This window comes from Humulus lupulus, chromosome 1 (genome assembly GCF_963169125.1).
Source record: "Humulus lupulus chromosome 1, drHumLupu1.1, whole genome shotgun sequence".
Classification (NCBI taxonomy): Eukaryota; Viridiplantae; Streptophyta; class Magnoliopsida; order Rosales; family Cannabaceae; genus Humulus; species Humulus lupulus.
Window position 1 is genome coordinate 55005957 of NC_084793.1, and position 72089 is coordinate 55078045.

Sequence of the window (72089 nt, forward strand, 5' to 3'; positions counted from 1 at the left end):
AAATTTGAAAATATCTATTTTCAAATTAATAAGCAATTAAAGAAATAAAATAAAAACAACCCTTATACAATATCAATGTCGTGCTACACGCATGGCATAGTCCCTGGACTAGGTCATGGATGAACTGCTACATTCCATTTTCAGGGATATTTCATTTTTCTTTTATTTATTTATTTAACTAAAATCAATCTTCCACAAAATAAGGTGTTTATCTTTTTAAGGAAAATATGACAACCATATTTCAAAATTTAAATTTTAAATTCAAAATTCAAATTGATGATCATTATTATCATCATCTTTTAAAATTCAATAAATAAAAAAACAATTTTTGACTTACCAATTTTGTTTTCTCCCACTCAAATAAAATAATTAATTTAAAAAATTTGTTTATTTATATGAATTCGAAAATTATATAGTTAAATTAATAAACATATTTTCAAAATTTTAATAATTAATTCCAAATTAATTATTTAACCTCAATTATCATATAATTGTATACTTGACCCGAAGAATAAAATTCTTCTCAAATTTCCAAATTACAGTTTTATCTTTGTATCAACTCTTACCTTGATATGATAGAACCACCCTGGGTACCTATGGACCTATAATACCAAGCTCCAATAAATATTAGATTATTAATCAAAGCTCTTTGATTAAATAATCATATTTGTTAATCTCATGATTACTCCACTAAAAATATGAGATTGAACTCTTGATAATTATAGATATATATTTATTGAGTATTTTATTAAGAATAAAATGTCCATTGATATAACCATTACATAAAACGATAATCCTCTATTAATGGTACATAATTAAAAGGGAATAAAATTACTGTTTTACCCTTTTAGCTATATCTTGTTCCTAGAGTATCGTTGACTTTACTAGTAAAGGTTGTGTCACAACAAGTTTGTGACGTGAGCGCTCATAACCTTTTCAGTTCCAAAAATCAACCCAATAGGGAACCATGATTCAATCTATAAGAAGGTATAGATTCCATATCTGTTAAACTATGTCCCCAGCCATATATATATATATATATATCATTGAGTCCCCAAAACAATTGTTCTTAGCCTAATCATTCTGACAAACCTTAACACATGAATCAAAGGATCAGATCACATATATAGGAGTTCATAGCAACCTCAGGATTAAGATCATCGTGTATATGATCATCGTTTGATGTGTTTGATTAATACTATGAAACAGTGTTTAAACAAGTATTAAAAAATCACATCTGGTCCAATTCTATATATCACTATGGGATATTGGCGGCAATAATACCCAAATTTTTTCAAGAGTTGCACTTTAATACCTAATTTTTTTTTGCGGTAATAATACCTAAATCTATAATTTTGATGCATCCGTTAATACTCATCATTAATTGCCCGTTAAGTATCCACGTGACATATTTTTATTAGTCTAATTGACGGCGATAATACCCAAATCTTTTCAAAAGTTACACTTTAATACCCAATTTTTTTGCAGTAATACCTAAATCTACAATTTTGGTGCAATCGTTAGTACTCACCATGAACTGTCAGTTAAGTATCCACGTGACACATGAATTTTGGGATGATTTTAGACTAAATTATTTAAATTCTTTAAATTTTATAAAAATCATTTTAAAATTTAAAAAATCTAAAAGATCATTAAAAACTAGATAGTAATATGGGTTTTGGGATGATTTTGAGTTTCAATTTTAATTTGGGTTGTTTCGAATTTGCATATTTTAGTTTTATTAATTACTTTCTAATAATCTTTTAGATTTTTAAAATTTAAAATAATTTTTATAGTATTTAAAGAATTTATGGATATTGGCGGCGATAATACTCAAATCATTTATAAAGTTACACTTTAATACCTAAATTTACGAGTATAAAAATGTGCCATATGGATACTTAACGGACAGTTAACGGTGAGTACTAATGGTTGCACCAAAATTTTAGATTTAGTTATTATTACTGCCAAAAAAAAGATTTGAGTATTAAAGTGTAACTTTTGAAAAAAATTTGGGTATTATCACCGACAATATTCCTATCACTATATATAAAGTACATTCACTAAAGTGTCCTACTACACTAGTGACCCAGATCTAGGTCACTTGTATTCATAATACTAGCGAACCGTACTAGCAGTAATTATTCTAAAGATTCCATAACTTTATTTTTCTGCGAACTATTTTAAGTTTATTATCTTAATCTCGATCCTCTCATACCAATATGAGATTAAGACCACATATATAAACTTTGGAATTTTCTGATATTCACTTAATATTATCAACATAATATCGGACATAGTCTATATATAATAATTCAATTCAATTATTTATTTCATTTAAAACATTTGTCAACTACAATTGCTTTAAGGGCATTATTCCCAACACAGTCTTAGTAGACCAACTAAGCATCGTGAGAATCTGGTTCCCACTCTTCTCACCATATTTCCTCCCAATATCTGGTATGACCTCAAAATTCCAATACTAAAGTGCGGGGGCATAACCATAGAAACTGTACTTGCACTCTTTTTGTTGTTTCCCTAAACTATCCTTCTTTTTATCCTCGTACAATTTCAATTGTTTCTTCATGTCTCTTTGAACTCCTCTAATCAACTTTTTGAAGGAAAACTTACCCCACGGATACTTGAAGAAGTAATCAAGATCTTCAACCAACTTCAGTGAATCTCCCCATATGCTAGTTGTCTTTTCAGGGGCATGCAGTACCCCATCGATCAAGTAGCATAAGCCAAGCTTAAATGCATCTCCAGGGTTTGTACAATCCTTCAGAGCATCTTCCAACTGATCGAAACTAACCCTCACCTCACCATTAAAATATTCCTTGATGATTAGATCACTAGTAATATGCTCTTTCAACTCATCTGTGGACGATGTCTTGCCAAAATTTAGACCAGTGACTAAGGCAAACTCCACAATACCGAATCTACATAGACTGTTCCCCACATAGAACTGACTCTCTTCAAGCTTCTTGCTTTCAACCTTACACAACATTAATTGGTGCAATAAGACCCCAGAAAATTAAAGTCCTTCGCCTTGAAGAATTGTCCCAATGGGCATGCCTTTGCCCGTTCAATCAAGTCATGCCTTTGAAACTGATCTATAAGGGTTACCATGTGAGCACTCCCCGTATAAGTAAGGTGGGATGGAAAGTGCTTCTCCAAAGGAATAATAAGGTCAGGCATTTACAACAAAAACAAAACAAACATTTAATAATAAAAAGACTTCAATAATATGGTTTTCATCGAGGCCTATCGAGGACTGTCGAGGTACTCAATTTCAAAGCCTATCGATTTTCATCGAGGCCTGTCGAGTCATGTCAAGGAGATAACAACAGGTTTCATTGATGCCTATCGCGACCAATCGAGGCCTATCAATGCACTATTAACTCTCAAACTTACTAATCCTATCGAATCTTATCGAATTTAATTGAGGCATGTTGAGGTGATAAATGTTATGCAAAAAACAGGCATGGATGACATGGCAAACATTTAGTACACGTGGCTGATATCACCCCTGGTCCTGGACCTAATGCTGGCTAGTCGTGAAGATTTTCTTGGACACATAGCTATCCAAGTCAATCTACAAATAACGATTCGGCGGTCAGACCATGATGACAGGGTAAAAGCTTCTCCAAAACTCATCAATGGAGCATAACCAACCACAAATAACCAACATATAAGCATCCATGCACTATATACAATTAATCATCCATATACTCATTTACATGCACGACAATGTTAATAAACATGCCTCAATATTTTCACACAGCAGTCAAGGGCCAGGCCCTATCAGTATCTCATGCTTCCTAGTAATTCAATGAATAACAACATGCATAGCTCATCTCAGACACATAAGCACACATATGCACATTACCGAACCCTGATTTGAGTTTGTCTCCAGCAGTGAATCTACATGTCCAGGCTGTCTTCAGGAACCCTTAAACCTAGGACGCTCTGATACCAAGTTGTAACGCCCTGGATAGCCAAGATCGTTACACTGTGTACTTATAAAGGTGCAAGACTCGCTAATCAAGTCAACATTTTAAAAACGTGTCACTAAACATGTAAAAGCTAGGGTTAAAAGGGTTTTGGTCTCAAAAGACTCATTTCATATATTTTAACTGTAGTAAACATGGGATCCCATAAGAAAACAAAGTTAGAATAGGTTTACAGACTCCCAAAAATACATGAGTATTCTCTAGCCATACTAAGGAAAAATAAATAGTCTTCAGGTTTCACGTCCTTGCTTAGACCTCAACCGTGGCGGCCGAGCACCTGGCTATGTACATTTCGCTCGCTAAGCTCTCCAATCAAGGCTGGTCTAATTTTCCCTTGCCTTTACCAGCACCACGTAGCACCCGTGAGCCAAGGCCCAGCAAGAAAACATCTTAAACAACTCAATCAATGAAAACAGACAATTAACACATTAAGCATGTATTCCCATCAGATAACCCCCAACAGATATTCAGCGCATATAATCAGATTCAAGATACATTCTATCACATATAACTCTCTTATCACATAATATTCAGGGCCGACGACTTAGGCCGCATCCTCTGTCTAATCCACTGACTCCGGCCCGCTTAAACCGAGCTCAGTACATAATAAGCTGTCCTCGGCTACTAGTGGCCGAGCCGCGCCCTGTGCGCTAGTGAAACCCTTGGCACCCTTAGGCCGTTGGTTCACTAAATGGCTTGCATGGCATAATACCATCTTTTCAAGCATTTACAATAGGGAGCCCTTAGTCCCGTCTCATATATTCAACCATGTGCAGTTTTCTTACCTTTAGTCTGTGCAGTTATTGAATTACGAGCAACACCTATCAAGCACGATCCGTTCCCGAGCCTAAGCCTTTATCACCTAGTCACAACCAAAGTATAAGGTTCCATTAATACTCGAGTATAGGTTTCTAGTTATAAATCTAACCCCCGGGATTCCAAATTCCACCAAGCACGGTGGTGAAACCAAACCCGAGCACACTAGACCACTTTCCCGTGCCTAAAACCCTCAAAAACTCATGTGTGCAACCAAGGGCTGCGGCCCCTGAAGCCTAGCCGCGGCCCTAGCCTCAAAACAGAACCACTCCCATGCTGAACCACACACGCGCCGCGACCCTTGCTTTGGGCGCCGCGGCGCCCTCCCTTGGCCGAGCCTTCTTGGCCCTTTTTCATCCTAGGGCCGCAGTGCTCTAGAACAGAGCCGCGGCCCTCCCCTTCGTGCCCAAAAAACCCATCATTTCTAAGCCTGAAACCTCACCTTAAACCATCCCAAAGCTCCCCAACTCCTAACCAATTAATCCCAACTCCTTTAGCATGATCTAAACAACATAATTCCACAGAAAACACAGCCTAGCACACACTAATCTTCTCTTTTCAATTTATGAAACTCAAGAGCTATAAACACTCAAACCAGCCATTCAAACCCAATTTAAGACCTCTAAACCATGAGTTGAAACTTACCTCTTCTGTTGAATCACCTCACCAAGCCAAAGCCAAGCCAAATCTCCAAGTTTCCTCCTTAATTATGCCTTAAGACATCAAAACCATGTTTGCTTCAAAACTTGACCAAAACCCAGCTAGAACTCAGAATTCAACCATAGAAAAGAATATTAGATGCTTACCTTAATCCCTATTTTAGTTCTTGATTTACTCCTGAGCTAGACCTCCAAATCCACACCGCAAATCTCAGAAATTCCAGCTTGTTCCCCTTAAGTTTTCTGTGTTTTTCCCTTCCCTTTGTTTTCCTTGAGAGTGAGAGAGAATTGAGGTAAAAAATTTTATTTGGTTTGAATTTTCTTCTAAAAGCTTCCTTACGTCTATCTTACTCGTTAAGTTAATCCCGAGGCTCGGGGTGCCGAAACCGTCCCCGAGACCAAAATGGTAAAATCCCCCATTATTCTCGCTTAGACATCCTAACCTCAAATATATCTCCATATACTTATTTTCATAACCCAATAGTCCAAATCACTACCCGCTATCTAAAAATACCCCGACTTATCCAAAGTCATAACCTAAGTCTCGTTGTGACTTTTCCCGCTATCTGACCCTAGAATCGTCTCAAGTCGTGCTCTGCGAACCTGTCCACATAATAATGTGGTTCTCACATATATCACATATTTATTTCATATCTCATTATCACATAATTTCATCAATTATCATATATACATTATTAAACACATAATTACTCATTTAAATCACAATTATTCCATTAATGCCCTCCCGACACACTAATCAAGGCCCTTAAGCCTTATTAGCGAATTTGGGTCGTTACAAAGCATTTCTGACTCCGTGTCAGTTGACCAAAATCAGGGTCAACATTCTGGTGCTTTCATTGAGAGCTTGATACAATATTGTTTGAAATATCAATGGCAAAAACTACCAAGAAGACTGGACAGACGGCTAGCGCTGCACCATCTCACCTGCCTCATCTTCCTCCAAACGTGACAGAGGATGAGCCACATCTGGAGTTTGATGAGGAAGAGTTAGATTTCGAGATGCTGAGGAATACCCTAGGGGTATTGTAGGATGAACTGGCCAATCTGAGGGCCAGCCAAGAAAGTGCTGCCGAGATTATGGCACGGCAGCAACAAGAGATTGAGCGACAGCGCCTGGAACTGAGTGAGAGGCAAGCGGAGATGGACCGTCACCAGAGGGAGGCCATGGCAGCCCTCGAAGCAGCCCTACAGTTGGCTAGGAATCAGGCTGTACCTGCATCGCAGCCTGATCAACCTACAAATGGGCCGCCCCAAAGGGGTCCTAATCCTAGCCTGCCTATCCAGCCCTCGAGCCCCCAAAGGCCCGAGCAGCCACTGATGCCTCAGGACGATGTCCCGCTAGGAGACCCTGAGGCACAGCCTCCATCCCAGGCTGGTCGCGGCAATCCCCCGCAACCAAGGCAATAGGGCCGGGCAGCCGCCCCGTAGTCCTAGATGCCATAGGGGCAACGAACCAAACCCTCCGAGTAGAGGACAGCGTCCTTCTGGCAACAGAAGGAACTCAGAGATAGGCTCTGCGGTCCAAGGCCCCCCACGGCATGATAATGCATGGGGACCTACCGACCAACGCAGGCCACCCTCTAACGCTCGGGAGGTTCCAGCCCAGAAAGGCAATCGAGGGAACAGTCGATCCCATCATAGCCAATCAAGATTTAGAGATGGCCATGATTATAATGAGGCCGACCCAGGCAGAAGAAACGCCGGTCGGAGAAATGAGGAAAGAGGTGGGGGCAGAAGCCTACCACCTAGGGATGACCAACCCGAAAGACGTGAAGCTGGGGGGCAGCCCAGACAAAATAACGTCTTTAACTGGCTCGGAGCTAGTGAGCAGCGGAGAAGAGACGAAGATTTAAGAGACGTACTCAACGATCGCCGGGAACGGCACAACGAGTACGTTCCCCCAGCACCAGAAGCCCCGACGATTCCTGGCGCCGTGCAGGCCCAGATAGATGCCCTCAACCAGGCAGTGCAACAGCTGGTCGGGGGAAGAACATCTTATATCGACCACGATAGGAGAAATGGCACTCCTTTCGTCCAGAGGATAGCTATGGCAGAAACTCCTGGCAAGTTTAAGATGCCTACGCTTCCGAACTTTGACGAGTATGGTGACCCGGTATCTCACGTCAACAAATTTGAGATACAAATGGACATTCAGAAAGTGTCCGAAGACGCTCGGTGCAGGATCTTCCCTGCAACACTTTCTGATGCTGCACAAGAGTGGTTTTTCAAATTCCCTCCTACAAGTATAGTTTCCTGGGAAATGTTCGTGAAAGAATTTTACGGACAATTCTATGCGGGTCGTGTGCACCCAACTGAGGCAAATCAGCTGGTCGAAATAGGCCAGCAAGATGGAGAATCGCTGAAAGATTACGTCCAATGTTTCATGCGAGCAGCCGCTGGAGCGAAAACTATTGGGGGACAAAGGCAAGATGATGGCCATAACAGCAGGGGTTAAGCGCCACACGCCCCTCTGGGACAGCCTCAGAAAGCATGGGGTCAGGACTACCCAGGAATTTTTGCATCGAGCTGATCGATATATCAAGCTCGAGGATGCCATCGCCAATGAAGGAAAGCCCCCAGGAAAAGATAAGGGGACTGGCGAGCCCGCCAAGCCGCCAATGGGTCCAAACCCAACGACAACGGCAAAGGCAACGGGAACAGCAATGGCAAGAATGGGGGGAAACGACCACACAATGAGCCTTCCACCTCTGACAATAAACGAGCCAAGGGTAATCGTTATGAACCTCGGTTCACTAACTACACTGCCCTTATCGAGTCTCGGGGAGAGGTGTATCAGGCCACGAGTTCCAGCGTGCCTTATAAGAAACCGACCCCCATTCGAAAGGATATTTTGAGAAGAGACACTACCAAGTTCTGTCGTTATCATAACGACTACGGACATGATACCAATGAATGCAACCAGCTGAAGGATGAAATCGAGTTCCTTATTAGACAAGGACACTTGAGAAGATATATACAGGCCTCGGGAACTTCCCAACGAGAAGCTCTAGGTGGCAACGAGCATGCACCCACACGCCAACGCTTGCCACCTTTGCAGCATGACCCCATAGCTGGCACTTTACTCACCATCTATGGAGGCCCGCACCTCGCGAGAAGCAGTGGAAAGGCGAGGGAATGATATGCTCAGACCCTACGTCACGACCAGGACATCGAGATGATGACTGTGGAGGACAGGGCATCAAAAAAGGCTCGGTCAGAGGAGGGTGAGATAACCTTCTCTGATGGCGACGCCCAGCATGTCCGGTTCCCACATTCCGATCCGCTGGTCGTGTACGTTCAAATCGCCAATATGATGGTGAAAAGAGTACTAGTTGAATCAGGAAGTTCAGTGAACATCCTATACAAATCTTCGCTGGAACGCATGAAGTTGTCCGTTAAGAACTTGGAGCCCTGCAACCAAACAATTTACGGCTTCTCTGGCGAGGGACTCGCCCCAGCAGGGTCAATCAGACTTCCAATCACAGCAGGTACGACGCCTGCTACCAGGACATTACTTGCTACTTTCATAGTAGTCGATTATCCTTCAGCGTACAATGCTGTCATTGGAAGGCCCATATTGGTTGATCTTCGGGCCGTCACCTCAGTATGGCACTTGGCCATGAAATTCCCAACTGACGCAGGGGTAGGACGTGTGTTGGGAAATCAGAGGGAAGCCAGGGAGTGCTACAACGCCTCAGTCACAAAGGCGAAGAAGGGAACGACCAAGAGCACTCCCCCAGATAGGTTGCAGATGGCTATTGATACACAAGCCCAATCCGGTGATGGAGTCACCAAATAGAGTGTTGCCCAAAGTGAGGATAGGGATTTAGATCCTCGCTTTGGGGATTTTGAGGAAAATGTCGGACCCGTTGAGGACCTGGAAGAGGTCCAACTTGACGAAAAAGACCCGACCAGAGTTGTAAAGGTCGGGAAAAACTTAGAAACAACCACGAAGCATACACTGGTGGAATTTTTGCGAAAGAACCAAGAAGTCTTTGCCTGGTCACACAAAGACATGGCTGGGATAGATCCTGCAGTTATCAGCCATGTCCTGAACCTAGACAAGAGTTTTCCACCCGTGCAACAAAAAAGAAGGCTGCTCGATAAGGATAGATCGAAGGCCTTAAAAGAGGAAGTCGAAAGACTGAAGGAGAATGGATTCATCCGGGTGGCGTTTTATCCATCATGGGTCTCTAATCCCGTACTGGTTCCCAAGCCTAACGGAAAATGGCGAACCTGTGTGGATTTCACAAACCTTAATAAAGCCTGCCCAAAGGATTGTTTCCCACTCCCAAGGATCGACCAGTTAGTCGATGCGACTGCAGGACATGAGATCCTCTCCTTCATGGATGCATACTCTGGATACAATCAGATCAGTATGCATCCCCCTGATGAGGATCACACCAGCTTTCGGACCGATACGGGGTTATACTGTTATAAAGTAATGCCCTTCGGACTGAAAAACGCAGGTGCGGCTTACCAGCGATTGGTTAACCACATGTTCAAGGAGTTGATAGGAGTGAACATGGAGGTGTACGTGGACGACATGCTGGTAAAGTAAAAAAAAGTAGGACATGTGAAGGATTTACAAGAATGTTTCGATGTGTTGAACAAGTACCAAATGAAATTAAATCCTCTCAAATGTTCCTTCGGAGTCGGATCAGGGAAATTCTTGGGGTTTATTGTCAATTCAAGAGGAATCGAGGCCAACCTCGACAAGATACAAGCCCTGATCGACATGAAATCGCCAGAGAAAATCAAGGATGTGCAAAGTTTAATTGGAATAATTGCCGCACTAAGTAGATTCATTTCCAAGTCGACGGATAAATGCGTCCCTTTCTTCAATTTACTTAGAGGCAACAAGAAGTTCAAATGGACAGGAGACTGCGAACAGGCTTTCCAGGCCTTAAAGGCCCACATGGCACAGCCTCCTATTTTATCAAAACCCATGGACGGAGAAACTTTGTTCATTTACCTGGCGATCACTGAATTTGCTGCCAGTGCAGTGATAGGGCGAGAAGAAGAAGGCATACAAAAGGCGGTTTACTATGTAAGCAAGAGGTTAATCGGGGCTGAATTGAGGTATCCTCCAATCGAAAGGTTAGCCTATTGCTTGATTTTGGCCTCAAGGAAGTTACGTCCTTACTTCCAAGCCCATCCTATCACAGTCTTAACTGACCAGCCCCTTCGGCAAGTCCTGCAAAAACCAGAGGCGGCTAAACGTTTATTAAAATGGGCGGTCGACTCGGACAGTTCGATATTACATATTCACCATGGGCAGCAGTAAAAGGACAAGTCTTGGCTGATCTTATTGCAGAGTTCACTGAACTCCCAGACAACGAACAGTGCGTAGAGTCTAGTGCGCCCGAGCCCCAGGATGAAGCTCCTTCGTGGAAGTTATTCACGGATAGATCGTCCAACGAATCTCACGCAGGAGCGGGAGTGATATTGATAACGCCAGAAGGGCATCGATTTCACTGCGCTATTAGGTTCGACTTCACAGCGTCAAATAATGAAGCCGAATATGGAGCACTCCTCGCTGGGTTAAGATTGGCAAAAGACATGAGCATAAAGGTGCTGGATATTTACAGTGATTCACAGCTGGTAGTGAATCAGGTCCTAGGGGAATATCAAGCATGAGGCCTCAAAATGGTGGCCTACTTAAATAAGACTAAAGATCTGTTGGCTCAATTCGAGAAGTATACCCTCCAGCAAATACCTCAGGATCAGAATTCGAATGCAGATGCCTTAGCCAAACTCGCAAGCGCGAAAGATGCTGACACTTTGAATATTGTGCCAGTGGAAAGATTGTGCGAGCCGAGCATACGAGCAGATGAAACTAACATGGAAATCCGGATGGAGGATACATGGATGGCACCATACTTGGAGTATATCGCAAATGGTGTACTACCGGCAGATAGAAACAAAGCCAGAACTCTTCAAAGGCAGGCTGCTACGTACATACTGGTCGATGGTGTTCTTTACCGAAGAGGATATTCCATGCCACTGCTCAGATGTATTACACCGGAAAAGGCTAAAGGGCTAATGAAGGAGGTACATGAAGGCTTCTGCGGGGATCACGCTGGGGGGCAAAGTTTGGCAAAAAAGATTCTAAGGCAGGGTTATTTCTGGCCGACTATGAATGAAGACTCAATGGAGTTTGTGCGAAGATGCGATAAGTGTCAGAGATTCTCCAAGATCCCACGCGCAGCTCCCAACGAGTTAAAACAAATGTAGATTCCTTGGCCTTTCGCAGTATGGGGTATAGACTTGATTGGATCCCTGCCAACAAGAAAGGGTGGAGTAAAGTACGCAGTCGTAGCAGTCGACTACTTCACCAAATGGGCCGAAGCTGAGCCACTCGCTACCATAACGACCAAGAAATTTCTTGACTTTGTCATCAAAAACATTGTTTGCCGATATGGTTTGCCTCGAAAAATTGTCTCAGACAACGGCATCCAATTTGACAGTGACTTATTCACAGACTTCTGCGAAAGACATGGCATCATCAAAAGCTTTTCTTCAGTCGCGCATCCACAAGCAAATGGGCAAGTTGAGGCAGTGAATAAAACACTTAAGGATACCCTGAAGAAAAGGCTCGAAGATGCTAAAGGAGCATGGCCAGAACAGTTGCCCGAAGTCCTCTGGTCGTATAGAACGTCCCATCGAACAGCGACAAGTCATACCCCATTTTCCTTAGCGTATGGGTATGAAGCTATGTTGCCTGTTGAGTTAGATCCCCCCTCACACCGACGAACTACATACGACCAGGACCAGAATAGCCAACTAATGATGGAGTCCCTAGACTCGCTTGAAGAGAGACGGGAAAAAGCCCAACTCCGAGTAGCTGCATACCAGCAAAAGGTTGTCCGGTATTTTAACTCAAAGGTGAAAGAAAGAAAATTCAACGTCGGAGATCTAGTACTACGATGAGTTTTCCTAAACACCCGCGACCCAACTGCTGGAGTACTCGGTCCAAACTAGGAAGGACCCTACCAGATTGAGGAAGTCTTTCATCCAGGCACATACAAGCTTGCACGCTTAAATGGAGATCTCGTCCCATGCTATTGGAACGGAGAACACCTGCGCAAGTATTATCAATAAACAGTCCTTTTTAAAGGACTGGCTTGTATCAATTTTTACTTTTTACAAGTTTCGAAAAAGGGTTAGTCACGTTGTATGGCTAATCGCTTATAAGTGTAAGATCTTTTTTAGATCACTCATAAATACATGTTTAGTCCATTTTTAATAAGAGATTATAAGGGATTGTGCGCAACCAGTCATTTTTTCCAACCTTTGTAAATTTATTTTTACAAGTATTTGTTCATTACGTGTGTTGTTTTGCTGTATTATAAGTGTTACGTTTCTTACCGAGCAATAATGTTCGCACAGGTCGTGGTCAAGGCAAGTGACCAAGGACCTAAAACTCCTCGATCACTTGGGGGGCATATAAGGTACATCGATAGCAAAGCATACCAGGAGGTATGTAAACACATGAACAAAATGAGTGAAAGCATGCTACGGTACTTAGAGTATTTTTCAAAATTTATATTTTGTTAAATCAAGCCAAAGTACTATGCTAAGTTCGGTCATGCGAACAGATGTTATAATAGACAAAAATATTATAATATCAAAAGGCATTCTTTTACACCACGAGCAGTGCTGCTCGGATGTAATTGTTTAATTAAAAGTAAAAAGATGCCCTTGCAGCAATAAAAACCAATTGTCTTTACAAAACGACCTGTGGGCCATGAAAACGAAATAAAAAGATAAAAAATTATTAAGGAGCAGGAGGGTCCTGAGGATTGGGAGGAGTGCCTTGGTCAGCCGGAGGACCAGCTTCAGCGTCAGCGGCAGGCACTTTGGCCTTTTCCTCTTCTTCTAGCCGAATGGCGCACTGCGCCATCAGAGTCCTCTTCAACCGCTCGGACAGGTAGTTGAAGTTGGCCTCCCAATTGTGCTTCTAGAACTCATATAAGCAAAGGTGAGTGGCTTCCTTATACTTCTTCAAATTCTTGGCCCCGTCCTCCTCGAGCTCCTGCACTCACTTTTCAAGCTCCCTCGTCTCCTGCCTGCTGGCGGTCAGATCAAACCCAAGCTGCTTGCATTCTTGGGTGATGAGCCTGGCACTTTCCCTGAATTTTTCCCGGGAGTCGTTGGATTTCTTCAAGGCATCTTGGGCATCCAGAAGCTCCTGGGTGAGAGTGGCTTGGTCCTCGCACAGTTGTTCGTTCATCTTGGACAGCTCCTTGTTCTCCTCGAGCAGCTTGTTGTTATCAGCCTCAAGTGCTTGCTTACCCTGGGCAAGCCTGGAGTCGAAGTTCTTTCCCCGAGAAACCAATGCCCCAACACGGCGCCAGCCAGCAGTTAAAGTTAGCAGCCCCTGAAGACAAAGAATGAGATAAAGTAAGGAAAAGAAATCAGACATAAATGATAAAGTAGCAGGAGATAACTTACGCTAACTATCTCGTTCAGCCCTCTGTTGACGACTTGATCAGCCTCTATTGAGACAGTTTCAGTAATGGCGGCCTGGCTACGTCTGTGCTTCGAGAGCTTGTATATCCTCTCCCTGGCTGATCCGACCACGAGGCCGGGCAGGGAGCCTTCGGACGAGGTGTCCAATGCCTCTTTGTCAGCAGCCTTAGAAGAAGGCTGTGGATTAACGGGAGTGGGAGTCGTCTGCTCGGAAGGGGGCGGAGGTGGTGAGTTCTCTTTGGAAAAGGCAGTGGCTGGAGCATCGTCAGTTCGAGCCTTCTTCGAGGGGGTCTTGCTGCTTTCCCGCCGAGCCCTCTTGCTATCCTTCTTCGGGACAGAAGAGGCAGCAGCAGCTTGGTAGTGCTCAAAGACATCCTCGGACTCCATACCTGCACAAAAGGAAGCAACGCAAACAATAAGAAGAAATGGTCATGAAGGATAAAAGAATAAAAGTAAAAGGATTACAAGTAAAGTACCCGCGCTACAACTATTGGTCGTAACATTATTTACTGAACTACCTAGTTCCTGGAAGAAATCTGAATTTAAGGAGGGAGCATTCCTAAAGTTGCCATCCCCATCGAATAGATGAGAGGGAATTGGCAAATGATTTAAAAGCGAGATTGTTATACCGTTTTCATCCAACGAGTCGTCAGAAAGTTCGGTAGGCTCAGCAGCCTTTTGTTTTCCTTTGCCCTCGGGGGCCAAGGGTTTCTCTGCTCGACGAGGGACGGCAGGTTCCCTGATCGTAACCCCAGTGGGTCCCCTCTGCGGAGGAGACGCTGGAGGTTGCTGCTCGGGTTCCACTTCGGCATGGGCGTTTTCCGCCGAAGGTTCGCTCGTCGCTGGTTGGGGATTCCAGAGGCCGGCCAGCCTAAGGTTAGCCTCAATAACTAAACTTTTGACACTCTTATCAGCATTCGGCCTGCTGGCTAAGAGTGCCGCCCTTGACTCCATCCCTGGAGTTGGGATCGGACGTAACCATGGGCCTGGGACACAATGAAATTTCAAAACATTGTGGCAGAAAAACACTAAGCAAAGAGGCTAGTGACATAAGAATTTTTACCTCCTCAAGTGAAGGCCAAGTTGTTTGCTACCAAGTTGGGTGTAAGGAAATATTCCTGGTGATACCTCCCCACGTTGGAGATGTGAGTGGTGTCGGACAAGAAAGTGCGCCCGGTTTCTTGGTGGTAGAGATGGAAAAACCCTGTGCCTTCTTGGTTAGGGTTGGACTTAAGGTCAAAAAGAAAGTTGACCTCGTGGGGAGTGGGCTCTGCCCATTTTTTAAGTTTGAAGAGGATATAGAGTGCGTCCATCATTCTATATCCATTTGGGGTGATTTGAAAGGGGGCAACTCCAAAGTAATTTGCCACCCCCTGGAAGAATGAGTGGAGAGGCAAAGTGGCACCTGCCTTAATGTGGAACCGCGACCAGGCGCTGTAGGCCCCACCTGGCAAGTTGGCCCTCTGGTCGATAGAAGGTCTAACCAGGGTCACCCCTGTCAGTTTGTACTTATTTAAGTAGTTGGCGATCATCCGCATCGTCACTCTACTTTGGGGAACAACGTGCCACTCAACATCCGGCTGAGCGGCATGTCGAGGACGGGCATGCCTTTGTACATTGGCATCAGGGACATCTTCACCTCGACCACTGGTCGAGGGGGCATCAGCAGTAGGCTGGTTTGAGGAGTTAGAGGTTTTCCTTTTTCGAGCTTTTGCTTTTGTTCGGGCCATTCTTTGGGTTGGAACTGGAGAAGGGTTTGGGCTAGGGCGAGAGAAAAGGATATCTGGTATCAGGGTAGAGGGGTTTTCTTCGCCCTCAAGCAGTTGAGCTAGGAGGTCGTCTTCAATGGGTCTTTCTCCTCCCCAAGGGTCTTGCATATGAACTGTAAACAGACAAAGGAGGAGATAAGACACATAGCTTGCGGAGTTACGTGGGAGATTGGGATAACGTTGCTCGCGTCTATTGACCAGCAGCATCCTACCCATACACCAAGTTCGGTGCTAGCAGTTTGAAAAACGGATCAAAAAAGGAAATAAAATGTTTCCTGAAAAGGAACTTTTTCAACTCCTAAAGGGCGGGAAAAAACCCAGTTTTTTCAACTAGCTTAAAGATTGAATTTTTACGTCGATCTTACGCTCTAAACCTATGATCCTTACTATCGAACTAGCTCCTAACTTATATAAAGTAGAAATATAGTCTCCTATCAAGCATCAGATGGTTTATACAAAAATCTGCATAATTTATACTCAAGAACGCAGGAAATCGCAGAGCACAGTAAACAGCATGCATGGCATAATGAAGAGTTTAAAAGATGAAGTGATTACCTGGGCAAAGGGTGGAGATTCAGAAAAGGTAGAAATTTCAAGTCGGAAAGACCTTCGGCAGGACGTCTGAATGGTGTCGAAATTCGGGGCTCTAGGGCAAAGTTCTTGGAGTTCTTGACTAGAATGGTGAGTAAAAAATTGTAAGAAAAATAAAAAGGTTACTTATAGAGGCTGAAGTATGGCAAAAAGTGGCAATCATGGCTTTCCCATTTTCGAAACGTGGGGGAGTGTATAAGCCGTCGAATTGATTTCTTGAAAACTGAAAAGGCTTGATTAGACATAATTATGTCACGGTTTTCAAAAACACACGAGGATTCTGACAAGATTTCATGGGGCATATGAATGGTTGTTTCCCTAAAGTTTCTTTATTGCTGGTCGCACTAAACAAACTTAGGGGGCAAATGTTATCCAAAAAACAGGCATGGATGACATGACAAACGTTTAGTACACGTGGCTGACATCTGGCAGGAGTCTTGCTCGACCATCGACCAAAAAGATGTCTATGGCGCAATGCTCAATCTTTATATACGACCAGCCTGGTCGTATACTCGCTATATTTGGAGAAAATCTTATGCAGTTATAATCATATCCGAAATTATCTCCCATGATTTCCTGAGTATCCGATTATTTAGGAATGAATATTTGTAACAAATTAATGTAATCTTCCTTGAGCCTATATATAGAGAAACATAGCTCAAGGAAGAGGATCTTTTTCTTTTTTGGCTTTCGAATTATCTGAGATTAGAGTTTTACAAGTGTATGAGAGCTATCACATTCGATATATTCTTTTGTTCTTCAGAGGTTTGTGAAACTCATTGAACCCTAGTTCTTTGATCACTCCTTTGAATCTTATATCAATAACAACTCAAGTGGACGTAGGTTATTACCAGATTCTGAGGCCGAACCACTATAATTTCTTGTGTGTTTTATTGTTTTTGTCATCATTCTCATTTCAACATATCTGTCCACATCAAGCATTTCTGACTCCGTGTCAGTTGACCAAAATCAGGGTCAACAATAACAACAGGTTTATATCGAGGCCTATCGCGACTCGTCGAGGCCTATCGAGGCACTCTTAACTCTCAAACTTACTAATCTTATTGAATCCTATCGAATTTAATTGAGGAATGTCGAGGTAACATCCATCGAACACTATCGAGGTTAGTCGAGGCCTATTGAGGTAATCTTAAAACTACAATTTTCCAACCCAATCGAGTTGCATCGATCCATGTCGAGGTGACATCCATCAAGGCCCATCGATTTCTATAGAGGTGAGCGAAAAAAATTGAAAAAAAAAACTCAGATCTGCGTATTCCCAGCTCCGATCTAACACTATTAACAAAAATTATAAAAAAAACTCGCACAGAACAAAAAATGCAGAATAAACAAAAATATGCTTCGAGCCCTAACCTTCTTCGATTTCTGGGTCCTTCGATCATCCCCTCTGACATGTCTAACACTTTTGCCTCTCTAGATGTTTTTTTGACGCACCAACGTGAAGGAGGAGAGAGATTCGAGCAATGCCCAGGGATTTAGAGAGGAAATGATAGATTAGAGGGTAGGTTTTAGGGTTTTTTTTTGTATTTTGTTTTGGCACCGAGAGAGAGAGTCAGAGAGAATAAATAAAGAAATTGGGAAACAAATGACAAGTGTATTTTTGAAATAAATGAAAATACTAAGAACAATATCACATGCGAAAAGTGGCTAGCATATAATGCATAAATACTCAAATTTCCATAAATAAAACGATTTTGATTTAAATCGATGGAGTTAATGCTCTGATATTTGATGTTTCATCGGTAGAAGATTCAAAATTTGGTTGGTTATGAGAGTGTCCATGGCCTCTCTCCCGCCAAGCCGTAACTAAAAAAACCAAAGAGAAGTAGAAAATCTTTGCATGGACCAAGCAACCACATTTGCTAAAGCTCTTCTCAAGAATACCAACAATCCCAAATTGGCATGGCTTCTCTTCAAACGTACACTTTCCTCCCCCATTTCTACTTCCTCTGATCTCACTCTTCGCTCAGTACCCATCGTCGCTCGTATCCTTGTTGGCGCCAAAATGGACCGAGAAATCGACTCTCTTCATCAACTTCTTCTTCGGTCGGAGCCCCCTGAAACTGCTCATGCTTGTGGTGTTTCCTTGGTCAGAATTTTGGCCAAGTCGGGTCTCCCTGACAAGGCTGTTTCGCAGTTCAAATCTCTTCGATTACGATTCCCAAATAAGCTTCCTTCAGCTTTTTTGTATAATTTGCTTCTTGAATCTTCTGTTCGTGCGAGAAATGTGGATTTTGTGTTGTGGTTGTATAAGGACATGATTGTTTCTGGGGTCGACCCGGAAACTTATACTTTCAACCTTTTGATCAGCGCCTTGTGTGACTTTGGTCATGTGGATGATGCACGGGAGATGTTTGACAAAATGCGTGACAAGGGTTGTTGTCCGAATGAGTTTAGTATTGGACTTTTGGTTCGCGGGTATTGTAGAGCTGGGTTTAGCGACAAAGCCTTGGAGATTTTGGATAAGACAAGTGATATTTTACCTAAAAGGGTTGTGTATAATACTTTAATATCTAGCTTCTGTAAAGAAGGTAGGACTGAAGAAGCTGAGAAATTAGTAGAGAGGATGAGAGCCAGCAATATGTTTCCAGATGTTGTTACTTTTAATTCTAGGATTTCGGCTCTTTGTCACTCGGGCAAAATTCTTGAAGCTTCTAGGATATTTAGAGATATGCATATAGATGAAGAGTTGGGTCTTCCCAAGCCAAATATCATAACATATAATTTAATGTTAGAAGGATTTTGCAAAGAAGGAATGGTAGAAGAGGCGAGGTCCCTGTTTGAATCTATGAAAAGGAAAAGTGATGTTATACATTTGGAAAGCTATAACATATGGTTGTTGGCTCTGATGAGGAGCGGGAAGTTGTTAGAAGCAAGATTGCTCCTTAAAGAAATGGTAGACCAAGGATTAGAGCTGAGTGTATGCACATATAACATCTTGATCGATGGGTTATGCAAGAATGGAATGATCTCTGATGCAAAAATGGTGATGGGATTAATGACAAGCAACGGTATTTCCCCAGATACAGTAACTTATACTACTTTACTCCATGGGTACTGCAAAAGAGGCAAAGTTTTTGACGCCAACAGAGTACTCCAAGAGATGATGATTAATAATTGTGCTCCAAATGCTCATACTTGCAACATTTTGCTACACAGCCTCTGGAAGGAGGGGAGAACATCAGAGGCAGAGAAACTGCTGCAAAAGATGAACGAGAGAGGTTATGGTATAGATACCGTGACATGCAATATCGTGATTGATGGTCTCTGTAATAATGGGAAATTGAACAAAGCAATTGAAATTGTGAGTGGAATGTGGACTCATGGAAGGGCAGCTCTGGGTCACTTAGGGAATTCTTTTATTGGCTTGGTTGATGATAGTAATAATGGAAAAAACTGTAGGCCTGATTTAATCACCTATTCGATCATTATCAGTGGAATGTGCAAGGCTGGCAAGCTTGATGAAGCCAAAAAGAAGTTTTCAGAGATGATGGGGAAAAAGTTGCATCCCGATTCAATGATATACGATACATTCATACATGGTTTCTGCAAAGAAGGAAAGATAACATCGGCATTTCGAGTTTTGAAAGACATGGAAAAGAAAGGTTGCAACAAGAGCCTGCAAACTTATAATTCATTGATCCTTGGTCTAGGGAGTAAAAATCAAATATTTGAAATATATGGGCTGCTAGATGATATGAAAGAAAAAGGAGTTTCTCCTGATGTTTGTACGTATAATAATATGATTAGTTGTCTCTGTGAAGTGGGAAGAATCAAAGATGCCACTTCTCTTTTAGATGAAATGCTGCAGAAGGGTATATCTCCTAATATTCCTTCTTTTAAAATACTAATCAAAGCTTTCTGCAAGGCATGTGAGTTTGAAGATGTACAAGAGGTATTTGAGATAGCTTTGAGTGTATGTGGCCATAAGGAAGCTTTGTATAGTCTGATGTTCAATGAATTTTTTCTTGGAGGGGAAGTTTCAAAAGCTAAAGAAATTTTTGAAGCTGCATTAGAAAGAAATCTATGTGTGGGGAATTTCCTTTATAAAGATCTTATTGATAAACTTTGCAAAGATGAAAAGTTAGAGGAAGCAAGTGGCTTCATTTATTATATGATTGATAAGGGATATGGGTTTGATCCTGCATCATTCATGCCAGTGATTGATGGGTTGGGTAAGAAAGGAAACAAACCTGAGGCTGATCTGCTTGCCGAGAGAATGATGGAAATGGCTTCAGAAGGTAGTGTAAAAGATAAAGTTTACAGACGTGGGGAGATTGATCTTAAAAACTCACACAAGAGTGGTGGAAGTGATTGGCAGACCATAGTGCACAGGTATGATGGTTAGGGATTTACTTTGAAAATTATTTTCTCTTAATAATTACTTGTGATCCATATAAAATTTTAATTGTTCATCTTCATTGAAATACAATATAAGTAGATTTTTATGATTATCTGAGTGGAAGTGCATTGCGACCGGTGCATGACTAAAGGGAAGACTAAACGGTCCTGCATTGTCATGTTTCATCACTGATACGCTACTGTGCCTAGTATTTGATGGTTCTATTATGGACATGTTCTAAGAAATTTACTTTCAATCATCATATCTATGTTTGTTGAATCCAGTCTGTTTTATTTTTTTATCCTAATCAAAGTCTTATACGCGAGGAGTTGCTCCATTCTTCAATTTACTATAAATGAGGGCATCTGTTTAACTAGACTAAGACAATATTTCTTGGACGTGTCAGAAAAGTACTTATAACCTTTTTGAATCCGTTTAGCAGTTTGATTGATTTCCAACACTTTCCTTGTTAATGTTTTGTATCTTATGACGTTTTTATATGGTATATATGTCTTGCTTTCATTGACAGAAATGATGGCAGTGGAGTTGCACTGAAAACTCTTAAAAGGGTAGAGAAAGGCTGGGGTCGTGAAAGTATATTAAGTTCGCAGCCACAACATAACGAGTTTGTTGATTACGAGGACGCTAACAATTAAATCTCTCAACTCCCTGCAATAGCTTAGTGGAACAGCCAGAGAACTGAGAAGTTGTTGATCCGCTCTATATCTCAAGGTTTTCCCCTACAAATTATTGAATGTAGAAAGGGATTTTTGGGTCAATCTATACGAAATTATCAGTTATCTATTTTAAGGTTTGTTTCAGTATGCTGGAACAATTACTCTTGCTGTATGAATGTAAATTAATTCTTGAAAAAGTACATTAGTACTAGAAATAAAAAAAAAAGATTAAGCCTAATAAATGTGTTTTTTTTCTTCATAGGATTATGTTACTACAGCTATAATCTATGGCTTTTGGATGTTGTAGTAGAAAGAATGAGAAGGAAATAAATAAATAAAAACCAACGCATGGAGATACTTATAAGCTACCGTTACATACAAGTTTACTCTTACAATTTTCATGACCATTTTTGGAAGTTTGCACACTAATATCTGTTTGTAAAAATTGTTTCTGCATAAACGCAACTATCAGTATCCTTTCAAGGAAAAAATCTCAACCCTTAACATAGTAACCATGGTTCATACTTAATACGCAGCCTATTTTGATTAAAAGATTTAACAACAGTAATTTATTTGCTACAGTAATTTTTTCGTTCCATTTTAGGCATCCATTCTATCTAAAGAACAAGGTTGAAAGGGTTTCTTACTGACAAGAAAAATGATCACATAAACCAGTGTTTACAAATTACAGGCATAAACATCATCTCTTTAGACAAAGCAGAGTTAGCTAAATTCTAACATTACAACCATATGCAACAAATTCATGTCTTGCGCGCACGCACTCACTCTCACACACACATATATACGATTTGAAATACCAATACCACATAGTTAAGTAGCTAGACAGGCCGGTAATGGTTACCGCTAGCATGGCTGCTGCTGCTGCTTTCAAAATGACTTGCTTCAATTCGCTGTTCAGACGAAGTTTGTTGAAGGCACAGTCTCATTTTATGATTCTGAGATTGGCTGTGAAGTTCAAAGCACTCTTGAAGATCAGCATCGCAGGTCAACAAAATCCAGTCTCTGTCATCATCCAAGTACTTGATATCAATCATAGCAATGTCATCAAGATTGAATCGCTTCATAATCTCGAGCTGCAACTCTCTGAAAGAGCTGTTGGCTATCAAACTGAACCGGATCTTCTTGTCACCAAAATTTACTTTAACTCTAAACGCTGACTTATTTCTTGAGTCGATCCCCACATTGTTTTCAGGCAATGGAGGCAAAGTTTGATCCATAATCTGATTCTCCTCTCGGCTGGAGGCAAGTAATTCTCTATCACTACTACAAGATCCGTTGAGAATCACAGAAGTGTCCTCTGTTATTAAAGAGTCTCCATTGAATCCATCGAAAGTGTTGGTTTTGTGTTGATGAAGTGCAGAAGCTTGACTGGACATGGATGATGGGGGTTTCATGGCCAACCCATGATTATATATGCCACTCTCTAGTTGAGAGTTTGATTGGCTATTTAAATGCTGATTATATTGTTGTTTACTTGGATTGACTGATGAAGAAGAGTCATTATTGTTCCCTGGAAACTTTGGAGAGTTAAGCTGTGGGATGCTTGAGTAAAAGGATCCGATTTGAATAGCTCCATCAGCACCTTCGACAGAATCGATCATGAGTTGGAGTTTCATCAATGAGTGGCCAACCTTTTTGATCTTTCGAGATGGCCACCTAGTTATTCCATGTTGCCTGCATATCCTTTTCAGAGTGGTGGGGCAAACTGCAGTTGAAAAAGAAGTTCAATAATTAGTTTATCTTACAGCTTAAATCCAAATAAATGAATATAAAATAACCAATATGTATATATTATGGTTAATTTTCAAAAGGCTTTTATTTAGAATCTTGAACAGAATATCATTCTAGTTTCATCTCCAATCATGAAAGCTTTTTTTAAGATTCTTTCATATAAGCAGTATCTATGTTCTGTTTTCGGGTAAATTATCTTTTCAATCATTTTAATATATAATCCATAATAAGCATTAGCAGATGTTTAATGACGATTAGTAGATATGAATCATATGATATCTTTTCTTTCTTCTACCTCCTATACTCTTAGCAGCGTCTTTTAGGCTCCCAGCAAAGTACTGCCTAAGAACAGGCAAGCTTATATTCTCTGTACTCCCAGTCCTCTTTTCCCCTGCTTTTCTGGCCCCAGAAGAGCTATGGCAATCAAAAGAGTGAGAATCTGCACCTCCGTTACTTGACTCTTTGAACCCAGAACACTTCTGAAGTTGGCCGAAATCTGTAGACACCTTCCCTTTGGGCAGATCTCCATGATTCAAGTTGACCCCATGAGGTGTCACCCTGAACTCTTCATCGGGCTCTTCTGTCAGATAGTCTAGTGAGGCAGAGACCCCTCTCCCTTGCTGCTGTGCCTCCATCATATGATCGACCCAAGAAGATTCTTTCCCAGAGGATTGAACTCCAACAGGATAAGTAGTAGTATTTGTTGTAGTCGTAGTAGTAGCACTCCCTCGTTTGAGACCTTCTGGAGTAGAAACCACTGTTTGATCCCCAGTCGGTAACATCACTCGATCTTCTTCAAGCTCTTTCTCTACAATAACACGTAAACTCTTACAATCACAAGCTTGTTGTATAACAAAGGATAAAGAGTTGGAAATTTGCTTTTGCTCTTCCGGGTCTTGGCAATCCTTAGGCAAGAAAAGCTCCAACACGAAATCGAAAAAGGAGCCGGCGGAGATGCTTCTTAGGGGGATGGCCACGGCTGCACGCAGGCCGAACATCCTGGCATGGTGAGAAAGAGGGTATTCTGTTTTGTCGAAGGATGTTGTGTCAGTAGCGAAACAAGGCTTGTTGGTGGTGAAAGCTGCACCAACGATGCCTTGGCCGCGAAACAAGTGATGCTGAGAGCAGGCCTCGTGGAAGCCAAGGAGTTCGAGGTCAGAGACTAAGCTGGCAGAAGAGACGCAACGAGCATAGTTCTCGCCGGCGTGGCCTTGTTGGTGGCATGGAGCCCATGTTTGAGCTAACGGTATCCTGTGAGTTTTGCAAACTGATACCAAAACCTCTACTATCTCAGTCAACACTGCTTGGTATAGCTCATCACAGACCTGAAACAAAAAGAGAATAACTATCTCAATAAACTTGATAAAACACCTTTGACAAAACGAAAATACGTCTCTTTTTAACTATCGATATTTATAAGAAGCTTTACAGATGGAGGACTGAAGTTTTGAGAACTCCTAAGATCAACAACAGCCTTGAAAGTTGGCATGCTTGTGGCTTGGACCATAAACAAATATTAATTTGAGGAAAGAAGTCCCACTCGTACGTATGCAATGTTTGTTGAATTTATAGGTGTATAATATATATGCACAATTCTTTGAAGCCAGAGAGAGATATTTATATGAAAATGTTTTTTTGGAAGGGATATGTGAAAATGTTTGAGTATATGTTTTTTATTTTTAGGAAAAGTAAAAGGAAGGGAAAAAAAACAGATTGAATCAAGTACTAGTGGTAAGAGATAACAAGAATAATGCTACAAAAGTTGAGCAAGGAAAATGATTACAGAAACATGTATGTGTGCGAAGCCAAAATTTACAGCAACAAGCTTTACAATTTCCATAAAGTTTTTAAAATGAGACCTTTGGGGATGTAAAGGGGCGCGGACGCTTATAGATTCTCCCCTATGATATGACAACCAGACAACCCTACAATGCATATATGGGCCAGTAACAAAAGCTAAATTCAAGAATCAGAAGTAATTGGCATTTTTTTTTAGTTTATTTAATATTTTTAAAAATTTTATATAAAATTCATGATTACAAATAAGAATTTAATAAACAAAACACCAAAAAAAAACATATAATTTTATCCTAAAAAATTACTATATTTATAGTATAGCATATCCTTATTAAAATTTCTAAAAAATCTCAGGGAGAAAAAACTCAATAGACAATAGAGAGCACAGTATTTTATAAGAAAATTTATTTAAAACAAATTGAACTCATACCTATACATATTTATTTAAAAAAAGATTTTAAAAAATAAAAAGGTCACACCATCATATAAGCCTTCGATAAAAATAAGGCAGTTAGTTTATTGATCTTTTCTAAAAATAAAAGAGACCCTTCTCTAGTTATTATTAATAATAATTTCTTCTTTGTCAAAAAAAAAAATTCTTCTTTGTCAAAAAAAAAAAAATAATTCTTCATAATAATAATAAAAGACACCTGAAAATGTAATGAAAGTCAGCTAATGCACGTAGTTGTTAAAAAAAATTAAGGTAGTTCAATTAAAGATTACACTATGTGGTCTCCCGGCAGGGGTGGAGTCACACGTAGTTGAGTCCACCCAGGGTCGGCTCTGAAAAAAAGTGTGCCTAAGACGGTTTTAATAAAGGGAAATCTACAAAAATGCACTAAAAGTTAAAAAAAATATGAAAAATACGGTACATTACAAAAATACGGAATTTTTGGATAAAAACACGGAATGACAAAATTGTAAATACGGAGTGACAAAATCATAAATAAAAACTGTAAAATACAGTTTTTTGTGAACAACGTTTTACGCGTTTGTAAATAATATTTACAAAATCCATTATAGAATTGTAGATTTTTTTTTTGTTTTTTTGTAGATAAAATTTACAAACAAATTTGTAACTAAATTTTTTATTTTTGTAACAATAGTTTACAAATCTAGTTTTACAACTGAGAAAGATATTTTTGTAACTAATATTTACAAAAATATTTTATAGTTAAGAAATCATAAACAAAATATACATAAAAATATTATATTTTTCTATATTATTAGTTAGCGAAGGAGGAGGGTGAGGATGATTTGGTGACGGTTTTCACCGCCAGAGGAGGCGGCGGCGGCGGGGCTACAACATCAGTAGTCTCAGTGGTGGTGGTAGGAGGAGTCTGGGTGGATGGATCAACGGGCTTGTGTTGGCGAAGGGTCAGTGGAGGGATTGGTTTTCTTGTTGGTCATGGTGTTTTTCAGGCGATCGAGACTTGTCTTCTTTACCAACTGCAAAGCAAATTAAACTTTAGCCATCAATGGAGGAGCTAAATAGATATATATATATATCTACAGTCAAGTCGACGAGCAATTAATATTAAGGAGACATAGCTTTATTGCTGAGAAAGAGTATGTGTTCACTATACGTAAAAAAACCTTATAATAAGTACTCGAAAATGTCTTATTCTTTACTATGAGAGAAATCAAAACCCGGATCACCATTATTCTCAATTACCCAAGCAATAAATCTAAAACAAAAACCATGGAATTATCGACTGAAATTAAGTTCATCACAATATATACATATATTATATATATATATATTCAATAACCAGTCAAGAGATTAGAAGATGAAAAAATCATTAACAACACTTTCTAACAGTCAAAAATTGATGTTGATGATGATGATGATCAGTAGTTTTCATCGAAAATAAATCTAAGAAAAAAACATTGAATCAGAGTCAAACTGACCAGGTTGACGAGCCAAGAAGAAAAAGCAGTGTGTGTGAAGAAAAATAGTGAATTGGTTTGGTATAGAGATGTATTCATGTATATATATACATAGTCGAGGTTAGAGGAGACTGTAATAAATGTAAATGTAAGAGAAGAAAAAAAAGGGAGTTGGTGATTATTGATATAATAAGGGCAATGCCCTTAGTTATACTAAATGTGTAGTTATTTTATATTACTGTATATTTAGAATTTTTTTCCTAAATATTGTGCTTAATGTAATTATCCTTTTAATAAATTTGAAAAAAATGGACCATTTTGTATATGTAATTTTTTTTATGTAATTTTAAATAAAATTAAACTAATATTTAGTAATATAAATACATTCCAAACCAATAAGAGTTTACATGATATTTTTGAGCCCTGGGTAAGGGTGGGCCCTAAGCACGGGCCTAGCCCACCTATGCCCAGGGCCGGCCATGAGTCCACCTGAACTTCATTTTTACATATAATTAGATGTAAGAAATATTATTAATATGTTATATTTATAATTTATTATTATATATTTGCCTTATCTCAATTATTTTAGTTTATATTTGTCTTGCTTAACTTATGTTTCTAGTTGTTCAGACAGTTGAATATAAAGTAAGAAATATTAGTTTTATCTCACAATCAATAGAGGATGAGTGAAGTAATGTATCAACAAACTTTTCATCAGGATACTCTAAGGTAGTACCTATATGCTGGTAGGGCCCTTATCTTGGTAGAAGAAAAACAAATTATTAGAATCAAATTTTGACCAATTAAAGACATTTGTAATTTTTCTTTGCAATCAAAACACAAAAATAAAAAATGCATGGCTCGTAGTGATCTTATATAACTTTTCAACGGCAACAACAATATAGATACGTTTGCATTTTGACATTTTGTTATAATTATTGTTGGGTCCATAATGATAAAGATGTGGATGGCACTTGACCTTTTGAGTAGTGGTAATAATAATATCAGCAACAAAAACCATAACAGGTCACATTAACAAATTGCATGGGAAGCCGCGGAGGCCCATTAACGTCGTGCTACTGCTCCTGAAGTAATAACGAAAATATCCTAGAGATAATAATAAGGCTGCTCATAACAAGTGGTTGATTAAGATTTTTGGTAACCATATTCGGACGTTGCCAACTTGCTAACAACAATATTATTAGCCTTTTTTCACTGAGGAACATATTGGGCATCATCCAAAAAACCACAATCTCTTTACTCATTCATTTGCTTCAATGAAGCTATATTGCTCGTAGAGAGTTGTACTTTTCTTGAAGATCACTACTTTGTTTCTTGTTCCTGGTAAATTAGATGGTATCGATGATGAATACTATGCTCGGGAAGGCGGTGGAGATGTGTTATTATTGGAGGGCTAGCTTGAAAGAAGTCTCAAGTAATTTATGCAAATTAATTTTCAGACTGACAAAAAGACCGGGAGCAAAAAAGAGCACGCACGTACTACGTACGTTTTGACTGCGCGAAAATTAAGTGGAGCCCGGCCACTGCGCAGTGATTGGGCAGGCCGAGTTCTCTATAGCCACCGACCCATGACGTCAAATAAAGTTGTCCATTTATATATATATATATATGTAATATTTAAGAGAAATGCTAAGGTACGGTGCTCTCACACTACATGAAATTAGTATATTGCTGTGGTAGATTCCAATATCAAGTATCACATGATTTAATTTAATAATATATCGCTAATCAATCGCGTAAAAGCTACCTCATGTAATATTAAGCACTTCAACATACTAAATAACAATAAAGAAGGAAAAATATTTACAATGTCTATATATATTGCATGGCATTAAAGCATAAGTAGAGTACAAAAACATAAGATCCGAGTAACTATCCCAGCTATGGATATTAAAAAAAAAAGGCAGGAGCGAGAAGCTACTTGAACGGATGTGAGAGGAGCGAAAGGAGACCCTTGAGAAATGCCGTACTATTCCATATTAGACTATATATAATAGTTGTATATCTTCATTTTTTTTTTCTTTTTTAATTTGTTTGCTCTTCTTTTTATTGGGTTCTTTGTACAGAGAAATGAAGATGAAGTAAATATTGTGTACTTAATATGCATTTTATTAGAGGAACAAACAACAAAGCGTAGCTACCACGGAATTAAATAAGAGATGTAATATGATCACACTAGCTACATCATCATATATAATGAAAATGAAAATGAAAATGAAAATGACTTTCATAGGATCTGCAGGGTAAAAAGAGGCAAAGTAAGTGAGTAACTATTCAAATAGTATTAATTGCCCCCAAAAAGAATATATATATATATTGAGAAATAAGAAAGCACAATATGCTTAATAATTTATATCTTGATGAATATAAAAATAAATCGTATGTATTAATGGATATCAAATTTGATAAGTTTAAGACTATGTACGGTACGTACGATAAGTTTACGATTGACACGAGAAAAAAAAAAAAGTAAAAAAAAATGTGTAAAAATGAGACGTGTAGAGGCAAGAGTAAAATAAGATGAAGAACTAATGAAAGTTGATCTGGACAAGTTGAAGACAGTAATAAAAACATTCACATATATAATGTCCTAACTAAAAAGCTCTACTATATGTATTGTTTGTATAAAAAGACCATTCTTAAGTTAGCATGTTACAACTTGAGAAATCTCAAGAGAACTACTAAATATATACTATATAGTACTGTACTAGCTAGCTGGTAAAGATTATTTAGTACTAGTTTACTGCAGCATATAAAAAGTGAATATATATATATTTATACATGTATATAGTTGGGGGCATTTGAAAAGTAAAAACTATTATATGGTGGAAGGAATTCTTACTCCTTGTCTAGTGATGACTTAAGCCAAACCGGAAAAAAAAATTCACTTAGAGCATGCAATCAATATTGTTTTGAATCTTTTGATGTTCTTTTTACAGTGTGGTAGATTCATATATAAATTCTCCCACATTATTTTGTTATGCTTTTATTATAGAATTAATGAACTTACATATACAATGTCCATATATAGTCAAACCCCGTGGAAAGTGGGGAAGTAATGTTTTAATTATCCAATTTTAAGACTATTAAAATAAAAAAAATGGTTATAAATTTAGCGTATATTATGGTTAGAAAGCTAAAAATATAATTCAATTTTTATGAGTGAATCAGAATAAAAAGAAAAAAAACCGTAGTAACAAAAGACACGGTTTAGATTATTCAACTTGCCGATCAAACAGTACAGCAATTAATAGAAACAAATCAACAGAGTACGAAACTATAGAATATTATTACCGAACCCTAGAGTACCAAACATAGAGGAACTAAAAGTAAGAATCAAATAACATCGTGGCAATATTAGGCTAAAGACCCAGCCTTAAATCCTTACACAAGAAAAACCTCCTGAAGTAGGAAGAGACCGAATTAGCTATGAGAAACAGTACCAAACATAGAGGAACTAAGAGAAATAATCAAATAACATTGTGGCAATTAGCCTAAAGACCCAACCTTAAATCCACACTAGATAAACCTCCTGAAGTAGGAAGAGGCTGAATTAGGAGACGAATCATCGTAGTCATCATCATCTGACTCCATTGGTGCTGGCAAATTCAAGTCTAGCCCAAGACCACGGAAGCCATCTACTTCAACCCCAGTTTGGGGGCTGCTCCTCAAATGAGCTTGACAACCACAAGGGGACTCATTCTGCATTTGTCGTTTTTCCCCAAACACAGACGTACTCTCTGTAGTTGTAGCAGTAGTAGTGGTTGTGGTGGTCGTAATGGTAGTAGGACTACTTTTCGTAATTGCAAAACAGCCCTTCACGTTCTTGTGGCTTGCCCGGTGACCCCCTAGGGCTTGATGCGTCCTAAATTTTTTATCGCAACTGCTACACTTGAAAAGATTGCCGTCACCGCCGCTGTTTTCGACGGCGATATTGTAACTAGTACTACCGGTGTGATCAGAAGCCGTACTAGTAGTACTCTTATCATTGGATTTTCCTTCAGACAAGAGGATCAAACAGAAGGCGATATCAACCTCGATATTGTCATCAGGGTCGATCCTCGGGGCAGTTTGAGAACCACTCTGCTTAGAAAAAGGTTGGGTATTCGAAGGCGGGTTACACCCCCGCCATGACCGCTCAGGATGCTTTCGCATGTGACCATATAGGGCTTTCGCTGATTTGAACTCCTTCCCGCACACAAAACAGTGATTCGTGATCTCCGGCGCTCTCGGGTCGGGGTTTATCGTGTTCTTCTGTACTGGTCCGACCCTTTCCTTGGTTCGCTTCATTTTCAATTTCAACCGACCTGTCATGGCGGAGCGCGAGCCCAGCTCATGGTAGACAGACGGTGAAACTGGAAATGCGTGATCGGAATCGACGTGATCTAATGCAGGTGTTTTCATATTTTTTTTCTTGTTATTTCGGGAATCAAAGTTTCCAAAACCGTTTGGTACTAGATTCAAATAAGATTTTATGTTTTTAAAATTTGAAAATTGAGAAACCTATATACAAAACTTGATTGGTTTATCATTTTTGAAAATTCATTCCAAAAACAAACTCCAACTTATTAAAGGATTTAGAAAACAAGATTTTTAGGGTCTGATTGGTTCGCGATTAGAAAACTGTATTTTTGAAAAGTGGGATTCTGAAATGAAAATCTGAATTTAGTGACTGAAAACATGTTTCTGAAAATGTGATTGGTTTAATGTCAGTAAACTGTTTTTGAGTTTTAAAAAACTGAATCTGTGATTGAGATTAAATTTGAAAATATAACAGAAACTGAATATGTGATTGGTTTAGCTGAAAGTAAAATTTAATTATATTGATAAATTAAAATTTAATAATATTGTATTAATTAAATTCATAACAATATTGCATTGTCATTAACTTTGATTTTTTTTATATTAAAGTTATATTTTTTTAGGACACGATTGATTAGTGATTTAAAAATTGTATTTTGAAAAAGTATGATTCTGAAAAAAGAATCTAGATTTAGTGTCTGAAAATATGTTTATGAAAATGTGATTGAATGTATTGTCCGTTAACTATTTTTTAGTTTTATAAAATTGAATAATTTTTTGGTAGAAAATCTAAAAATTGAATATGTAATATATATATATATATTTTTTATTTTTTGTATAATAATAATTGAAGTGAATATTTTTTTATTTATTTGTTGTAATTTTTATTTGATCAATGATTTTTTTTAGCAAATATATTGTAAATTAGAATTAAATTATATTCTGTTATATAATTTTATAATTAATTATTTTACTAAATTTATATAGATAAAAATTTTAAAAAGTAGATTGACTTGTAAAAATGACAAAAGAAAAAAAATCAAGACTATAAGAAAAATAGCAAGATTTTTTTTTTAAATAGAAAGGGGCTAATTGGTAGTTAATTCAAAAATATAATTTTAGAAAATTATTTTCAAATCAAATGATTTGAAAATAAAGAAAACAACAATTTGTTGTTTTCTCTTTTGCTGAAGGATTTTAACTTAGTTTTCAAAAATGGTTTTTTTTATTTTCTAAAATAAGTGTACCAATCAAGTTTTCATTGCTGTTTTCATTTTTTAAAATCTGAAAATGATAAAACTGTTTTTGAATCCCCTACCAATCACACCCTTACGTTTTCAGCCTATTTCTACTTTCTTTCTCTTTTTCTTACTACTTTTTCTCATTCCTACTTGTACTCCTTCACATTTATTTTGTTTTCTTTTTTCTCCTTTTTTCCACTGTAATGTTTGGCAATTTTTTTTACAGGTATATACTTTTATTTAAGATTTCTAGTCATTTCTATAACTATATATTTACTAAAATAATTAATCAATAACTTTATTCTAATTTATAATATATTTGTTAAAGAAATTCATTGAAGAAAAAAATATTTTATCAAATAAAGATCACAACAAAAAAAATAATTACTATTAATAAATAATAAAAATAATATTATTACACTTCAATTATTATACTAAAAGTAAAAAAAAATATAATCAAACAAATTAAAATAATTTTCGTATTAATTACATATTTAGTTTTATATTTAAAAAATTTATATTAATCACATATTCATTTTTTTTTTAAACTCATTTAGCAAATAGTACAGCCAATCACATTTTAAAAATATGTTTTCAGACAATAAATTCAAATTTTCATTTCAGAATCACACTTTTAAAAACACAATTTTTAAATTGCGAACCAATCAAACCCTTAAATTTTCAAAGTAACAAAAACAGGGTTTGAGAAAATTTGGGAAGAGAATGAGTGAGGAAAAAAATGGGAATATGATAAGAAATGTGGTGGTGATTAAAAGCGGTTACTTGGACTATCACTGATCAAGAAGGAGGAGGTACGTGGGTTTTGTTGTTTAAGTGAGATCAATGGTAAAAGAGTAAATTCGAGTGGGAGGTGACATATCTGTTACCACCCGGAAGAATAGGGCTGATTATTTTTTATTCATTATTTTTATTTATTTATTTATCAATAGACAGGTTAATTGAATTTCAAATATTTATTTCCGACGATTGGTTTTTAGAGCTAAAACCAAGGGAAATTTCAAATAATCGAAATAAAATATGTTGTTTATTGGTTTTTTTTTTTATTATTGGTTACTAAAGTTAAGATTTTACCCTATATTTTTTATAAATAAAAAAGGTAAGAACTTACCTATTGATTTCCACATGAGTATCCGTCCGTACACTAACTAGAGTAGAGTAGTAACAAACTGAGTCATTAACTGTTACAGTACTCACGCCAAAAGAGCAAAACACCTCTGTACCACATATTATTACACAAAGACCTTTATATAATAAGGGTCCAACCAACTAACACACCATAACAGAAAACCCAAGACTAAAGCAGTTACAACAACCTTTACATATATTCCTAATACACCCCCTCAAGATGAACGGTACAAATTTTGGACATTCATCTTGGAGATTAACTCATGAAACTGATTCGGAAACAGGGGCTTTGTGAGAACATCAGCAAGGTTGTGTTTTGAGGGAACATGAATAAGCTTGATGGAGCCATCCTGGACTCTTTCACGAATAAGGTGACAATCAATCTCGATATGCTTCGTCCGCTCATGAAACACCGGGTTTTCCGAGATGTGTATAGCAGCCGTGTTGTCACAATAGAGAATGGCGGGATGCGAGTGCTGAATGTCAAAGTCCTTCAGAAGGGAGAGAAGCCATGTGATCTCGCATGTGGCATTGGCCATAGCACGGTATTCAGCTTCAGCTGATGATCTAGAGACAGTGGTTTGCTTCTTAGATTTCCATGAGATGAGAGATTGTCCAAGGAAGACACAGTATCCAAACACAGATCGTCTGGTATCACTACAAGAAGCCCAATCTGCATCTGTAAAAATTTTGAGAGATAGATCTCCACAATTAAAGTTAGTTTCAGCATAAGCATTTATGTGAGGAGGAGATTTAGCATAAAAAAAGAGGCCTTGGCCAGGTGTGCCCTTTAAATATTGAAGGATACGATGCGCTGCATTAAGATGAGGAGTCCTTGGAGAAGCTAAGAATTGACTTAGCTTGTTGACAGCAAAAGATATGTCAGGACGAGTAATCGTTAAGTAGATGAGTTTACCGATTAACCGTCTATATATAGTGGGGTCGGCTAAGAGATCCCCTTCATCTTTGTTGAGTTTGGCATTAGGCTCCATTGGAGTAGAATAAGGTTTGACCCCCAAGTAACCTGTATCACTCAATAATTGTAAGGTAAATGGGCGTTGAGACATAGATATACCTTTGGGAGAACGCCCAATCTCAAGGCCTAAGAAGAAACGTAAAGGGCCAAGGTCTTTTAGTTGAAAAACAGAGTGTAGCATGTCTTTAAAACCAGAGACAGCAGTATTATCATTTGAAGCAATAATAATATCGTCAACATAGATTAGAAGAGCAATAAAGATATTAGAAGAGCTCTTAATGAATAATGTGTGGTCCGATTGAGATTGACGGAAACCACTAGAAATAAGATATGTGCTAAGTTTGTAGTACCATTGTCTTGGGGCTTGTTTTAAGCCATAAAGACTTTTGGTTAATTTACAAACTGCATCTTTTGGTAGGGGACTATGGGATTGATACCCTTTTGGAATTGTCATGTAGACATCTTCTTTTAAGTCCCCATGTAAGAAAGCATTGTTGATATCTAATTGGTATAAAGACCAATTTTTAATGGCAGCAACAGCAAGAAGTAATTTAAGGGTATTAAACTTTGCAACAGGTGCAAAAGTGTCAGAGTAATCAATACCTTGCTTTTGGTTGTAGCCTTTGGCAACCAACCGGGCCTTGTAGCGATCAATGGCTCCACTTGGTTTATATTTGATTTTGTAGAGCCATTTGCATCCTATAGCATTCTGGCCAGGAGGAAGTGAGACAATTTCCCAAGTGTGATTTCGGACAAGTGCATGAAGTTCATCATGCATAGCTTGCTGCCACTCTGGAATGTTTGAAGCTTGCTTGTAACTAGATGGTTCTACTACCATATGGGCAGACAAAATGGCCGCCCTAAAGTGATCATTTAACCTATCATAAGATAGAACATCAGATAATGGGTAAGTAGTAGAAGACTTAGAAATAACAAAGGTACAAGCATAGTCTTTGAGATAAGAGGGGCGAGAAATAGTTCGGCCACTTTTAGAGGTGGTAACCGCAGGAGAGGGATCCTCAAGGGCATTAGTGAATGAAGAGGGCACTTGAGGATGAGTAGTTCCTGTATCAAACACTTTAGTTAGGAGAAATGAATCATTAGATACAGTAGAGTTATCATGCTTCAAAGGATAAATATGTTCATAGAAGATGACATCTCTAGATTGAAATATCTGATGAGTCTCAATATCAAGCAAAGTATAGGCCTTCATTCCATGAGGATAACCAATAAACACACAAGCTTTAGATCTAGGTGAGAATTTATGTCTATTCCGATCTAAAGTAGAGGCATAAGCAAGGCAACCAAAATTTCTAAGATGCTCATATGAGGGCAATTTATGATAAAGCAGCTCAAATGAAGTCTTTTTCTTTAAAAATAAAGATGGAGTTCTATTAATTAGATAGACAGCTGTGGTAATGAGATATGACCAATAAGATAGAGAAATATGAGATTGAAATAATAATGACCGAGCAACATTGAGGATGTGTTGATGCTTTCGTTCAACCACGGAATTTTGTTGAGGCCGATCAACACATGAGTGAAATTGTTCAATCCCTTTGGAAGCATAGAATGAAGATAGGTTAAGTTCTTTTGCATTATCACATCTAACAGCTTTAATAGAAATGGAAAATTGATTAGCAATTAGAGAAAAAAACTGAGGAATAACAGTGTGCACATCAGATTTTGCTTTAAGTAAATATACCCATGTAAATCTAGTGTGATCATCAACTATTGTTAGAAAATACTTGTAACCTTCTGTGCTAATAACATGAAAGGGCCCCCAAATGTCAAAATGAACAAGATCAAAAGACTTAGGAGCACGATTATTATTAGACACAAAGGGAAGCCGTTTTTGTTTAGCTAAGTGACAAATAGAGCAAACATGATCAGAAATCTTGTTAGAAAAAACAAGAGTTTTATTTATTGAATTTGAAATTGACATAGAAGGATGGCCAAGGCGGAAATGCCATTGGTCCATTTTAGTACAAGTATTAAGTGAGCTGTCAGAATGTACAACATGTAAGAATTGACGGTCTTGTTCAAAGTAAAACAGCCGGCCTATTTTCTTAGCAATCCCAATCTTGGAAGTCCGAGAGGGTGCCTGAATAAAGCATTCAGAAGCAGAAAAAATTAGGGAGTGATGACTATGTTGCAGGAAAGCATTAACTGAGAAGAGATTATGCTGAAAATCAGGAACAAATAAAACATCAGTAAAAAAAATGCAGCTAGAAAGTTGAACAGTGCCAGAATAAGAAATAGGAATTATATGTCCATTAGGTAAAGTTACTAAAGTGGCAGTAGGATGTTTATCAATGGTCTTAAAACATTTAAGGGAGTAACACACATGGTGAGATGCTCCACTATCAACAATCCACAGACATGAAGGGAAGTCAACGAGATTACCAGAGACTTGTGAGGCAATCGGCATATTAGTGTCTGTGGCAGCCACATTTTGTTGAAGATTCTGACTTAGGAGGGAGATAAGCTGCTGACTGAGCTCGGTTTGGGACAGCACAGGTGGTTTGCCTAAAATCGACCCAGAAGCAAGAGAAGCGGAAGCTTGATGAACAGAAGGTTTGATAGCTTCATCTTGACGACGCTTGTCACCGTACCCAGGAGGAAACCCATGAAGAAAAAAACATTTTTCCACTAAGTGACCCGGCTTGAGACAATGAGAACAAGTGGGTCTCGGTTTCTTTGATCTTGATGAAGGAGGCTTGGTAGAAGTGTGTGAACCCGCAGTAGCAGCAATGAAAGGAATGGTGTGGCCTAGACTTCTTTGCCTTTCTTCTTGAGAGATCATGGAGAAGACTTTGGACAGCGGAGGAAGAGGATCATAGAGCAGAATTTGAGCTCTCACAGAAGAAAATGAGTCATTGAGACCAGCCAGAAATTGCATAATTTGATCTCTGTGATAATATCCAAGCAATCTTTCAACAGCACCACATTTACAGCCACAAGAACAAGGGATAATAGGCTGAAACTCCTTGAGTTCATCCCAAATACCTTTGAGACGAGTAAAGTAGGAATTGACATCTGAGTCACCTTGTTTGATGGTGTGGACTGAAGTTTGAAGCTGGAATATCCGAGGACCATTGCCTTGATTAAATCGCTCATGGAGATCATTCCACATAGCAGAGGCAGAATCTTGAAACATAATGCTAGCTGCAATTTCACGAGAAACAGATTGTAAAATCCAAGCCATAACCATATTATTGCACTGAATCCAAGCATGAAAAAAAGGGTCATGGGGAGGGGGTTGAGTCAGGGACCCGTTTATAAACTGGGTTTTATTTTTTGCAGCAATGGAAATGGAAGCAGCCCTCTTCCATGACTGAAAATTTTCTTGACCCGTTAATATCTGAGTTGATATCATAAAGTTGGGATTGTCTCCGGTTCCCAAGTGATAGATGTGATTAACTTGAGAAGGTTGACAGATAGGGGCTGTTGAGGAACACGGAATGCCAAGACTTGGAGCACCATCGCCAGGAGGAGCGGAGCACCTCGGGAGAACAGTGGCCGGAGGAGGGGGCTGAGGACCCGGAGAAGGAGGCGATGGGGCAGCTGGCAGATCGTCATGAGGAGGCGAGGAAGAAGATGCAGCAAGCGGCGCAGCAACACTGGGGTTCGGAGAAGGGCCAGGCGCCATGGTCGGGGCTGAAGGAGACGCACCAGGGACGGTGGCCGGCGCAGAGGGCAAGCTGGAAACAGAGGAGCTTCGTGGCTGAGATTGTCTGGTGCGAGCCATGGGCAAGAAATTAGGCGACTGGGCAGAGGAAATGACGAACCAGGCGGCTGAGGGTTTCAAGAAGAGGGTTTTACGAAGAGGGTTACGGAAGCAAGAAATGGTTTACAGAAAAAACAAGGAAAGGGTTTCAAGAAGAGGGTTTCTGAAAAACAAGAAAGTGACAGAGGAGGGTTTCAAAAAAGTAAGAGGGTTTCAGAAAAAAAAAGAAAGTGTCAGAAGAGGGTTTCAGAAAAGTAAGAGGGTTTCAGAAAAGTAAGGGGGTTTCGGTTGAGTTTTCAAGAAGAGGGTTAAAAACAAATATAAAACTCTGATACCATGTTACAGTACTCACGCCAAAAGAGCAAAACACCTCTGTACCACATATTATTACACAAAGACCTTTATATAATAAGGGTCCAACCAACTAACACACCATAACAGAAAACCCAAGACTAAAGCAGTTACAACAACCTTTACATATATTCCTAATATTAACATGTGTTGAGTGTATAGATTAACAGTTTTATGAAGGAAGTAAAAGGAAATAATACAAAAAGACAGTAAAAATAACTAATTGGTTGTTGGAATCTTCTCATTTTAATGTACACTCTATTAGTTTCCTCTTTGGTCTTCTAGTTTGACCTTATTTTTCACAAGAGATAAATATCATGGACTTTCTCTCTCCACGTTAAAAAGGTTAAAAAATGCTACCCGTACTCCTAATTTATATATTTAGTTTTTTTTAATAGCACACCAATGCTAATGGATAAGGTGAAGCTTATTCTATAAAATATTCAGAAAAAAAAAATTGTAAAAATGAACTTTTAATGGGTAACCTAAACTTGAGTTATTTTATATTTTTTTCCCTTAAAGAATAATACTACTCCACATTTAGACACAATTATTCATTTAACTAAAAATATTTTATTATTTTTTCTATCTTTCTTTTTCCATTTTAATTATATTTCATTCCTTTTTCTTTAGTTCTATCTCTTTTTTAGTATTTTAATGATTAAAAGAAGTGGATAATCTTGATAAAAAAAAATCTTGATAAAAAAAGAAGTGGATAAAATATAGAAAAGAAATAAAGAAGATGATGTATGGTGGAATAAAAATAAGTTGCCTCAAATTCCATATTCATTCACTGTCCCGACAATAGAATTCTAACATGTGCTTATTTTTTTTCTTCTTTTTACGTTTTTGATGTTTTTTTCATTAATTTATAAATGTTAGTTATTGATAAAGTAAATTATCAGTACATTAAAATAGATTTGATATATTAATTTAAAAAGAGAAAATGAAAAAATTAAGTTACACCTATTTAAATCAATTATTTCATTAAAAATATCAATTACTTATTTTTTTTATTTTCATAGTCTCCTATAAAAAGAAATATTTTCATAGTTTTTTTTAGAAAAAGAAATAAATATACAATAATATACTATTTATTTAAGAAAAATAATACTTTTTTATAGGAGACTATGAAAATAAAAATAATAAGTGTTGACTGCGTTTTTAGCCAACGACGTGAGAACGTCAAATACGACGAACCTTCAAGAGAATGTAAACGACAACAGACGGTATAAACAAGAAAAGTAAATAACACAGGATTTTTATAGTGGTTCAGCCCCGATTGTCGGTAATAGCCTAATCCACTTAGAGTATAGATTTATAAATCACAACTCTAAGTGGATTAGGCTATTACCGACAATCGGGGCTGAACCACTATAAAAATTATGTGTTATTTACTTTTCTTGTTTATACCGTCTGTTGTCGTTTACATTCTCTTGAAGGTTCGTCGTATTTGACGTTCTCACGTCGTTGGCTAAAAACGCAGTCAACATTTTGGTGCTTTCATTGAGAGCCTGAAGAGAAGAACAGACGGTCCCTGAAGCAAGATGGCGCCTAAGAACACCACTGCTGCTTCCAAGAGGACAAACTCCTCTAAAGAACCTGCTAGATCTGAAGGTCCTTGCCCACAATATCATGAGAATGAGCCTAGAGTCATGCTTGAGGACGTGACTCCAGGAGTCGAAGAGCTCCAAGAGACCATGGGGGCCTTCCAGGAGGAGATGGCACAATTCCACGCTAGGCAAGAAGCGTTTGCTGAAGAGATGGCCAGGCAGAGAGATGCCTTAGAGCAGCAAAAACGCGATATGGAGGCCAGAAGTGAGGAGCTCAGACAACAACAGGAGGAGGTCGACCGAAGACATCGTGAAGCAGCGCTTGCTTTGGAGGCTGCTACCAAGTTGGCCCAGGCCAATGCCCAAGCTGCAGCACGAGGGGCAACCACTCCAGGAGCAAGGACCACAGAAGCTGGTGGTAGGAGTAATGATAGACCAAGGAGGGGTGGTAATAACCCACCTAGTGAGGGAGATGGAGTTCGATCGCACACTACCTCAACCCAAGGGGAGCACTCTAGAACCCCCTCCAGAAGTCACCGATCGGGCAGTAAAAAGACTCCACCTGGGAAGGAGCAAAATAAAGCTCCTAGAGAGAAGAGGACCTCTCAGTTCAAAGATGGGCATGGTGGGGATGAGGCTGATAGTCATCCAACCAGCCAATCCAAGGAAAAGGAGGGCCACAACCCACAAGGAGGAGAACACTGCCCAGAGCGTGCCAAGAAGCCTCCATTGCACCCCGACCAGCGGCGTAGCAGGAGAGATGAAGTCCCACGTAGTAAGCCCACTGGGAAATCGAAGTGTACGGTGTTTGATCGGGTAGGAGAGCATGCTTCTCAGAAGGATCTGAGGGACGTTATCACCAACAAGAGGAGGACCGTCCCGGTCGAAGGGAAAAATCTGGACCGTCCTACCAGTCAAGTAGAAATACTTGACGGTGGCGTGCCAGATGGTAATGCCCGACCAGGCGGTCAAAACCTTGGAACCTCATCAGTTGCACCAGCTATCCAAGCCCAGCTTGACATGCTAGCAGCTGCAGTGCAAGGTTTGTCGAAGCGACCTTCCGAGATAGATCCGATAGACTACCGGAGTGGCAACCCGTTCTCTGCTCGAATAAGAGCAGCCCAACCACCAGCAAAGTACAAAGCACCGGTACTGCCAATTTATACCGAAAAGGCAGACCCAATAAGACATGTTGGGAAGTTTGAGGACCAGATGGAACTACTCGGGGTGAGTGATGACTATCGGTGTAGAGTCTTCCCCACCACCTTGACGGACACTGCCCAAGAGTGGTATTAGAGGTTTAAACCAAACTCCATTACCTCTTGGGAGTCATTCAGGAAGGAGTTTTGTAGACAATTTAGCACTGCCCGGACTCCACCAGTTTATGCCAACGACTTGGCAGATATCAAACAAAGAAAAGATGAGTCTCTAAAGAGCTATATACAGAGGTTCATGAGAGAAGCCAATAGAGCAACTGCTGTAGGAGACGAAGGGAAGATGGTTGCCATATCTGCTGGGATAATTTATCGGAGTCCTCTATGGGACAGCATCCATCGCCATCCAATCTCAACACTTCAACAATTTCTTGACCGGGCGGAAAAATATATGAATTTGGATGATGCGATAGAGAAAGGGGAGAATGGCATAAACAACCCAAGCAGACCAACTGACTCTCCTAGTGATGGTGGAAAGAAACATAGAAGTAATGGGTCTGACCACCATGAAGAAAAGAAGGCAAAGGTGGATTCAAGTGAGAAGCCAACCAAGTATGAGCCTCAATTCACCAACTACACCACTCTCTCAACCAGTAGAGCAGAGATATATCTTGCTAGTCAAGAGGAGGTTCCTTACAAGAAGCCTCCACCCATCAGGAGAGAGATGAGGAAGAGAGACATGAACAAGTATTGTCGCTTCCATGAAGATTATGGTCACGACACAAATGAATGCAACCACCTCAAGGACGAGATAGAATTTCTTCTCCGGTCGGGCAAGTTGAAGAAGTACCGAGCAGAGACACCCCAAGGAGAAGGAGGTAGAAGCAACTCCGGATTCAAGCGACAAAAATCTCCACCCTTGCAGCCTGGACCCGTGGACTTCACCGTAGACACTATATGTGGAGGTCCACCCTTAGCTGAGGAGAGCAACGAAGCAAGAGGAGGAGTATGCTGAGGAGGAGTGCTAGGAGCAGGAATCGTTGGAGTGGCGTGCACATAGAGCGTCGAAGGAGATATTATTTTTAAATACCGCTTTCAGAGTGGTAGCTTGGTTTCGAGTTTTTTAGACTTGTTATTTAAGTTTGGTGTATGAACTGGTTATTTGCTAACCAGTCATTTTATTTTGAACAATTTTGGTTGTTTAAGACTCGTTGTTAGACATGTTTTGTCATTTTTAATTTACGAGTAATAAAAGAGACTACGCGCAGCGTGGTCGATTCTTGCTACAAATATGCATGTGTGTTAATTATCCGAGCAGTGTTCAACTGGTCGATATATTCAAGCAGTGTTCAACTGCTTGAGTATTTTCCATATATTCTATGTGTTTCACGAGTAGTTAACTGCTCGAACAGATTCAGTCAGGTAGCAAGTGACTAAGGATCTTTCAACCTCCAACCACCTGGGGGGCACATGGGGTATGTTGGTATATAACTTAACACAGGCAATAAGAGCACGAGGTAATATATCTGTTTTTAGGCTGACTTGTAAATTTTCGAAGTCCAAAAAGGCCATTAAGCTAACTTGCTTGGCAAAGCTTAAGTAACTTGGAATTTTTAAAAAAAATCTCAAGTTAGGAGCAGATATTCGTGTGACCATAAAAATCATGCTCATAAAATGTTAGAGCAATAAGAGTGTGAGAAAGAATACTTAGCATGGACTTATGAAATGTCTAGAATTTCTAAGTTAGAAAACTAAGTACTCATGCGAAAATCTAAGGCATACACCAGAGTGACTTTACTCTTCACAAAAAACTTATAACTTTTTAAGTCTAGAGGAGACTTAGAATGTTTTAAGTTAACAAGGAGAAGTAAAGTCTAAATGCCAACAGCTACAAGTTTAGCTCACCAGGTGCAAAGTTTTCTTGCTCAGGAGAGCAGATACAACTTCCCTGGTAGGCTAAGCATGTATCACCAATCGACTTCCCTGGAGTGAATCAAACAAATACGTGCAAAATAAATGCTACATGGTGAAAATTTCTCCTTGGGAGGAGAAGTCAAGTTTTCACCAAGATTTATTGAGAAAAATCAATCTCTCAAAATAATTTTGGGAGGCTCGAACAAAGGTGCTTCGATGGTCTTTCTTAAAAGGTCCTAAGAGTGCCTAAAGGTGAAATGTTTGGAAAAATTATAGCATGGAGTATACCATGTTTGGTCCGAAAGGTGTGTCTAAGGAGAAGCGTCCAAATGATGATGCTGCCTATGTCCGATCGGATGTGCATGCTTAGAAGGTTGGCTACTGTTCCATGCATTGCATTGCATTTCATTCATGTTAACACGGCTTATGCCTGTTTGTCCATGCTCACGATCAATACAGGTGCTTAAAGTGTTTGAAAAATTTGGTGTCCAAGCATACTTTGAGATGGCCGATCGGATGCATGTTGATCCAAGGAGCATCTCACCTACGTCCAAGGATCTAGGCTAGAAATATTGGTGCCTAAGGTGCTACATCCGACCAAGAGGAAACAAGAAGTATCCAGTCGGACCTAGGTCTTTGGCACCATAAGAAAAGAAGTGTCCGATCGGACAAGAAGTGTGCCTAAGGTGCTACATTCGACCAAGAGATAGACTTGGACCTTGGCCAAAGAGGGGACACGGAGTGACCGATCAGACCTTAGTTGGAGGAGCCAAAAGCTTGGCTCGGACCATGTCCAAGGAGAAGCCAAGTCATTGGCTTAGACCTTGGTTCAAGGAAATATCATGAAAGCTCCGATCGGACATGACCAAGGAGAGCCATGCATGTGTGCCAAGGGTCCGATCGCACCTTGCTTGAAAGAGATAGGCTCGGACCACTTTGGTCTGAGGAGATGGCAAGAAAAAGATGGCTCGGACCACGCCAAAGGACTTAGATTTTGGCCGAGGTCACGCAATGTCCGATCGAACATGGATGGAGGAGCCTAGCGCTTGGCTCGGACTTTAGCTTGGTGAGCTTCCAAAAAGATTGGCTCGGACCAAGTCCAAGGAGAGGTCCCATGCATGCCCAAAAGATAAACTCAAGAGTGCATGCCTGCCTGCCTTGTGTCTAAGAGTATATGCACCCGATCGGACATAATTGGAGGAGCCAAGAAGTGTCCGATCGGACCTTAGTTTGAACTTCCAAAAATATGTAGCTGGGACATGTCCGAAGAGAGCCAAAGTGATTGCCTTGGACCCATACCCGAAGAGAGTGCCTGCATTCGATCGGATCACATCCAAGGAGACCATGTTTTGCATGGTGCAGGCCGAGCATATCCAAGGAGCCTAATGCATGTGTCCGATCGGACAATGTCATGAAAGCTCAGTCCGAGGAGACCGTGCATCCGTTCCAAGATGGTTGGCTCGGACCAAGTCCAAGGAGAAGTCCCATGCATACCCAAAAGATGAACTTAGTTTTTGGCCAAGGGTATGCAATGTCCGATCGGACATGATCTGAGATGCCAAGAAGAGTGTTCTTCCGATCGGGCATGGTTGAAGATACCAAGAGATTGGACTTAGATTTTGGCCAAGGAGAGGCCACACAAGCTTCGATCGGACCGTGTCCGAGGAGAAGCCAAGTCATTGGCTTAGATTTTAGATCGAGGAAAGGCCATGGAAGCTCCGATCGGACCATATCATGAAAGCTCCGATCGGACATAGTTGGAGGAGCCTAGTGCGTTTGGCTCGGAGATGTCCGAGGTGAACTTCCAAGATGTGTGGCTCGGACCACCTTGGTCCGAGGAGATTGCAAAAATATGCCCGATCGGACCCTAGTCTGAGAAGCCAAGAAATTGCCTCAGAGGAGAAGACAAGAAGCTCACCCATGGTCCGATCGGGCAACCAAATCGAGGATATTCAACGACCTATCTCTATACCATGATGATTTTGCAACATATACAAAGGGAGCTTATGTTTTCATTACATCAAGAAAATAGAGTTTGAAGAAATCACAAGACAAGTTCAAGACAAGTTCTGTCATGGGAGTTTACGTGAAAGTTATCAACCGGATAGGAGCTTTGGGATGACCTCGAGAGCATTTTGCTAGAAGAAAAGTTTATCATACGAGGGAAATCGTATAATAAACTTGGGGGGCAAATGTTATACCCAAAAAATAGGAAGGTGCATTCTAGGAGAGTTAAGGGGAATGGTCCTAGGAGACCCCAAGGAGGGTGTGGTCCTAGGAGACCCCAAGGGTGTGTAGGAGGTAAGCCTCCCAAGGTTTTCTAAGTGTTGGCTCGAACGTGTCCAAGGTAAATAGCTAAGGAGGAGGAATCTCATGCAAGAGAATGGAAACTGACTTTCATAAGGAAAGTCTATACAATGTTCGATCGGACATGTTTGGGAGATGCTAAAGAAGGTTGCCTCAATGTTGTCCAAGGTGAGGTTGCCTCAATGTTGTCCAAGGTGAGGTTGCCTCAAAATTGTCCAAGGTGAGGTTCCCTCAATGTTGTCCAAGGTGAGGTTCCCTCAATGTTGTCCAAGGTGAGGTGCCAAGGAGGTTGCCTCGGACCACCTTGGTCCGAGGAGAAGCCAAGGAGATTGGTTCAAGGAGGAACATGGCATGCTAGAGGAGAGTGCATGTTAGAGGAGAGAAGTGCATCTCCTACCACCATGCACGTTCAACCTACCACCATGCATATCCTACCACCATGCATGTTCAACCAGCACTTGCATGGGTAGTGAGTAGGAGGTGGACCAACTAGCTAGAGGAGACTAAGTCAGACACAACTTCAACAACATGCGCGGGAATCTCTCACTCTTCCCACAAATGGGGAGTTTGTTACATTTCAAATTTTGAATGTTTATTTGTAATATAAATGTAATAAATATAATAAAATATCCCTATTATAAGGGGATATCAGTTGAGGATCCCAGGCCTATAAATAGAGAGCTTATGGGATGAGAGAGGTCCCTTCTGCTTCTTCTTTCTAGAGAGATAAAATTGGGTCTGTCTATTCTAGAGAGAGAAAGTGCTGAAATTAGAGAGAATTCTTGTATTTTCACAATTTATACTGAAGAAACTAAGTTGGCATAGTCCATCTGATCTTGAGTATAGATTTATAAATCACAACTCTAAGTGGATTAGGCTATTACCGACAATCGGGGCTGAACCACTATAAAAATTCTGTGTTATTTACTTTTCTTGTTTATACCGTCTGTTGTCGTTTACATTCTCTTGAAGGTTCGTCGTATTTGACGTTCTCACGTCGTTGGCTAAAAACGCAGTCAACAATAAGTAAATGATATTTTTAATGAAATAATTGATTTAAATATGTGTAACTTAACTTTTTCATTTTCTCTTTTTAAATAAATTGTTGACGGTGAAATCTCGTCAACGATATAAGGTTAGAAAACTAAGACTGTATTGCCGAAGGTATCTTAGAAGAAGATGGAGACAACTTGAAAGAGTAAATATGCAGAACTACTATGGAGTCGAAATTGTATATTACTTAACAGCCTTAGCATACAATCAATTTTCCAACCCCTTTTCTGGAGGGGTGATGATCTATTTATACTGGAGCTCTAATGACTCCCCATACATTGTGGTCCCAGGGGACAAGATTGTACATAGTTACATTGTCAGGGTAGTGGCACAGATCGTGGTGGAGCAGAAGGTTATGGTGTCGGCCTAGTACATAGTCAGATGTATGCATGTAGTGCTTCTACTCTCTGTACAAACCCGTACCTCCACTACTTGTAGGACACAGATGTCAGAGTCATGCCTTTGCCCTTTTTCAGGGTTGTACATCCTGTGCTTGTACATTCATCTCATGCCTAGTGGTCCCGCTTACCTAAATATCTTCTCTAGGTTTCTTCATATTTTAGTAAGTGTCGAACTGTAACGCCCTGGATAACCAAGACCGTTACACTGTGTGTTTAAAATAGTGCAAGACTTGCTAATCAAGTCATTCAGACAAAGTGTAGACTCTATACCATTATCAGAGTAGGAATAAAAAGATTTTGGTCACAAACAGGCTATTCTCATTAAAAATGACGGTTTAATACTTGGAGACTCAAAATAGGGTTTAGATGTCTTAGTTACAATAAATTCTAGAAATTACAAATAGTTCAAGCCACTCTAATGGCAAAATATACATTTTAGGTTTCCGTTCCTGTACAATTTCTCGACCGTGGCGGCCGAGCAGCTGACGATGTACACCTCGCCCCCAGAGCTCTCCAACTCATGGTCGATTCAGCCTACCCTTGCCTTTACCTGCACCACGTAGCACCCGTGAGCCAAGGCCCAGCAAGAAAGTATGATAATATAGCAAGATCAACATCATTTATCAAATATCCCACAATGCACAACCAGGAATTCAACATTTCATAACATTTATTTAATCAGTGATAACATACAACAGATTCATAGTTTGTCATCCAAACAGCCAACAAATCATGTTCAAAGCACAATACTCACGATCATAATCAACAGATTATCACATCATCACATGATATTCAGGGTTAGCGCCCTTAGTCGCACCCTCTATTTAGCACACTGTCTTCGGCTCTCTTGGGCCGCCCCCAGTGTAATACTCACTGACTCCGGCCAGCTTAACCGAGCTTAGTGATAGATAAGCTGCCTCAGCTACCAGTGGCTGAGCCGCGCCCTGTGCGCAAGTATTGATTCCGACACTCTTAGGCCAGTTATCGCATGTCCCATGGCATAATAATACCATCTCATGACATGATATACAAATATAGGGAGCTCTTAGTCCCATCGTGTCCACATGGTTAATCACATTCACATAACAATGCATACAAACATAGGGAACACTTAGTCCCAACCTAGCCACATAATCAGGTGCAGCTTTCTTACCTTTGGCTTTCAAACGAGCTAGTTATAAGCGATGTTCCTTGAGCGCGATCCGATCCCCAAGCCCTAGCTTAGCACCTAGTCACAACCAAGATAAAGGTTACCATTAACAATCTTAAATGAGCTTCTAAGCCAAGTTCTAGTCCTCGGAACATTGAACTTCACCGAATATGGTAAAAGACTCAACCCCGAGCACCCTAGGTTAAATTCCCAAGCCTAAATTCTCAAAATCCCAAAATCCCTTAAGCGCCGCGGCATGGGCCATCCATGCCGCGGCATGGCCCCTGACAGAACCCTCCATGGGCACAAAAACAGGTAAGGGCCGCGGCATTTCTTGGACCATGCCGCGGCACGCCCTCCTTCCTCAGCATGCCACAACATCGAAGGGCCGCGGCTCACCAAGAACCATGCCGCGGCCCGACCCTTCGAACCCAGAAAAAACCACCATTTTCAATCTCTAAACCTCACCTAAAACCATCCTAAAGCCCCCAACTCAAAACCAATTAATAATAACAACATTATAATGATTTAGACAACACAACCCAACCGAAAATCCAGCCTAAGACTCACCAAAATCCCAACTCCAACTTCTGAAATTTCAAACCCACAAACTCAAAACCAGCCATGAAAACTCTCAAATTAATCCTTTCCTCAGCTGTAGAATCGTTCTAGCATCCAACCAGCTTCAAGCCCTTCAACTCCTCAGGTTCATATCCCTTTATTCATCCAAAACTCACACTTAAAAACTATCTCATTAAAACCCAGAAATTCACATCAGAAAACCTTAAAACTTACCTCAATTGACTGGCTTAATTCTGCTAGTTCTTCAAGCTTCACTAAAGTCCCTAGCCCCAAGCTCCATTCCTGAGCTTGCTCTAGAATTCCAGCTCCAAAACCCACAAGAAATGGTGAAGAGATGCCCCAGCCGAATGAGAGAGAGAGAGATATCTAAGTGTTCTGTTTTCCTTTCTTTCCTTCTTCTTTTCTTTTCCTTAAGTTTCTAAGTTTATCTACAACCTCCACTAACATCAAAAAGCAGAACATAGCCTAACCTTAAGTAAGCCAAATGACCACCTTGCCCTCCCAATAATAACTAAACCTTTAAACATTCTAAGGGCATTTTAGTCATTGCTCCCAATTCCCACTAATTCCTCAAGTGTCTTAAATATTTATCACTTAATTCCCGATACCTAACTAATCTCCAAATATATTCCTCGATGTTAAAAAAATAGACTCCAATATGCTCACTGAATTCCCGTTTATACCCCTAGGCTCACCCCGAGCCGGGTATAAATCCCCGCCATGAATTTTTCGCTAATTTGCTCACTAGGATCGTCTCAAGTCGTAGATCACAGATATATCCACATAATAATGTGGTCTCAAATTTAGCTTACCAATATATACGCAAGTATGCAATTACGCTCTCAATGAGCCAAATTACCATATTACCCTCACAGCAGAGTATATAGCCCCATGCATGCCTTTATCATCATATAATAATATGACCCACATAATCATGCATATAATCATATAATAGCACAATAAATCAATTATGGCCCTCCCGGCCTCCTAATCAAGGTCCTAAACCTTATTAGGGAATTTGGGTCGTTACACGAACCATACTTCTTTTATCCCGACCCTATTTCCATGTATGAGACCTTGAAATAGGCATGTACGAGGCTAGGGGATGGGTCTCCCAAGGCGAGACCCTTGGTGCCCAGGCGAGTACCCATGCATGACTTGGGCACTCACGAGGCTTGGGGATGGGTCTCACAAGGTGAGACCCTTGGAGCCTAGGCGAGTACCCATGTGTGACTTGGACACTCACGAGGGTCGGGGATGGGTCTCACCAGGCGAGACCCTTGGTGCCTAGGCGGGTGCTGACACGGGACGGCTGCATACGCACGGTGGGCAGCCTCGCATAGCGAGGCCCTAGGGGTCTTGGCAGGCGCGCGCACACGATGGCCCTAGGGGTCTTGGCAGGCGCGCACACACGATGGGCAGCCTCGCATAGCGAGGCACTTGGGTCCTTGGCAGACGCGCGCGCATGGTGGGCAGCCTCGCATAGCGAGGCACTTGGGTCTTTCTGGGAACCTTCGCTAAGGCCTCCTATGAGACATGGGTCTCGTTCGGGGCAAGACTTTAGGTTGCATGGTTTGCCCGAGGCTAATGAGGGTAACCCTCACTTTTTCTCTTGAGAGTTGACTATGGCTCTGGTCAATTTTTGGCATTCACATAAACATATCAAATCTATTTTAATGTACTGACAATTTACTTTCCCAATAACTAACATATATAAATTAATGGAAAAAAACATCTAAACGTAAAAAGAAGAAAAAAATGAGCAGCTGATAGAATTCTATTGGTGGAACAGTGAAATGATAGAAAATTTGGGACTGCTAATTTTTATTATGTATGGTGTAATGTAAATATGGAGACTCTTTAACTTAGGTGTGTGTGGAAGCTTGAGCCCCTACTAAAAAATATATATTATATATGATTAATTTATTAAAATTTTACCAATTATTAACAAAAAACTCCTATAAATATTTTTTAACACTTAAGCCCCCACAAAATACATAAAATTTCTAAACATAATAGTAGAAAATTATAATTTTTATGTTTATTAATATCAGTTAATACAAATAACTTTTATTTTAAGCCCCATGAAACAAAAATCTCATATTCGTCGGTCATGAAATGTGTCATCTTTCAAATTATGTCAATTTTTACAAAATAATTAGTTATAATATTTTAACTTTATTACAATTGTATCACTACCAAACATATATATTTAATTTTTCTATATTTAAAAATGTGAACTCTTAAAAAAATCATATAATTAAAACATTCCACTTTACAAAAATAATTATAGGATAAATCTGTGGTATGAACGAACGTAATGCCCCGCACCCATGCGGCTCTTTTTCTACCCAGGGTATACCATAGACCATACCGTGGACATGTGTACAACCTATAATTGTTTTATATATATCTCTTATATATAATAAGTGTGTAAATAACGAAAAATTCTTGGTTTTAACGGTTTTTTATTTTTTTTAATGTTAACTTTAATGGAATATTCTTATATTTAACATAATATTATTATATTTAACGGTAGTTTGTAAACACTTAAATTTAAATAAAATAAATAAATAAAAATTAAAAAAATGATATTTTTGAGATATTTTACAATGATAATTATTTAAAAATAATAAATAATTAAAAAAATTAAAATAAGATATTTTTGAAATATTTTACAATGATAATTATTTAAAATAATAAATAATTAAAAAAAATTAAAATATGATATTTTTGAGATATTTTACAATGATAATTATTTTTAAATAATAAAATCATACGTTTTATAACTTAAATAAAATTTAATTAAACTTAAACTCACTTATTAGAATAATATCATATTAAATATATAATATAATCTACTGTAAATTAGCAACAAATTATTTTAAAAAAACTAGCAAGAAACTTAAATTTAAAATCAACGTATAATATTTAATATTATATTAAACATATAATATATAATTTCTTGTTATCACTCTCAAATTCAAAAACTAGAACAAACATAAACTTAAACAAAAATAAATAAATTATTTAATTAAAATAGGATATTTATTTGAAATTTTTATGATATTAATATAAATTTAATAAAAAATAATTAATAAATTCTATAAATAAAACTAAGCAAACGTGCATATTGCACGTTGCTTTGTATCTAGTATATATATATATATATATAACAATTCTTCTATAGGGGCTTCACTTTAAGCCCTACCAGTAGGGCTCTCAGTGTTTCTCGATCCGTGAACAGTTTTCAGCGCGACTTTTTTATGACCATGTATATTGTAGCTATTTAGAGCATCCTGCAAATTTTCAGAAAATTCCGAATAGTTTACATTACCGAAAACTAGGTTCAAACATGTTGTTTTCCACACGCATAAAATTTTTTTATCACGAGTGCAACAACATGTTTGAACCTAGTTTTCGGTACTGTAAACTATTCGAAATTTTCTGAAAATTTGCAGGATGCTCTAAATAGCTACAATATACACGATCATAAAAAAAATCGCGCCGAAAACTGTTAACGGGTTGAGAACACTGAGAGCCCTACCGGTAGGACTTAAAATGAAGCCCCTATAGGAGAATTCTCCTATATATATATACTAGATACAAACAACGTGCAATATGCACGTTTGTTCTAGTTTATGTTTGTGCAAATATGTTGACTTGGCATGTAGGTGACTTGGTACATCAAGTTACCAACAAGTAAAGATTCTTTTTTTTTTTTGTATTAATTTCGAAATTGCCTTTTTTTTGTCATTAGGAATGGTGATTCCAATGAATAAGAGGTAAACTCTCTTTTCAAGTTTTGAATTAATTTAAAATTTTAAAAATTAGGGTTTCATAATAAATGCGCACTCATTTCTTAAACTCTCTATTCTTCTTCTTGTTCTTCATTCAAAGTAAAAAAATAAACATAAAAAAATCAGAATCGCACCATGATTTTGTGAGCATGTGAAGGAGAGAAAGAAGAAAAAAAAATGTGTGGGGAAAAATAGAGGGGGAGAGAGAAAACGCATGGGAGTAGAGGGGAAGGGAATGAAGAATAAAAGAAGTAGATCTAAGGATTTAGAAGGAAGGGTTGGAAAGAAGAGACAAATTTTTTTATGATAACTCATTGTCTCCTAATCGAATCAGGTCCAAATTGCTTTTAGATCGCGCTCGTCAGTATAGATCTCATATGAAAAGTTTGGAGTCGTCCTCTTCAATGTTCGAAAGTAGAACTCGATGTTGTCTTCATAGTGAGTCTTATTGTTCTTTATGTAAGGTAATATCTTCATATCTATATATGTATCTATGGTTGAGATCTCATTTTATGTTTATGTTAGAACACTTGGATTATATTTTTCTAAAATATTTTTTCTATTTAAAAATTAGGAATACGAAAACCATGTATGTGTAGATAAGGTAGACCGTGATGTTCCTATCCCACCATGGAGTTTTATCATACCTTATGAAGATGGTGATGCAATGACCATTAATATACCATCAGATGTAAACAAATGGAACCTTCAAATTCCAGACCATGTAATATGTGTATGTATTATTTTAATTATTTTTTAAATTTTATATTAGTTTATTTTTTACAGGTTGGGGTGGCAAAAGTAAATGCTTTGTTCACAATGGTTGTTGGTTTGCAAAATATTTTGGTTACAAAGATCCTTGAATCTAGAGATAGGTTAAATGGTTCAAATAATATTATCCATCAACTTCATCGTCGTCTAGTTAGTATATCTTAATTAATTTCATAATTTTACAGTATGAAACATTATCTGGTTGGTATATGTTTATCTAATTTTATTTATTTATTTATTGTTTTGTACAGCAACTATGTGAAGCATCTCAAATATCTGAAGACCAAAATCAAGATATTATTGTTAGTAGCAATGTAATCAATAATTATGGAGATGTGGAGTAGTAATTTGGTTTACTTTTGTATTTTTATATTGTTGATCGAAATAAGTTTGTTTAATTTCCAATGTAGCATTTTAAATATTATTTGGTGCAAGTATATGTAATTTCCAATGAACTAATTGAAATATATTATTTTAATTTCTTTAACGTATTAAATTTTAATTTCGAAATTATTATTTCAAATTTGAGATTTTATTATTTAAATCTTATATTGAAAATCACAACTAATTAATGATTTTTTATGTATCCTAAAATAATGGATGACTATTGGTTTTTCTAAAAATAATAGAACATCAAAACAAAAATAAGAAATAAATATTTCCATATTACAGTATAAAATACAAATTTAAAAAGAAAAAACAACTTTGATTTATGCCAAACTACTTTGATTATAGGTAAAATGAATCAATACAACTCTTCATTTTTTTTCCCCAAAAAATGTTAACTTAATTAATTTTATTTTTTCCAAAAACTACAAAACAATACAACTTTTCAAATTTTCTATTATCAATAAATGAGCATTTATTGATAAAATTACATCATAACCAATAACTATTGATATTATTTACCTTGAAAATATATTTTTTAATTGAAACTTTTTTTAAAGCATTATTTTCGGCATGTGTTAATTAAAAAAAAATCGGCTAGCATTAAAAAACTATTTTGATTTTTTAAAAGAAGCATATCTTTGTATTCTCTTGGGAAAATCAAATTATGTTGTTTTGAAATTAGATATTTATTCATTAGTCATATATTGCCCAATAAGGAAATATATTCATTTAATATAATTGGTCAGGTAATTATAAAATCCATTAATTTAGAGATTGCTTAATAGTTGTACGCCCTAATTTTCCACGGGCAATTAGCGAGCTGAGATATGGCATAATTATATCAGCCACGTGGATACCACGTGGCCGGAGCTGCTGTCATCAGGTCCTACCTCTTTAGCTCGAGGTAATCAAAGGTTTATCAAGATTATTTAAGGGTCGAGTCAGGAATATGAAGACCGCATGTCAAGAAGGCATCCAGCTCGAGGCACGAGCTGGAGTTGGAAGCTGTGACCCTTTATAAAGTCAACCACGCAATGTAAACGTGCATATATCAGACATCACGTGTCTGATATATTCTTGAATTCTCGGACACGCAGCATGAACGTGAGTGTTCAGGCACCCACGACTGGGTTGGGCCGTGCGGCCCATTATCCCCCTTACCTATTGATTAGACCACACTTCATTTGTTAGGTTTTAGGAATTAATCATGAATGTCACAGAAGTGACATGATGGGTAAGAAGGTCACGGGATGACCCCCCTTACCAACTCCCAGGTGCCCTCTCCTATAAATATGGAGACCCTGGGAGTTGCAAAGGGTTGGATTCTATTGTGTAACGAAATACCCTGTAAAGAATACCAGAAATATAACAATAATATTGGCTGGTGGAGTAGAAGGATTTTAACCTTTGAACCACCTAAAAACGTATTTGTGTCATCAGTCCATTTTAAGATCATTCATCTGTTTCGATTCATTATTCAGCACTAATCCCTTTATCTTATTTTCTTAATTACCTGTTGGCGAAGAACCGCATCAACAGTTTGTTGCTTTCATTGAGAGCTAGTTAGATTGGTGCTATCGCAAACATCCAACTATGGTGACCACTCAATCAAGACACGGTAACGAGGCAGAACAACATGATGGGCAGGAGGCCCATCATGCCGCCATCTCCGGTGAGCAAAACCTTGAAGTTCAGCAGCGTCCGGGCAAGCAGCCAATAGGCCAAGATGCACTGGAAGTTCGGCACCCCGGCCACCTAATCCAAACCCGGATTTTTACACGGCGGTAGAGATGGAGAATGCTCAGCTGAGGAGTCAGCTGGCGAAAGCCAATCAGCAGATTAAGGAGGTGTTGACCCGACTACCCCCTCTTACAACCGACGCTAACGTCGGAAAGAGGCAAGGCGGGACTCATAAGTCCCGCTGGGGTAATCGGTCCAGGCCTAGCCGCTCGGCCAGACCTCCGACACCCAACTCTACTCCCTCATCGCACCGCCGAGAGACAAACTTCGAAGAACTACCCAGGGCCGAGCAACAGTATAGCCACTCGGTCTGAACTTCAACTCCCAGCTCACGGCCAGCCTCGAGCGCGCCTAGGAGGGCTCGAGGGAATTCTCAAAGGAGATCCGGGGAGGGCTCTCAGCGACAGCCCATCCCCGCCAGCTGTCCTGCGCCCCGCTCAGATCGCCAGGCGCAAGGCCCGCAAGTTGGCAGGGCCGAAAGGCCCCTACATAACCTGATCTTCCCTGACAGAACCAGGATTGCATCCCCGGTCAGGCATCCTCCTTCACCAATAAGATACCCATCTCCTCCTCGGCCTATCCGAGATATTCCAGCTTATGGGAGCTGCAGGAGAAACCCGCCTTCCGCAGGACCTTCCCATCGTAGCAGGGCGCCCAGAGAAGTCCCGGATCCTCACCCCCATAGGCGGGCTCCGAGCTTCTCTAACAGGAGCTACTGGACCGGAAGTCGCCGAAGTAACCTTTCTGGCGGAGACCTGCGCCAACGCCTAAGCTTGGCGCAAAGTCCTCAAGCCACCCCGAGGGGCGACCTACGAGATCGCCTTAACTCTCATAGGGGAGACCCGGTAGGAGGTGGCAGCCATGCTCGCTTAGGGGGAGACCTGTTCGAGGTGCGTGACGGCGGGAATGTCCCAAATAACCTATCTCAAGATAGGAGGGGCAATAACCCACCAAACGTATACAATGGATCCGGAGCTGTTGAACAGCCCCGGAATAACCAAGGAGATCAGGACAAAACCCTCGAGCGGCTGGCTCAGATGGAGGAGTTAATGAGAAAGCTCCTGTCGGAGAAAGAAAAAGACGAATATGATTCGGGGGGCGAGCTTGAGCTCTTCGCCCCCAACATAGCAGCAACGGCACACCCGCCCGGTTTCCGTATGCCACACCTGTCCAAATTCAACGGAGATGGAGATCCGTCAGATCATCTGGGTATGTTCAATAACCTGATGATGGCCCACAACATTGGCCCCGAGCTGAGGTGTCTGATATTTCCCTCCACGCTGACTGGGCCGACCAGACAGTGGTTCAAACAAAGCAAGAAGCAGTCTATCAGCTCCTGGAAAACTTTCTCTGCTGACTTCAAAAGAGCATTCCGAGCCTCCCAGGCTGCCCGCGTCAAGGCCGACTCCCTGGCTAACGTGAGGCAACAACCCGACGAGCCTGTGAAGGCTTACCTGAGCAGGTTCGCGAACGTCGCTGCTTGGGCCAGAGACGCAGATGACAGCTCCAAGCTCATGGCTTTGAGGACTGGAATCCTCGTCGGAGGGGGACTCTGGAATGAAATACAAAGGAAGGGAGTCAGCTCAGTAAACAAATTCCTAAATAGGGCCCAGGGGTGGATCAACTTGGAGGAGGCCCAAGCCTCAGCTGTAGGAACCAGCCAGGTCCCTGAGCAGCCCGCTGGAGTGGGAACGAAGGTCGTGACAGCGACCCAGAATGTTACATAGAATAACCAGTTCGGTGGAGGCAAGAGAAAGAGGAATGGCGAGGGCAACCAGCACGGCCCAAAGAAGAATAAGTCCGTAGAAAAATTTAAGCCGGTCTACGCGACTTATACGGAGCTCACCCACTCTAGGGAGAACATCTTCCTAGCAAACTCTGCTCGCCTCCCCTGGAAGAAGCCGGAGTCGTTAAAGCACCAGAAGGGGAAACGAGACCCCTCCAAGTTTTGTCGTTTCCACAACGACGTTGGCCAAAATACTGATGATTGTAGACACCTGAAAGATGAGATCGAGACTCTCATCAGAGCCAGCCCCTTGGCTCAGTATGCGCGGAACAGGGTTCCAGCAAGCCGACCTGCTCCGGAAGTCCCGGTCAGCCAGCTTGGGTCCCGGGTAGATCAAGACGTCCCCCCTCCAGTGATAAGAGGAGAGATATCCACAAGTTTTGGAGGTCCTCATTTGGCTGGCACGAGTAGAGGTGCCCAAAAGAAGTACGTCAACGAACTCAAGGCTCATAATGGAGTAGAGTTCGTCCCCGAGCAACACCTGCCAAAGCAGCAGCAATTGGAAAGGCAACCAATCATTTTTATTGACGAAGATGCCAGCCACGTTCAGTTCCCTCATAATGACCCTCTGGTCGTAGCAGTGCAGCTCGCTAATCGGAGGGTTAGGAGAGTGCTGATCGATAATGGGAGCTCGGTAAACCTTCTATTCCGGTCCACGCTGGAGAAGATGGGTTTGGCTGTCGCCGAGCTGAAGGCGACCTCCATGATGCTTTATGGTTTCTCGGGAGAAGGATCAGCGGCTATAGGGATGATCGAGCTGGTGATCACCTTAGGAGAGGGACCTCAGACAGTCTCAAAACTCCTTGAGTTCATGGTAATCGACTGCCCCGCTGCATACAATGCCATTTTGGGTTGACCTACACTTATAGCTTTTGAAGCCATCACCTCCGTCCGCCACCTCACGCTGAAATTCCCTTCTTCCACAAGGATATGCACGGTCCGTGGCGATCAGCTTGCTGCCAGGGAATGCTACAGCATTTCCATGAAGGGATAATCGAAACCTGGGCAGCTAACAATGGTCGTCCAAGGTGGAGAAGAGGAATCTCAGGAACCTTTGACTAATCCTGAGATTGAAAAACCTCAGAGCGCCGAAGGGGAAAGTATCGTCCTAAGTGAGGATATTGACCCCCGAATAGGCGAGGACAAGTCCGAGCTCCAAACTATTGAAGAGCTCTAGGAAGTAAATATCGATCCACAAAATCCTTCATGGATGGTTAAGCTCGGGAAAAACCTCTGTGGCAAGAGGAAGGCGGAGTTGATTAAATTTCTGCAGGAGAACCTGGATGTGTTCGCATGGTCACACGAGGACATGGTGGGAATCAGTCCAAATGTCATCATGCACACCCTTCATTTGGATAAGAGCGTTCCTGCAAAGTCCCAGAAACAGAGGCGCCTAGGAACAACTCGGGCTGAGGCCTTAGAAGAAGAAGTAGCCCAGCTCAAGAAATGCGGCTTTATCTGTGAAGCCAAGTTTCCGGTTTGGGTCGCCAATCCTGTGCTGGTCCCGAAGCCCAACGGGAAATGGCGGACCTGCATCGACTTCTCCGATCTGAATAAAGCCTGCCCCAAAGATTGTTTTCCCTTGCCAAGGATCGACCAATTGGTGGACGCCACAGCGGGGCACGAGCTTATGTCCTTTATGGACGCGTACTCAGGCTATAATCAGATCGCCATGAACTCGACGGACCAGGAGCACACCAGCTTCATGACCCCAACTAACGTCTATTGTTACAAGGTCATGCTGTTTGGACTGAAAAACGCCAGTGCTACATACCAGAGATTAGTGAATAGAATATTTGCCAACCAGATCGGGAAGAACATGGAAGTGTACGTTGATGACATGCTGGTCAAGTCAAAGACTGCCGATAACCATGTTTCCGACCTGGAAGAATGCTTCAAGATATTAAGAGAATACGACATGAGGCTTAACCCTCAGAAGTGCACTTTCGGGGTCGCGTCTGGAAAATTCCTGGGTTTCATTGTCAACACTAGAGGAATCGAGGCGAACCCCGATAAGATCAGGTCATTGCTCGAGCTTCCCTCACCCAGGTCGTGTAAGGACGTTCAAGGCCTGACAGGAAGGGTGGCAGCCCTTAATCGGTTTATTTCAAAATCCACCGACAAGTGCCTGCCATTCTACAACCTGCTCCGAGGAAATAAGAAGTTCGAATGGACAGAGGAGTGCGAGAGTGCTTTCCTCGACCTGAAGGCACATCTGGCCGAGTCGCCCGTATTTTCCAAACCAAAGGTAGGAGAGCCTCTTTTCCTTTACCTAGCTGTCACAGAAGATGCAGCTAGTGCCGTATTGGTCCGTGAAGAAGTCAAAAACCAGTCTACTACATCAGCAAGAGACTTCTCGAAGCTGAATCTAAATACCTGTTGATGGAAAAATTGGCGTTCTGTCTTATCACGGCCTCCTAAAAGCTCAGGCCGTATTTCCAGTCCCACTCAATACACGTCATGACTGATCAACCTTTAAGGTAGGTTTTGCAAAAACCTGAAGCATCGGGACGCCTGTTGAAATGGGCTATCGAACTCAGTCAGTTCGAGATTTTGTACACCCCCCGAACTGCTATAAAGAGTCAGGCTCTGGCCGATTTTGTGGCAGAGTGCACAGGATTCAGGGAGGATCCTGTGGAAGGGTCACCCCAGGTCACCTCGACCCAGGCGTCATGGAAGATCTTCGTGGATGGCTCATCTAATGAGAACGGCTCCGGGGTTGGAATCATTTTGATATCCTCAGAAAGGCATAGATTCCACTCGGCGCTAAGATTCGGATTCAAGGCCTCCAATAACGAGGCTTAATACGAAGCTTTGCTGGCCGGGCTAAGGATAGCCCAGGAACTGAAGGCCAGCTCCGTTCAGTGCTTCAGCGATTCCCAGCTCGTGGTAAACTATGTGCTAGGTGAGTATCAAGCACGGGGAGCCAAGATGGCTGCTTACCTAGCCAAGGTAAAAGTTGAACTGTCCGCGTTTGAACGAGGTTCAATCGAGCAGATACCTCGAGAGCAAAACGCTAACGCAGACGCCCTCGCCAAGCTCGCTACCTCCGGGGAGACGGAGGCTTTGGGGTTAGTACCGGTAGAGTTCCTGGAGAAACCAAGTATAGAAGAGGTCGGGCGGAGGTCGAGATGATCGACGCCATACCGACCTGGATGACCCCCATCCTCGAGTACCTTACAGAAGGAAAGTTACCTGAGGGGCGTAATGACGCACGACGGGTACTGTACCAGGCTCCAAGGTATACGATGGTAGATGGGGTGCTGTACCGACGTAGGCATTCCCTACCCCTCTTACGATGTGTTCTGCCAGGCGAGGCAAAGGCCATCTTGCAGGAAGTGCACGAGGGATTTTGCGGGGATCACACTGGGGGGCAAAGCTTGGCCCTAAAAGTCTTAAGGCAAGGGTATTACTGGCCCACTCTATCAAAGGACTCGATCTCGTATGTCAAGAAATGTGACAAGTGCCAGCGATTCTCCACAGTTGCCCGAGCTCCCCCAGTCGAGCTGAAGATGATCTCGTCCCCATGGCCATTTGTGGTCTGGGGAATCGACTTGGTTGGCGCCCTCCCTACTGGAAAGGGCGGGGTCTGCTACGCCATGGTGGCTATCGACTACTTCATGAAGTGGGCTGAGGTAGAACCTTTTACAACAATAACTTCCAAGAAAGTCCTCGACTTCGTGGTCAAGAGCATTATCTGTCGGTTCGGGCTGCCAAAGAAAATCGTATCCGACAACGCGACTCAGTTTGATAGCGACCTCTTCACCGAATTTTGTGAAAGGTACAGAATTGTGAAAAGCTTCTCATCCGTGGCCTATCCCCAGGCAAATGGCCAGGTCGAGGCTGTCAATAAAACACTAAAGGCGAGCCTTAAGATGAGACTAGACGAAGCCAAGGGGGTCTGGCCAGAACAGCTCCCCCAGGTTCTGTGGGCATACCGGACCTCGCATCGGACTCCTACAGGTCATACTCCTTTCTCCCTGACTTTTGGGAGTGAGGTAGTCCTCCCTGTCGAGATTAAGGTATCTTCGCATAGAGTCCAGGCATATGACCAGGACCACAACCACGAACTACTTTGCGCCTCCCTCGACCTGATTGATGAAAGACGAGAAGATTCGCAGCTTCAGCTTGCGCATTACCAGCAAAAAATCACTCGTTATTTCAACTCAAAGGTCAAAAAACGCGCCTTTAGCATTGGTGACCTGGTCCTCAGGAGAGTCATCTTAGCCAGGACGGATCCCAAAGATGGAGTATTGGGACCGAACTGGGAAGGGTCGTATCAAATCACCGAGGTCATTAAGGAAGGAACTTACAAATTAGCTCGGCTAAATGGAGAAGCAGTCCCACGAACTTGGAACGCCATCCATTTGAAGAAATATTATCAGTAGCACCCTTGTAAGGCTTAAAGGCCACCTTTTTTTTAAGCAATGAGAATTAAATCTTTGTTTATTATTGTGTATATTTGTGGATGTAATCTCAAGCAACCACGAAAGACCCTTTCCTAGTTACTTGGGGGGCATATGGTGCCTGGATATAACCAGGTCGCCTTAAAGGCTTAGAAGTTGATTCAAATCGATTGATCGATGTTTTTCTTAAAAAACACGAGATATTGATAAAGGATTAACGCGAACTAAGTCCTATCCTGGATATAACCAGGTCGGCTTAAAACTTAGAAGTTGATTCAAATTGATTAATCGGTGTTTTTCTTAAAAAGCACAAGATATTAGTCAAGAATTAACACGAACTAAATTTTCAAAATAACGTCCTGGACATAACCAGGTCCTAAAACTTAGAAGTTGATTCAAATTGATTAATCGGTGTTTTTCTTAAAAAGCACAAGATATTAGTCAAGAATTAACACGAACTAAGTTTTCAAACTAACGTCCTGGACATAACCAGGTCATAAAACTTAGAAGTTAATTCAAATTGATTGATCGTTGTTTTTCTTAAAAAGCACGAGATATCAATAAGAAGTTAACGCGAACTAAGTTTTTAATGCAATGTCCGGGAGGCAACCAGGACTTATCTTAAAAGTTGGGTCAAGATTGGTTAACATGTTTTTCTTAAGAAAAGTATAAAAGCATCAATCATAGCACCAACAAAAAGAAAAACGAACTAAGACCATTACCGAAGTGCATAGAGGCAAAAGGATATAAACCAATTAAAAGCAAAAATTGATAAAGCCAATTGTCTCGAGGTGAAAAAACCTCATACAAAAGCTACAAAAAAATATATATGTGTTCGAAAAAGAAAAAGAAAGGCCCTAGGCTCCACCGGGCTGCTCCGTTGAGGTCGCCGTCTCGCCCTCCTGCTCGGCCGCTGTGGAGGTCTCCCGGTCTCAGAGGGCGCCTCTTGCTGAAGACGAGCTTTAAACCCCTCCCAGAAGGACTCCCAGACATCCGCTCCTAGAAAGGAGAAGTCGCCATTCGGGTTGAAAACCCAGCAGTGGTATAGCATGTCCTCCATGGCGGAGCTGGAAGCTGCCTTCTCCGTTGCCAAGGCGGCCTTGGCCTCCGCGACCTCGGTTTTCGCAGAGTCTAGCGCGGCTCGAGCAGCCTTGGCCTCCTCGAGTTCGGCCGTTACAGCTTCTAGGGCGGCCTTGGTAGCCTCGACCTCTTGTAGCTTGGGGCGGGACGCGTCCAGCTCAGCCCGTGCGGCCGCCAAGGCATCCTTAGCCTCCTGTTCTTGCTTTTGGGCAGTCTTCAGGGCGGCCAAGGTAGTCTGCTGGGTGGCCAAAACAGCCTGATGCTCGCCTTTCATGTCCTCGAGCCGAGCCTTGGACCTAGATATGCTCTGGTGAAGAGCCAAGGCACCCTACAAACACAAAGAGGCGACTTCCTTAGAAAAAAAAAAAAAGAGAGAACGTACGATGCATGATAACCAAAGAGTACAAAAAGTATAGCCATCTTGCCGTTAGAGCCATTCCCAGTGAAAACTCCATCACGCTCTCCGGGCTCCTTGTTTCGATCGCCCGCAGGTCCCTTTCGGTGGCGGTGTAGTAGTGGTCGACGGTGTAGGTCGTCGTCTCGTACACCGTCCCCTGAAAGACGTCAGGAATTTTCTCCAAGGCCTGGGGGTCCACCGGAATACGCACCTCGGGGGCTGCGGTTACCAAAATCCCGGGCTCCGCCTCCATATCCCGAACAAAGGCGGGAGCTCGTGGAGGGGGCGGAGGCATTTTCTCCACTGCTACAGGAGGTGGAGGTACCTTGGCCTGGGCAGCGGGGGTCTGGTCTTTCCCCTTTGCAGGGGACTTGGATGGTGTCCCAGCGGCTTTCTTCGCCACTCGGAGCTTCTTCATTTTGGGCCCAGAGGCCCCAGCGGAAGAGTTCCCTCCGGTGAACATAGCTCGCAGGTCTCTGTTCTCGGGCTGAGACATCTCCTCTGGCAAAACAAAGACAACATTAGTATACAAGTAAGCATTTATGCAAGAACAACAAAAATAAGAAGGAAAAAGCGGAACTCAAGTATATATACATTGAAAGGGATCCTACCCCCCGAGCTAGAAGAGGAATCTATGGTCACGACCATCGGCCCTGGAGCTTTTGTGGGGGAATCTAAGACAATGACTTCGCGAGCTGGAACAGGTACTGGGTTCGAATCTAGTTCGGGACTAGACTCTTCTACATATTGCCTAAGACCCGGAGCTACAGTACCCTCCCGAAGGGAGGGCCACGACTGAAGATTAGTCCCATACTCCTCAAAGAGGGCCGACCTAAAGGCTAAGGTGTTGTCTACGACTACAGTACCCCTAGGGCGGCTACTCTCGTAATCCAGCACGAGCCGGTCGACACACTGGAGTAGGGTTACGTCGAGGTCTGGGTCGTTTCGATGGCGTTGGACGGGCTGGTTGGGATTAAACCTAGCTAACCGAGGATCAGCGATGGCCCTATCTAAGCCCCTAAACATGTAAGGATTACCTTGCCCAGAGGGACCTGCGGCTGCTCCGGACCAGATCCTCTCCTCGTCCGTTCCTTGGGCGACCTCCAACACCCGCTTCCTCCTCGTCCTTATGAGGGGCACCTCGTCCTCCCCATCCTCGTCCTCTCCTTCCCTCGCGGCCTCCTCCTCGGGGATGGGCCTCATCTCGCGAGCTGGGGGGAGCCCCCGGGGTCTCCTCAGGGCCAAAGTCTAGCCTGGAGAGATCAGTTTGCATGCCAACATCGTTTTGTCTGTCACGAGCTGGCGATAGTCCTTTTCACTGGGGGCAGACCTGCCAGTGTCTCGTACTAACTCCCAAGGATCACAGACTTGTCTGTCCTCGCGAAAATGGCTACAGAATTGTTCTAAGTCAGAAACTGATAAAGGGGAGCTAATCAATACTTAACTTACGAGCTAAGAGTAAAAGGTACTTACGAGGACGGTTGAAGTAATGAAGTTCGCAGTTGCGAAACCCCTTGGACATATAGAACTTGTCTTTGAAGTCGTTGGGGTGGTTGGGCAGCTCGATGACCGCAGCCGTGTTTGGAAAGCGGGTCAGGTAGTAGAACCCATCGCCTCGCCCCCGCTGCTCCGGGCTAGCCTTGAGGAAGAAAAAATATAAGATGTCCGCTGGAGTGGGGACCTCCCATTCCTGTTTCAGGAACAGATATCTCAACCCCACCAACAAACGGTAAGAGTTGGGGGGGAGCTGGAAAGGAGCCAACTTCACGTAGTTGAGGAAGTCGGCGAAGTATTGGTCCAGCGGGCGGAAGGCCCTAGCTTTGAAGTGCTCGTTACTCCAAGCCGCATATTCCTTGTCGAGCGGCGCGCAGCTCTGCTCACCTTCTGCGGGAGGTCGGCGATAAGGGCGCCCCTCCCCAGCTCGATATTGTGGGAAAGGAATATTTTATTCACTTTCCCCTGGTCGGTGATCTTCGAGACGATCCTCTCGGCCTCGAAGAAAGCATCGGGCGCCACCTTGAGCTCCTGCTCCACGGCCGGCCCGAAGACGGGGATTGGGGAGTCTGTCATCACCTCCTTTCCTTTGGATTATTGGGAGGACGAGCTGCCTGCAGTCTTCTTAGGAGCGTTCTTCTTGGGTCCCATCTAGTTGCCTAGCGAACAAAATAAGAAATTTTAGAAAGGGCAACCTAAACATAAGAAAGAATCTGAAGAGAAGTGTTTCCTTTGCACGGGCTGAGGTAAGCTCAGCCCGTGGAGAGTGAGACCATGCAGTTCTATGAACACGCACCTGTGCTCCCAACAGATCCCTGATTACTCAGAATTCGTGTGTCAGGAGGGTCAGGATAAAAGTTTGCCTTGGAAGGAAAGTTTCAGTAGGCAAGGAGTGCAAAACCGCCTATGAAGCGTGTCCCCTAAGCTACTCGGTTTTGCACCCAAAATGCTGGATATTTTAAACAAGCATACCAAAAAAAATCCTACCCAGAAGATTTCCCCAGAAAGCGCACCCTATGAACCATGCTCCTAAATGGTTTTCTTCTACAATCGATGCCCTAAAATAAAAACCTACACCCTCCATACTCACAAAAACCAGCAGAATATTGCATGCAGCTACAATAACTATTTACCTAGGCTACGGCGAAAAGAAAATTTAAAGCATGTATAGTCAGAAAACTTACGAAGTGTTTTGCTATGGGGGAGATGAAGGGGTCGTCTGGGTTGGGACCTCAATGGGATAACTGGTACCAAAACCTCGAAGGAGCCCTTGCACCTGATCTTCGGGAATGCTGGGAACGGTAACCGGGAGAAAAAGAGGGTTTTTTGAGGATGAGAAGAGAGAAGAAGATGGGAAATTTAGAAAATTTTCAAATGAACGGGTGGCCCATGCGTAAGGTGGCCACCCCTTTTATATACGTGAAAGCCCATGTGAGGAGGGCCGTTGGATTGCCTTGATGTAGGATCTGAGGCTCTCCACTCGAAAGGCGAAACGACGACTGAGTATAGGCTAGGCCATTTAATGTGGTTCTCGGAAGACGTACCGTCACCAACCACGATGCTCCACGTATTCGGCGCCTGCGTAATAGGTGGAATATGGAGAGTCCATGGAGAAGCCTAAAAGCCCCCACTGTGGCCCCAGATGACGTCGTGTGCCACGAGCAGAGGCTTGGGGGGCAAATGTACGCCCTAATTTTCCACGGGCTATTAGCGAGCTGAGATATGGCATAATTATATCAACCATGTGGATACCACGTGGCCGGAGCTGCTGTCGTCAGGTCCTACCTCTTTAGCTCGAGGTAATCAAAGGTTTATTAAGATTATTTAAGGGCCGAGTCAAGAATATGAAGACCGCAGGTCAAGAAGGCATCCAGCTCGAGGCACGAGCTGGAGTTGGAAGCTGTGACCCTTTATAAAGTTAACCACGCAATGTAAACGTGCATATATCAGACATCACGTGTCTGATATATTCTTGAATTCTCGGACACGCAGCATGAACGTGAGTGTTCAGGCACCCACGACTGGGTTGGGCCGTGCGGCCCATTATCCCCCTTACCTATTGATTAGACCACACTTCATTTGTTAGGTTTTAGGAATTAATCATGAATGTCACAGAAGTGACATGATGGGTAAGAAGGTCACGGGATGACCCCCCTTACCAACTCCCAGGTGCCCTCTCCTATAAATATGGAGACCCTGAGAGTTGCAAAGGGTTGGATTCTATTGTGTAACGAAATACCCTGTAAAGAATACCAGAAATATAGCAATAATATTGGCTGGTGGAGTAGAAGGATTTTAACCTTTGAACCACCTAAAAACGTATTTGTGTCATTAGTCCATTTTAAGATCATTCATCTGTTTCAGTTCATTATTCAGCACTAATCCCTTTCTCTTATTTTCTTAATTATCTGTTGGCGAAGAACCGCGTCAACAATAGTAAATTGTTAATTATTAATTAAAATTTTACATTGAAAATCGAAAATTAATATACAATTTCGGCATTAATTTTTTTAAAAAAATTGGACAATTTCACTCCAACAAAATTATTAACATTATTAATAAATAAATAATAATAAGATTTTATCTGAAGACCCAAAAAGAAATAAAAGTTTCTTTTCATAACAAATCCTAATAAGAAAATGTCCATAAAAAAAAAAATTAAAACATAATAGAATAAAAATATCATAGTAAGACCTAAGGAAACACATAGAAACAATAAATTTAAAACAAAACAAAAAAAACACTTGAAGCATTTTAGAAATTGTCATTCTTCTTTGTCATCTTCTTCTCCTTCTCCTTCAAATATTTCTCCCACACCTCGTTCTTTTTCCTCTCTGCATCAAAATAGTTGGCCACTGGTTCATGCAGAGTGTGCATCACAAAAGTGCATCTTGTCATCTCTCGAACAAATTCATCCATGTTGTTCTTCAATTCAAGTAGACGACTGATATTTTCATTAAATTTTTGGAACATAATATCGAAATATATTCCATTAGGATTGTACTCTAGTTGAGCATCAAGTGGATTCACATCTTTCTCACCATCGCTAAACTTCTCAATCTTGATATTCTTCAATTGAGACTTTGCATCATTGTCAAACTTCTCAACCTTGATCTTCTTCAATGGAGAATCTACTTCATCATCTTTGGAATCAAAGGGTGAAGAGTTATCTTCATTCTTTGAATAGGTTGAATCTGATATGTTGATGATAGACATGGTAGTTGAATGTTTGTAAAACTTGATTTTTTTTTTTTTTAAAATAGCACAATCGGTTTAGGTTATATGGTAATATATTTATAGTGTGTGTTATGAAGAAACAATGCAACCTTTCACATTCTTAATAAAATATTTTGGATTCCTTTAAAATAAATAATAAAATATTATTGAAAGAATAAATAATTAATATGTAGTAACTTCCCAATGTAAACACTAATCATGCATTCACATTAATTAAATATTATTTCTATTTTATAAAAGACGTCCATTAATTTCGACCACCTATTTTTTAATAAGCAATTTCACAAATTAAATGCATTTAACAAAAAACAAAACAAAATTCAAAAACCGAAAAAATAATAACAATATTAAACTATGTCATTTAATACAAGAACCACACTTTCTTAATTTAATGAATAAATAATTAATATGTTGTTACTTCTCAAATGTAATTAATAATCATGTAGCAACATTTAATTTAATATTGTCTTTTTCAATCATTTATCAATTAGTTTCGGCAACTACCAATTTTTATAATTTAATATTAAATTTTTAATAAAAATCACCCATAATTTCAGCCACTATAATTTTAATTACAAATTTGACCAATTAAATGCATTAAAAAAATAAATAGAAAATAACAATAATAATTTAAGACATTTAATACAACTACCATAATTTTTTGATTTAATGAATTTAAAAAAATGATATTAAATACACATTTGATAAGGTGAAACTGTATAATTATATTATTGGTAGATATTTACAAATTTAATTAATTCTTATCCTAAACTAAAAAAAATATTGAAAATTTAATAAATCATTAAATTATAGTATTGATTTGATTTTATTAATAATGAGAATTATTTTAATAATACAAAACGAAATTAAAATAAAAAAAACCTTAATTGAAATTTCTAAAATTAAAATTTGTTTGTTGTTTCAAAATAAAAAATATATATTTGTATATTAGGGACATTATATTTGCACTCCAATAATATATAAAGACAGCCCATTAATTAAACAAAAATTAATTTTATATTAATTTCTAACACTTTTTCTCAAAAAAAATTATTGACATTCTTTATTTTCTTTTTTTTTGTTAATTTCAAAAAGTTTATTTTATATTATTTTAAAAAAATAATGTCTTTTTTTAATGAAAAAGCCTCTTATTTTAACAAGTTTTTATATATATATATTTTGTTTTAATTGTATTTATTTAAATATTTAAAAAAATTATTATTTATATGTATTATTTAAAATATGAAAAAGAAAAAAATTAGAAAAATGTAACCACAAGTTGAAAAAAATATAATGCACTGTATATTATTACATATAGTATAGGTTATCTCGGTGACTATTTAATGTTGTAACAGCTCATCATGTAGTAATTAGGCCTGCTTAGTGCAATGTTATCTAGTAATAATTTTTCAAGATCGGATCCCTTTCTAAATTCACTACTATATCTTAGTGCAATGTTATCTAGTAGTCTTTTTTCGGGATCGGATCCCCTTCTAAATTCACTACTCTATCTTACTCAGAATGACAACTATATGAGACCCTAGCGATAGTATTGGTTTACTAGTACGTTGGAACGGTTCATTATGTCATAATTAGGTCTGCTTAGTGCAATTTTATCTAGTAATAATTTTTTGAGATCGGATACCCTTCTAAATTCACTACTATATCTTAGAACAATGTTATCAAGTAATATTTTTCCGGGATCGGATCCCCTTCTAAATTCACCACTCTGACTTACTCAGCAAGACAACTATATGAGACCCTAGCGGTAGTATTGGTTTACTAGTGTACGTTGGAACGGTTCATTATGTCATAATTAGGTCTGCTTAGTGCAATGTTATCTAGTAATAAGTTTTCGGGATCGTATCCCCTTCTAAATTCACTATTATATCTTAGTGTAATGTTATCTAGTAGTATTTTTTCGGGATCGGATACCTTTCTAAATTCACTACTCTATCTTACTAAGCATGAAAACTATCTAAGAATCTAGCGGTAGTATTGGTTTACTAGGGTACGTTGGAACGATTCATTATGTAATAATTAGGTCTGCTTAGTGCAATGTTATCTAGTAATAATTTTTCGAGATCAGATGCCCTTCTAAATTCACTACTATATCTTAGTGCAATGTTATCTAGTAATATTTTTACGGGATCGGATCCCCTTCTAAATTCACTACTCTATCTTACTCAGAATGATAACTATATGAGACCCTAGCGATAGTATTGGTTTACTAGTGTACGTTGGAACGATTCATTATGTCATAATTAGGTCTGCTTAGTGCAATGTTATCTAGTAATAATTTGTTGGGATCGGATGCCCTTCTAAATTCACTACTATATCTTAGTGCAATGTTATCTAGAAATATTTTTCCGGGATCGGATCCCCTTCTAAATTCACTACTTTATCTTACTCAGCATGACAACTATATGAGACCCTAACGGTAGTATTGGTTTACTAGTGTACGTTGGAACGGTTCATTATGTCATAATTAGGTCTGCTTAGTGCAATATTATCTAGTAATATTTTTCCGGGATCAGATCCCCTTCTAAATTCACTACTCTATCTTACTCAGCATGACAACTATATGAGACCCTAGCAGTAGTATTGGTTTACTAGTGTACGTTGGAACAGTTCATTATGTCATAATTAGGTCTGCTTAGTGCAATGTTATCTAGTAATAATTTTTCGGGATCGGATGCCCTTCTAAATTCACTACTATATCTTAGTGCAATGTTATCTAGTAGTAATTTTCTGGGATCGGATCCCCTTCTAAATTCACTACTCTATCTTACTCAGCATGAAAACTATACGAGACCCTAGCGGTAGTATTGGTTTACTAGTGTACGTTGGAACGGTTCATTATGTCATAATTAGGTCTGCTTAGTGCAATGTTATCTAGTAATATTTTTCCGGGATCGGATCCCCTTCTAAATTCACTACTATATCTTAGTGCAATGTTATCTAGTAGTATTTTTCGGGGATCGAATCCCCTTCTAAATTCACTACTCTATCTTACTCAAAATGATAACTATATGAGACCCTAGCGGTAGTATTGGTTTACTAGTGTACGTTGGAACGGTTCATTATGTCATAATCAGGTCTACTTAGTGCAATGTTATCTAGTAATAATTTTTCGAGATCGGATACCCTTCTAAATTCACTACTATATCTTAGTGCAATGTTATCTAGTAATATTTTTCCGGGATCGGATCCCCTTCTAAATTCACTACTCTATCTTACTCAGCATGAAAACTATATGAGACCCTAGCGGTAGTATTGGTTTACTAGTGTACGTTGGAACGATTCATTATGTCATAATTAGGTCTGCTTAGTGCAATGTTATCTAGTAATATTTTTCCGGGATCGGATCCCCTTCTAAATTCACTACTATATCTTACTCAGCATGACAACTATATGAGACCCTAGCAGTTGTATTGGTTTACTAGTGTACGTTGGAACGGTTCATTATGTCATAATTAGGTCTGCTTAGTGTAATGTTATCTAGTAATAATTTTTCAGGATCGGATGCCCTTCTAAATTCACTACTATATCTTAGTGCAATGTTATTTAGTAGTATTTTTTCGGGATCGGATCCCCTTCTAAATTCACTACTCTATCTTACTTAGCATGAAAACTATCTGAGATTCTAGCGGTAGTATTGGTTTACTAGGGTACGTTGGAATGGTTCATTGTGTAATAATTATGTCTGCTTAGTGCAATGTTATCTAGTAATAATTTTTTGGGATCAAATGCCTTTCTAAATTCACTACTACATCTTAGTGCAATGTTATCTAGTAATATTTTTCCGGGATCGGATCCCCTTCTAAATTCACTACTCTATCTTACTCAGCATGAAAACTATATGAGATTCTAGGGGTAGTATTGGTTTACTAGGGTACGTTGGAATGGTTCATTATGTCATAATTAGGTCTGCTTAGTGCAATGTTATCTAGTAATAATTTTTCAGGATCATATGCCCTTCTAAATTCACTACTATATCTTAGTGCAATGTTATCTAGTAGTATTTTTCCGAGATCGGATCCCCTTCTAAATTCACTACTCTATCTTACTCAGCATGACAACTATATGAGACCCTAGCAGTAGTATTGGTTTACTAGGGTACGTTGGAACGGTTCATTATGTCATAATTAGGTCTGCTTAGTGCAATGTTATCTAGTAATAATTTTTCGAGATCGTATCCCCTTCTAAATTCACTAATATATCATAGTGCAATGTTGGATCACATTCTAAAGTCACAACTCTATATTACTCTATAGGATAACT

General features: G+C 40.1%; 4 protein-coding genes across 4 annotated transcripts; 1 reads left to right on the forward strand and 3 right to left on the reverse strand.

Moving 5' to 3' along the window:
* The first annotated feature begins 17960 nt into the window (after window positions 1–17960).
* LOC133792646 (pentatricopeptide repeat-containing protein At2g17140) lies at window positions 17961–21645 on the forward strand. Its single transcript, XM_062230556.1, has 2 exons — window positions 17961–20700; window positions 21237–21645. Exons 1-2 carry the CDS (start codon window positions 18206–18208, stop codon window positions 21361–21363), a joined length of 2622 nt encoding a protein of 873 aa, XP_062086540.1. The 5' UTR covers window positions 17961–18205; the 3' UTR covers window positions 21364–21645.
* Window positions 21646–22000: 355 nt separating this feature from the next.
* On the reverse strand, window positions 22001–24696 carry LOC133792656 (protein NLP2-like). The gene is made up of 3 exons (XM_062230566.1): window positions 24566–24696; window positions 23432–24461; window positions 22001–23110 (listed from the first exon to the last, which is right to left on the reverse strand). Exons 1-3 carry the CDS (start codon window positions 24641–24643, stop codon window positions 22224–22226), a joined length of 1995 nt encoding a protein of 664 aa, XP_062086550.1. The 5' UTR covers window positions 24644–24696; the 3' UTR covers window positions 22001–22223.
* Window positions 24697–30020: 5324 nt separating this feature from the next.
* Window positions 30021–31283, reverse strand: LOC133828235 (zinc finger protein ZAT2-like). The gene has a single exon (XM_062258853.1). It carries the CDS (start codon window positions 31246–31248, stop codon window positions 30364–30366), a length of 885 nt encoding a protein of 294 aa, XP_062114837.1. The 5' UTR covers window positions 31249–31283; the 3' UTR covers window positions 30021–30363.
* Window positions 31284–36981: 5698 nt separating this feature from the next.
* Window positions 36982–38161, reverse strand: LOC133814919 (uncharacterized). Its single transcript, XM_062247825.1, has 2 exons — window positions 37082–38161; window positions 36982–37038 (listed from the first exon to the last, which is right to left on the reverse strand). The coding sequence occupies exons 1-2, from the start codon at window positions 38159–38161 to the stop codon at window positions 36982–36984; spliced, it is 1137 nt and encodes a 378-aa protein (XP_062103809.1).
* Window positions 38162–72089: the final 33928 nt, after the last annotated feature.

Excerpts from the sequence above, each read along its gene's own strand:
- LOC133828235 (XM_062258853.1), bottom strand. The coding sequence starts at position 31,248 with ATGAAAACACCTGCATTAGATCACGTCGATTCCGATCACGCATTTCCA.
- LOC133814919 (XM_062247825.1), bottom strand. The coding sequence starts at position 38,161 with ATGGCGCCTGGCCCTTCTCCGAACCCCAGTGTTGCTGCGCCGCTTGCT. Across the intron at positions 37,039-37,081 it reads ATGAAGCTATCAAACCTTCT|GCAAACCACCTGTGCTGTCC; the intron begins GTTCATCAAGCT and ends GGTCGATTTTAG.
- LOC133792656 (XM_062230566.1), bottom strand. The coding sequence starts at position 24,643 with ATGGTCCAAGCCACAAGCATGCCAACTTTCAAGGCTGTTGTTGATCTT. Across the intron at positions 24,462-24,565 it reads AAAACTTCAGTCCTCCATCT|GTCTGTGATGAGCTATACCA; the intron begins GTAAAGCTTCTT and ends TTTTTGTTTCAG. Across the intron at positions 23,111-23,431 it reads CGCTGCTAAGAGTATAGGAG|TTTGCCCCACCACTCTGAAA; the intron begins GTAGAAGAAAGA and ends TTTCAACTGCAG.
- LOC133792646 (XM_062230556.1), top strand. The coding sequence starts at position 18,206 with ATGGACCAAGCAACCACATTTGCTAAAGCTCTTCTCAAGAATACCAAC. Across the intron at positions 20,701-21,236 it reads TGGCAGACCATAGTGCACAG|AAATGATGGCAGTGGAGTTG; the intron begins GTATGATGGTTA and ends TTTCATTGACAG.